Below are 72,089 nucleotides of genomic sequence, written 5' to 3'. Positions count from 1 at the left end.
GATGAGAGAGAAACATCGATCAACTACCTCCTGCACAGCCCCCATTGGGGATGTGCCCGCAGCCAAGGTACATGCCCTTGACTGGAATCGAACCCTGGACCTTTCAGTCTGCAGGCCGATGCTCTATCCACTGAGCCAAACTGGTTTTGGCTATATATATATATTTTAAAAATTACTCCGAGTCCCTATTCCATTATTACACACTACAGGCCTGGTGCATGAAAATTCATGCACTGGCAGGGGGAGGGGAGGTGGTGTGTGTGTGTCACTCAACCCCTCACCGTCCGGGAGCCCTCAGGGGTGGGAGGTGACTCGGCGATCAGCACAAGCCTTGGCTGGCCCTGGTTACCTAAACCTCAGGTGGCCCTAGGTGGCTGGGCAGCTGCCATCGGAGGCTTGCCTGCACCTTGGGCCAGCCCTGGCAGCTGGAGGGCTGAGAGGACTGTGGGACTCTGGAGGCAGGCACATGGAGTAGCCAGGCTCACCAGGAGGCAGGCCTAGCCTTGCCATGTGCCTGCCACCCTGGCAGGGCTAAGGGGACTGGGTGCTGCCATCTTGTGGCTGTGGGTGCCTCCATCTTTGAGGATGGGGCAGTCAATTAGCATATTCTTTTCTTATTGGCTGTGGATGCCGCCATCTTTGCAACAGTGTGAGGGGCAATTTGCATATTCCCTCTTTATTAGATAGGATTGCTCCTACCTCTTATATCCAGAGGGTTACTCTTGTTCTTGACTCCTTCCCAGAATAAGAACTCAGATGCAGCCCCTTGGAGCTGGAGTATGTTATAACCACTGCCTGATATTTACAACTAAAACTCAACCTTGGCATTGGAGGAAGAAAGGAAGCATATCTATATTTGGGAGCATATAGTTATGATTTCTTTCATAGTGTAAAATAACCATACCAAGTAGGTGAATCAAGCTTGCACCCATTCTTTGTTGCCTTTCTTATGTTTGTGAGGCTGAGGTTTTATTGGAAGCCACTCTTCAGGTGAAAGCAGAATCATCTACAAAACAGCTTTCATTCATTTGCTCACCAGAAAGGAAAAATGGTATATTGATAGTCCACATATAAAATCATAGCTGTGATAGCTACAAAGAAAAGTCTTGTTGGTCTTGGCATCATTTTAATAATTATGGGATATTCTTTATTTGTACCAAAGTCTATTCTTAAAATCTGATTTTAATTTTAATAAAAGAGAAATTTGTTTGCCACTCATGCTCTTCATCTATCTTGGGCATGTAAGGAAGTTGTCACCCTGTGGTCAAGTTGCCTGCCACCAATAGAAGCACAGCCAAAGGTCAATGCCGGCGTTCCTTCACTGTAACGGATTCTGGATAAATCATGATATGGTACAAAGCATCTCCATTTAATTGTGATATGACTTCCACTGAAGCAGACACAGTGGTAAAATGTTCCTTTTATTTTTTTAGAGAAAAACAGAGTATTTAGTAATAAGGAATTTCAAAAGGGAATTCTTAATTCCCTTTCTCTCTTCTGGTGACTGAACTGTGATAGTCAAATGGATAGCAACGTCCAAGAATTCCCTGTAGTCCTCGATCTTTTGCAGAAATGCTACGATGCTTGAGCCATGTGGCTTGCAATTATTATTTTCTAGACAGAAGTGCCAGCTGCTGTGCGTGCCAATGTACCATTGGTTGCTACATTTTCCTTCTTGTCTCCAGTTTTTATGACAGGAAACAGAAGTACTTCCTTGATGTTATCGGAATCTGTGAGAAACATAATGACTTGCTGGATGCCCATGCCCCAGCCAGCTGTGTGTGTGGGGAGGGGGGAGGGGGGCAGTCCATAGTTCATGGCAGTGCAGAAGTCTTCATCTAGGAACATGAGCTCATCATCTCCAGCTGCTTGGCCTTGGCCTGCTCTTCAAAAAGCTGCCACTGCCTCATGGAGTCAGTCACTCAGCTGGGTGTAGGCATTGCATATTTCCTTCTTCATGACAAGCAGCTCAAAGTGCTGTCAGACCCTCTAGAGCCAAAGGGCTCACTCTCTGCAAGTGGTCCCAGTGGAGTGTGGGATTGATGCATGTCATTTACAGGAAGTCCCCAACAAGTTTATCAAGGAGCCTGGCTGTGGCCCAAGGTGGAGGCATTAAATAGCTGTTGTCACATATGCATCGGTAAGAATTTCCTTCTGTTTTGAAGAGGTTAGTTCTATTTTGAAGAGGGTGGTAGGTAACCTGACTGCCCTTAATGTTCTCCATCATCCCTGAGATCATCGCCATGATTTCCAGGATATCTTGATAGTCTGTGTAAGCCATGTAGAACTCACAGGTGGTGAACTCATGATTATGAGTCAGATCGATTCCTTCACTCTGGACGTGGTGTCCAAATTTGTGATCTTGTCCATGCCACCAACCACCAGCATCTTATGGCAGCATTCTGGAGCAATTCTCACATATAAACTTATGTTCTATTCATTGTGGTAGGTGATTAAAGATTTGGCTACAACTTCCCCTGGGATGAAAGAAATACATATTCTTTTCACCCATAATCTATTGGACAGGACTCAGTCACATGCTCCTAATTTATTTGCAAAGGCAGCTGGAATAGGTGGTATTCCTCTGTTCCCAGGAGGAAGAAATGGAATGGATGAGCATCTGGCCGATTTCTGCCAAATCGAATATTTATTTGAGGGCTTTTCTCCCTTTCATCTTTAAATCTGTTTTGAAAAATGTTAGTCCCTGGGATTTCTGAGGACAAGAACGTTCACCAATTATACAAATAAAAAATAAAATTATTATATTACTATAACTTATCGTGAAAAATGCTAAATGTTGAGGTACTTTTAAATCATGTTTCTGTAAATAATGACCTTTTTATACACTCAAAGTAAGTATATTCCATGAATAGAATGATTCAGTGAGGTGACTCTGTATCCTCCTCACCCAGAGCAGCTCTGATTTTAATTGTTTATGTATTGGGCTTCCAAGTAAGATTTTTTTTCACATGAGAATTTCCCTTCTGGAAAAAGGATTTGAGGAGTACTTAATCTGGACAGGCTGCTCCCTGGACTCTAGTCGCATAAGGATCAGAACCTTTCTCCATTCAGATCCAGGATCCAAAAAAGGATCTTTTCACAAATGCAAAAAAGAGGGGGATCAGAGACCTGTCAGACAGAAGAGTTTCCAAAACAGTTTCTAAAATGTTCATATTCTTTCTGCTTTTGAATCCTGAGTCAGCAAAGTACGAGCTTTAGCTGCTCTGAAACACTGCTCTCCACAGAGTTTTGGAAAATGAATCAGCTTCCAATCGTGGACACTTGCGTTTCACAAAGCTTCACACTCAGACCTTTTGGCTTTGAGGTTTGCTCCGTTTAGACCCATATTCCAAAGGCCTGGACTCCTATCACAGCAGGGAATTTCTTCAGCTCCAGGGGTTTGTGCCATTTTATCCCATTTTATCCCTTCCATATGATTCAGATGTTTCAATACCAACTCAGGGTTGTTCTTAAGAAGGAGGGGGAGAGAAAAAAAAAAAAAAAAAGGCAAAATAGCACCTCTCTTTAAAACAGGAAAACACGCTGGTTTGAATTTCCTGTCAGATTTTGGGCAGGTCAGTTGGCAGTTGGTGATCTGGCCACGTTTCAGGATTCAGACTGAATTTCACAGAGCTTGATTGCCTCCCTCTGGACCTGCGTTACAGAACAGGAGGATGCCAGGCTCACCTTAGCAACCACACTTCCCATCAGCTGCCCTTCTGGGGCACATCACAAATGCTTTCTCTTCCTTGTCTCCTGGCTTTTGACTCCATCTGTGCTTTTGGAAAGGGACTTTGAGTCATCAGCGGCATTTTACAAGGGGGAGGGGATATGGGACTTAGGAAGAAAGAGTCTGATGTCACTTCAGTCCCCTGGCAAGGCAGCCACGCCTTCTTGCAGTTATTGTTACCTTCGTGAGTTTTTCATTGTGGAATACTTCCCGATACCATACAGAAAAGTCACAATGGCAGTGCGGAGTTCCTGTATGCCCCTCCCCCAGTTTCCTCATGTTAGCCTCTCACATTACTGTGGTACATTTCTCACCTTCATAAACCAATATTGGTATATTATTATTATCTCAAGTTCATACTTTATTTCACTTTTCTTAGTGGCAACCTGATACCCTTTTTGTGTTTTAAGATATGTCATCCTGGGGTCCCACATTACATTTATTTGTCATGTCACTTCTACGATCATTGTGTGTGTGTGTGTGTGTGTGTGTGTGTGTGTGTGTGTGTACCAGGCTGGGATATACTATGTAGGTCAGGGCCACCCACATTGAAAGCCACTGGTACAGAGCGAATTACAGTTAACCACTCCTTTACATTCCTCGCAATCATTGAAAAGAGAATGCTAAGAAACATTCTCTTTTATTAGAAGTATTTAGAATATTAGAAGTATTTGTGATGCTAGTTTGTTACAGTAAAAAAAATGGAGAGAAAGGAGTTCTATTTATGGGAAATTGAACAGCAAATAGAATGTATCCTAGAAATGGAGAGGATTCAGGCTCCAATACCACTCAGGTCTACAGGGACCCACAGAGTTTTCACAGCAAGCACTAACGTGCTCCTGCTCACGGTGTTGGTTTCTTTCAGACCTGCTGGCTGTCCTCGGTCACACAGAGCAGTCCCTTTTACTGCCTTTTTTTTTTTTTTTTTTTTTTTTGAAGTGTCAGACGTGAGTTGCCTGGCGTAGGAAGAGTTGGTACATAAGTTTGGCACGTAGGTTTGGCCTTCCCTGGCTGTTTGCCATGGGAAACTCCAGCTGATGAGATGGAAGATGAAAGGCTGTCCCTGTCAGCTGCTCCAGGCCGTGCACAGATGGAAGGAAGCAGGGAAGGTGGGGCGTGTACATTTGTCACAAGCCTCAGTCCAGGTCACTTACTTAATATAGAATTCCTGCCTTGTTTGTGACGGAGGGAAGGCAGTATGTGTAAGGTCGAAGGTGATGAGAAACCTTCAAACTATTTTTTAGTGCTGATAGTACAACCCCTAACCCAACAAACTCCTGTACTTAGGGTGTCCTTGTAGGCTTGGAAAGCTGGCAGGACAGAGATAGATAGATGATAGATAGATAGATAGATAGATAGATAGATAGATAGATTCAGTGTTTATGGCTACCTGAAAATGAAAGCTCTATGGTCTGCATGGGATAGACAGGATTTGACTGGAATAACTCACCTTCTATGTTTCAAGCCAAAGTGAACAGATTCTGTACACTTGGTGGTTGTAAATAAATAGGACTTAGGAGTGTTTTAATTTTTTAAAAATTAACTTCCTGCCCTTAGAATACACTGTTGGAAGCAGTTTTCAGAATATTTTAACCTTTCTCCTTACCTCCAAGTAGGTAACGTGGTCACCATCTCCTGCTGGGGTCAGCTTTGCATGAACTTCTCAGTCCCTCCTTGGCTTTCCATATTTACTTTCAGTTCCCTAAAGAGACTTCACTGTTTCCAGTCTGCTTCGGCCTAGTGTTTCCGCTGGGAAAGTAAATGGCAAAAGACCACGTGACGCCCGAGGGCAAACACGGCTGAAGGCCACAGCTGCTGCTTAAGGGGGAAGCACAGGCTGGTTGGAGGGCCAAGGCGGAGTGTGGAGGACCAGTCAGAGATCAGAGACGTACTAAGGGACAAAAAGCTCTGCTTCTTCCGTATTGCCTCTGTTTAGGTCCTCTAGGAAGCACACACCAAGACGAATTAGAAATGTAAGACATTTGTTGGGAGATAAGAAAAAGAAAAGGGAAAAGGAGCAGGAAGCAGAGAGGAGACCCTCAGTCACTATGTTTAGTCTAACACCTGTGAAGGGAGAGCAGGAAGGAAGAAGAATTGGGTAGGTAGAGCCTTAGAAGGCAGGGCAGCCCTAAGAAAGTCTTGGCTAGACTGATGGGGAGCCCCAAAGCAACAAGTCCCACTAGAGGAATCCCTCCATTGGGCAGGAATGCCTGCTCTAGTCAGTTCCCCACCCCGTGGTTGGTCATTGGTTAGAAACTGCTCGAGAAGATCATAGCCTTGGTGGGAATGTTGCCATGGATCCCGAAGCTTCAGAAGCTGCAGACTGGCACATCAGTACACTGCACACAACAGATTCTCTCTCAAAGGAAGATCTGAGCAGTGCCTTTTCTTGGCTGCCACACCCATGAACTACATTAGTGTCGGAGCTCAAAAGAGGCAAGAATGGGTGAATTCCATCGTAGATATCTGGTCACCCAGCTATTCCCCTCCCCCCATCCCCATACCACAGGTCAGTGGTCGGCAAACTCATTAGTCAACAGAGCCAAATATCAACAGTACAACGATTGAAATTTCTTTTGAGAGCCAAATTTTTTAAACTTCTTCTAATGCAACTTCTTCAAAAATAGACTCGCCCAGGCCGTGGTATTTTGTGGAAGAGCCACACTCAAGGGGCCAAAGAGCCGCATGTGGCTGGTGAGCCACAGTTTGCCGACCATGGCCATAGGTGATCATAAGAAACACAGAATTGAGTTAGAGTGCTGAGAAGTTTTCTTTCTCCCCTAAAAATCCTAAGGCACCTGGCAAAATGTACCTTGACCCAGTTTAGTTTCTTTCGGCTACCATATGTGGTCCAAAGAGCCTCTCAGACAATTTGCAGTGTGCTGACTCAACTTGGCAGAGCCGGAAGCCTCTTGGCAGAAATGAGAGCTCTCTCACCTCTCAGATCTGTGCGGAAAGGGAAATTAATTCACTGGTTTTTATTCCTTTTCCTTTGTGTGGTGTTGCCTTCAAATGTTACAGGGTGTTGGCTTTTCTGTGACTCAGAAGCATAAATCCTTTTCTAAAGTGCAGAATTCATTTTTAGAATGAAGAAAGTCTCTTCTTGGGAGTGGGGTGGGGGCAATGGTAAGATATATACACATATAATACCTTAATAAAAAAAATATAAAAAAAATAAATTTTCTTCTTGTTTTTTAAGTGCAATAATGGATTATACAGAAGCAGTTGATTCAAATATTACAGAAGGGGAAGAAGGGCGGAAGTATAAGTGAACCATAAGCCAGAGGTGGTTTCTGAACACGACTCTGGAGGTAAATTCAACTTCACAAGAAATTTTTCAAAATTAGGCCACTTATTTCAGTTGAGTCTATTATTGAAAGCATCTGCTCATTTACTTTGACCAACACATTCACAACTCCTTCTCATATTTTATATCTCTGGGCCCACACATTGCAATGATCTTCATGTAGGAGTTAAATTGGAGCCTGACAAATTAAAGGCTCAAAGGGACACAAAATTCCACCTTCAGAATAAAAATCACCTCTTGCATGGATAAAGAAGTGGTGGTACATATATATAATGAAATACTAATCATAAAAAAAGAATGAAATCTTACCATTTGCGGCAGCATGGGTAGACCTAGAGGGTATTACGCTAAGTGAAATACATCAGATCGAGAAAGGCAAATACCATATGATTTCACTTATACATGAATTCTGAAGAACAAAATAAACAAACAGAAACAGATTCATAGATGCAGAGAATAACTGAGGGTGACAGTTGGGAGGGGGTGGGTGTGTGTGAAAAAGGTGAAGGAATTAAAAAGTACAATTTGGTAGGTACCAAATAAGTCACAGGGATGTAAAGTACAGCATAGGGAATATAGTCAATAATATTATAATAACTATGTAAGGGTGCCAGGTGAGTACTTGAGTTATTAGGGAAACACTTTATAAATTATATAATTATCTAATCACTATGCTGTACACCTGAAACTAATATAAAAGAAATTGGATGTCAATTGTAATTGAAAAATAAAATTTAAATAAAAAGGAAAGAGCCCGGCTGTGGTGGCTCAGTGACTGAGTATTGACCTATGAACCAGGAGGTCACAGTTCAATTCCTAGTCAGGGCTCATGCCAGGGTTGCTGGCTCAATTCTGGATCATCCAGGAGGCAGCCAATTAATGATCCTCTCTCATCATTGATATCTCTATCTCTCTCTTTCTCTCTTAAATCAATAAAAATATATTTTAAAAAGAGATTTAAAATTTTTAAAAAGGAAAGAAAATTTAGCATGTTCTTAATAGCAATACCTAATTCTTCCATTTTGATACCTTCAGCGCTTTGATCTATAAATAAACTAACTAGCTCATTAAGAAAAACAATTGGACTCTCCCAGAGATCCAATTTTTCCAGACGCAAATTCCAGAGATATTCCGCAATCCACCTCTTGGGCTAGAGCACATGTAGGCACCCAAGGCATGTATGTGATGAAGCTGATTCAAGAAAGCTGGCCAAACGTAAGTGGAGAAGGGGTGGTGGAAGTGGGTGGGAGAATGTCTTCTATGTTTGGACTCCAGCTACCCCTCTAAGCTCAGCTTCCTGGGAAAATCATATCCATGCAAAAGAAAGGAGAGACAGGATTTGTTTATCTCACACCCACTGCTGGACTTCTCATAAGCTACTTTCATTTCTTTAAGATCAAGGTGTAGGGTCCCGCCCTTTGCTTGCTATTGATTTCATTTTTAGTCACAGCATGGTGGCAATCAGTGGTTTGTAATGGCTTTCCAAACTGTTTTTGGTTGTGGAGTTCTCTTCAAAAGCAACATAAAACAAAAGTCAGGATGGAAAAATCTAGAGCTCTGTGTGCCCAGCTTCTCTTTTAGGCTCTTCCCTAAATATCAAAACTCTGTGAGATATCGTTGGAAAGTCACTGTTGAAGTGGAAAGAGGTTTTGAATCCAGTTACTATTTCATTTTTGTAACCTTGAGTAAATAGCAGGAACAACAATACCAACAACGGTAGTAAGGCAGTGCCCTATAAATGCTTATTACTAGATGTAATTAGGAAGGTTTGTTATTATAATTAGGAGTAGTAATTATAAAGATCATTTATAGGGCATGCTCTATGTGCCAAGCACCGAGCTAAATTACTTAACATGCATCATTTCCTAGTGAAGGCATTTGTCTAAAGCCAAAAAGCAAGTCATGGGCAGAGAGGGGACACAAACCCTGATATGTCTGACTCCAGAGCTGGGAGCCCAAGGCCCATGTGTGTGCAGCTTTACAGCCTTAGGCTCCTAACCTTTAAAATATAGAGAATAATTAAGTGACCACTAAGATTTTTTTTTTTTAACTCTCTTTCCATGACAGTTGTGTGCTGGAAAGACAAGAATTGCAGCCTCTACCTAGTATTACGGTCATCTGCTAGAACCCCGCCTTACTGCTCATCCCTCCGATAGAACGATGACATGTTTTATCTTCTGTTATAAAGCCCGCTACTCTGCCCAGTTTACAGATGTTTAACTGGCATCACCAGTGACTTTACTCTCTCCTCAACATTCTTTTTCTTTATCTCTTTTGGCAAAGAATTTGGCATTTTCAGGCGCTAACCTAAAGTCAGATCATTATTCACATAATACTAGCTCAGGGCGAAGGGAGTGTGGTGGTGTGGTTATTTTCCTAGCGTTGTTAGTTGAAAGTCCCCAAAAGTAATGACACCCTTGTAGCGATGAGTGGAACCCATGGCTAAATCGTGGTTTCTAGATACCATTCTCCTCCAAAATGAGCAGATGGCTGTGTTTATGACTTGGACATGCGCTGTCCACGTACTCTTGAGTGTGAGGGAAAGGCTCTGTGAACCGCGGACAATGGGCACTGGGCACTGGAGCTGACAGACTGCTCTCATGACTCGCCAGCTCAGTGAACCAGGGCAAGTCGGATAATTTAGGAGAGGTCAGCACTTTTCATTGGGAAATAAGAGGGTTTACTTATTTCTTGCAATGCGTCCTCCACTCTGTAGCCAGAGTGGTCTTCATGAAAAGTGAATTTGATCCACATTGCTTCTTTGCTTCCACCTGTTCCCTGGCTCCACAGTCTCCCAGGGGAAAGCCTACCCTCTGTAACATGAGAGACAAGTCCTGCTCACTTTTTTTTTTAGTAGCATTTCTCCCCACTTATATACCTTATGCTCTACGATGCAAACTTACCAACTTGAAGTTCCTTTATGTGTTGTACCCTCTTACCTTTACATCTTATTTTTTAATCATTAAGGGTGGCGATGGCAGCATTCATTATCAAAACAAAAAGGAGCTACCATTAGTATGGTAGAACCCTTTTTAGTAATTGAAAGATCATGCCGTTAACATAACATCTCAAGAGATGGAAAAGTGTTCAGAACATCCTGAGCCAAACTAGCAAGCTGTAAATCAGATTATAAAATAATGTTTATGTATATATTTGTTATATTCAGAGAAAAATCTTGAAAGGATGCATACTGAAAAAATTATGATGATAGTATCTGGGTGGTTGCTTATGGACAATTTTGGTTTCTTCTCTATGATTCTGTTTTATATCCCCACCCGCTTTGGGTTATGCCGTGATTATCCATTACCTTTGTAATTAGAGCCTCTGTACTTTTGCACATCCTATTCCTTAGGTCTGGTGCCATGTTTCCTCCTTCCTCTTCTTTTCACTCACTTATCTCTTCCTCGTCTGACGTGGGTGACATTTCCTCCAGAATGCTTCCTGGGGACCCCAGGTTGAATGAAATGCTTCCCGTGTGTGTGTGTGTGTGTGTGTGTGTGTGTGTGTGTCCTGTTCCTGGTGTTGTAATGACCTGTACTGAACTGGTCTGTCCCGCAAGTCTCTACGCAGTTAGACACTATGCCTTAGTCACTGCCACATCCCTAGGGCCTCACAGAAGCCCAACATCTCGCAATAGAGTCGAATATTTGTTGAATGCATTAATGATTTTTTTTTTTTTCTGAACCTCAGTGCCTCACCCATTATGTGAAAATAATACTACTACGCATCTCACAGATTGCAATGAGGCTTACCTGAGGTAGGGCATGAGAAAGCGCCTTGCTAGCAGGAATACCTGGGAGAGATGGAGTGGGAAGACAGCTTCTTTCTGGTACACAGTTTCCTCTAAGCCGGTTGTGACTCACAGGCTGAATCTGACCTCATGCTTTTGTATGACCCACGAGTTAAGGATGGTTTTTAAACGTTTAAGTGGTTAGGAAAAAAAAAATCAAAAGAATACGAATATGTCATAACACGTGGAAATTGTATGAAATGGAAATTTCAGGGCCCATGAATGGTTTCATTGAGATACAGCCATGCACGTGTGTTATGTCCTATGGCTGTGTTTGGGACACAACCACAGAGCTGAGTAGCTGGGACCAGGCCTTACAGCCCACAAAGCCTAAAATATGTACCCTGGGCCTTTAACAGAGAAATGTTTGCTGACATCTACTCTAAACTCAAAACGTCATCTGTCCGTCACTGCTCCAGCCCCTGCTTTGGGCTTGGGTTCTGCTTTGATGTCTTAGAAGACATTTGATATTTCCTCGCGGGCCTAGAGAGAAGGCGTTATTTCTCATTTATCCCGACACGGCCATCTGACTCTCTGTGCAGAACACAACGGGGCGTGTCCCCAGAGACGTTTCATCCCTGGGCATTGTCTAATGTGGCGAATTCAGGAACAAAAGGACTGGATCCCCCTGCAGACGATCTCCTTACTCGGGTTATTTGTTCAAGGAAGGGCTTCTGCTGGTTTTTCTTAGATGAATGTCTGAGTTTGAAATTTGTTCAGATGTGTACGGTCATTTTTCTCTGCATGGGGCTTCCCTTGTATTTTATTTTTAACAAGGAAGTAATTTAAAACGGAGGGGCTTGTGGGTATTAAAATGAGAGTGGAGTCACATGGTTGGAAAGCGAAGGGAGGAAAGGAGACAGACAGAGAGAGGAACTGAGATTTGCAATGGGCATCTGGGGAGGAGGCGGGGGGCTGGACATCCTGCTCTGGAGGCTGGAGCCGGGGCGGTGGGAGGAGAACACCTCAGGAGTCGGCCTGGCCCTCGGAGCGCATTTTTGTGGCAGGTACATGGCTCCCTGCAGAATGTCCATAGCTGTCTGGCATCCGAGTGCCTCCTGTTCTGTCTCCCCTGGCTGTGCGGTACAGCCGTGGTTGAACGTGAAAGAGAACACTTCAGACGCCCTGTTCCGCGGGGGAACACGGTGTACCTCCTTCCAGAAGGAATGCGGCGATGCCTGGACCCCGGGCTGCATTCCTGAGCTCCTCGGAGGATGTAGTAAACAAGTTGTTGGGCTCCAAAGATTCATGAAGAGAGGCTCCGCGTTGTGAAATACTTTTGATTTCTTGGTTGCTCCATTTGGCACCATACGACGCGTTGTGAAAAACAATCGTTTTTACAACGTTATGGACTGGTCTGACCACGGAACCCGCCAGCTCCTCCCCTCCCGGCCTCCTAAAATTGCTCCGACAAAATAAAAAACCCCAACTAGCACCATATTCCAGGAAGATGGAAAAACCAAATACTGAGGGTTGGAAGGGATGATATAAAGTACATGTGTGAGCGTTCGGTCTGACGCAGTTTATAACACAGGCCGTGTGTGTAAATTCACAATTGGAACCTATAAACTGAGATATGACACTGTGAGTTGGTTTGGGGGAAATTGCACAGACATGTGCTTAGCCAGTGCCTGCTACCAAGGGTTGTTTTTCCTTAACTCTTTAATTTGAGGGGTTTTACTTGATTTTGAGGATTAGCCTAACCGACCTTGGGTAATTCTCCTCTCCTCCGACCCCCACCTTTTGAAAGAGAAGTTTAAGTTACATCAACTAGAAACATGGGCTTCAGTTGGATCTGTGGTTGGTATTTCTCTTTACACAGACCTGGCCAACTTTGGGTGCCTATAAACATTTTCCTTTCAAGGGAAGGGAGTGGGTTTATGGTGTAGAGTCCCCCTAACCTACATGGGGACACAGTTCCTGGGAGGTGCTTATTGCACAGTGCTCCTGTGCACGAAAGGATTCCTTTTCTGTGTTTCTGTGCCCTATTGCCATGTTGTTTATAGTTTAAACAGTCTTCTCCAGAACTCATTTTTCCTTCCTGTTAATGTCAGAAGAGTAGCATGGACTCGGCTCATTATTAATCAGCAACGTGTAGATGTTTCTTTTTCCTTCTAAGCCAGGGATGGGCAACAATTCTATCCAGAATTACAATACTTAATAAGACCTCAACATTTAAAAAATTAAATACATAAAGAAAACCCAGAAAGCAGTTTATCAGTGTACTTTTTAAATTTAAAAAAATTCTATATAATAAAATGCTAATATACAAATTTTCCCTTCGGGAGTTCGACAGACTGGGAGTTTGACCACTTGTTATGATGTGTGCTGACCACTAGGGGGTGGCAAGGAATGAAGGGAGGCCCAGCTGGCAGCCAGAAGACCCCAATTGACCCTGATCGTCAGTCAGGCCTAGGGATCCTACTCATGCACAATTTTATATATATATATATGTTTATTGATTTTTTACAGAGAGGAAGAGAGAGGGATAGAGAGTTAGAAACATCGATGAGAGAGAATCATTGATCAGCTGCCTCTTGCACACCCCCTATTGGGGATATGCCCACAACCAAGGTACATGCCCTTGACCGGAATCGTACCTCAGACCTTTCAGTCCGCAGACCGACACTCTATCCACTGAGCCAAACCGGTCTCAGCTCGTGCACAAGTTTCATGCACTAAGCCTCTAGTCCTATATAATAAAAATGCTAATATGCAAATTGACCAAATGTCAGAATGACCGGTTGCTATGACATGCACTGACCACAGGGGAATGCCGCTCAGCCGGAAGCCAGGCTCATGGCTGGCGAGCACAGCAGCAGCAGCTATGGTGGCGGGAGTCTCTCCTGCCTCTGTGGCAGCACTAAGGATGTCCAACTGATGGATCCCAGACTGCAATAGGGCACAGGCTGGGCTGAGGCCCCCTTCACCCCCGTGCCCCACCCCCTCCCGAGTGTATGAATCTCAATGAATCTCATGCACCAGGCCTCTAGTATATATATATATATATATATATATATATATATATATATATATATATATATATATATATATATATATATATATATATATATATATATATATATATATATATACATACACACACACAAAACCCAACCATCTATCAACCCAATACAAAAATGTACAAAACCTAATCATATTTCCTTGTCAGTAGGCTTATGCTGCCAGCAAAGGTAACACTGTTTTCCTCTAAAGATGTGCAGGGTTATGGGCCATGGAACAGATGTTTGAGCTTAACGATTACCCATGCTCCATTCTGATTTCTTTTAAGATAACATCTTTTAGGCATCTTCTAATACACACTGACTGCATTTTTTTAAAAGCCTCTCTCTCCTTAAACCCAGACGTTCAACTCCCCTTCCTGTTGGCTAGGTGGTTTCAGAAATGCTTGGATTTTTGTAAAACTCTGGCCTTTGCCTAGGCCTAAAACTGGGCAGACTGCCCTCATGGTGCGCGGGAGTTAGATCCCCCAGTGAAGCTGGTCTTTACGTGTTTGCTCTGATGAGCTCTTCTCATTTTTGGTAAAAAGGAGATGGACGTTCTCTCTCTCCTGGGCTGGAACTCAATCAGTTTTGGTGGGGTAAGTGTTGCCTCTTCCCCCACCTCCACGTAGAAGAAAAACAAAGGCAGGTGGTTGCACAAAGGCCCTGGTGAGTAAATCTAAAGCACCTGTGAAAACTCAAAGTCAATATTTTCTTTAAAGTAAAGGAAAAGTCAATGTACACAGTCGTGGGTCATTTAACACAGCTGCCATAGCAGACATCACCTGGGTATCAGTGACTGGTCTCTTTAGCGGCTTCGTGAGTCCTGAGGGTCACTAGGTTGGGCAGTGCCCTCTGCCAACTTATTAACAAGGAAGCCCAGTATTTTGAACAAAATTGCTATGTTTCTATTTCCATCTGAAGGAAGCCAGGGGTGAGATTGCTTACATGTCTTAAATGCTGGCTGTGCTCCTGGCACCAAACTAAGTGTTTTATATGGATTATCTTGTTTAAGCCTCACAGCAACCCCCTGAAGTAACTACTGTTATTTTCACACATTGATCATAAAACCGTGGCTTAGGGAGGAGAATTAATTTGCCCACAGTCATATCATTTATAATTGATTCAACCCATGGCTATTTGACTTCAAAGGCCACGCTATGCTGTCTCTTTATCAGTTGAGTAACTCATCTAAGTGTCGTCTCTTTATCAGTTGAGTAACTCATCTAAGTGTCGTCTTCTTCCTTCCCAGGTTTCAATTATTTATCAACAATGATTTATCATTTCTGACAATCCCAGGGGCAGTTATTTTGCTCTAAGTGGTGTTGGCCTTGTTCAATGTTGTCGAAATTTCTCCCCGACAATGGCCACTCTTGGCATATGGTGTCTTGTCCTCTACATGGTCTCTTTTACAGCAGAACAGCCTAGACTTTATCACAACATGGCAGCTTTCACATAAAAACTCCAAGAAGAGCCCTGCCAGTGTGGCTCAGTGGTTGAGCATCAACCTATGATCTAGGAGGTCACAGTTCGATTCTGGTGAGGGTATATGCGGGCTCCATCCCAGTAGGTGGCATGCAGGAGGTAGCCAATCAATAATTATCTTTTATCATTGATGTTTCTATTTCACTCTCCCACTCCTTCCTCTCTAAAATCAATAAAAATATATTTTAAAAAATTTTTCAAAAAGAAGCTTTCCAAAAAAATCAAACCTCCCTATGTAAGTGCTTATCCAACCTCTGCTTGTATCACATTTGCTAAAGCCTCATTGGCCAAATCAAGTCACATGGTTAGGATCAGCTTTCATGTGGTAAGGGGCTTTACAAGGGGATGGATACCAAGCCACCACTCTAATAATTATAGTTGTGGTAACAATATCTGTCACTTATTGAATGCCATGTACCAGTCTCTTTAATCATCATAGTAACACAACCTATCAGCCTTTATCCTCATTTTATAGGCTAAGTAACTAAAGCTCAGAAACTCTAAGGAACCAGATAAGATGACCAGAGTGGATTCAAACACTGGTCATTCTTTCTCTAAGGTCCCAATACAAGGCACAGGAGTGTGATGTGAAGGGGGAATAAAGGGGAAGAGCGTACTGTTAATGTAACAGCAGGCCTTGGAATTTGCAAAGAAAAAAGAAAGGTGTTTGTCAGTGGCCTTCCATGATGGGTGTGTTTAGGGCCTTCCCGCCTCAAAACTGGCTTTCTTACACCGGCAGGCATCCTTTCCACACTGGCGTTTTACATGGAGAACACAGGCAGGGAACAAGATCGGGTATAATGAGACTCATCAACATGTGAAAGAATGGAATGCAACGTTTCTTTTAATCAGCCTATTGTTTTAATCCTTGGCAAAAAAGAAAAAAAAGAAAAGAAAAAAAAAAGCCAGCCTTTCCTCTGGCTGTGTTTTCCACAAGTTCTTCCCCCAAATCATTTGGGAAGCAGAGAGCTGGAAGAAGAATGAGAGTGGAGGGAGCTATAATACCCTACAATAATGCACATTTCAAAACATAGTTCAGATTTTTGGAAAATCCCCTCATGAGCATGAAAAGTACAACGACTGATACTCAGATACTCTTGCCAGCTGACAGCCACCATGGCAAATGTTCTCTCTCTCCCACCAGCACCCAGGCTGTGTTCCAGGCAATGGACACAGTGTTCGGCCTGTCTCGGGGCTGGGAGTGGTATGAAGCGTGGGCATTGTTGGGTGAGGCTGGTTGGAAGGGCAGAACTTAAAAGCAAGAGAATCATGTGGAAAGATTAACGGAAACATATTAAAATATGATACCTCCAAAAATAATTTCTTACAAGCAGTAAGAATTAATGCATTGTGAAACAAACAGAGCTTTCACTATTAACCTCGGGGAAGAAAAAAAAACAACCTGGGGATGGCTGGCTCAGTGGAAAATATCGGCTGTGATTTATTTTATTTTATTTTTGGCTTTTTTTGTGTGTGTGCTACATGGCACTAATTGATTGAAGGGCTCAGTTATGGGGGCAAAGTGGAAGGGATAAATTAAATCATGTGATTTTTCTTTTTTTGGTACGTTATTTGTGAGGGTGTATTTTATTTTCACCCCTGTATCTGACTGGTTACTTCACTATTGTTTTGGTGTTAGAGGTGATTTTTAATTTTAAGTAGATTGCTTGTTTTTGCTGAATGTAGACACTTAAAGGAAAAGCTGACTAATGGGCCTGCAAAATCACGGGGGTGGGTGTTGACACATCTGACTGACATTTGTATGGCATTTTCCAGTGTCCTCTTCCCCACCCCGCACCCTAGTGGCAGTAGCTTAATGTTACAAAGGTCCTGGAAAAGAGCATTTCTTAACCAACTTCTTTCCAAGTGAAACCCGTAGAGAAAGGAGTCATTTTATCTGAGCAAATAACAAATTCTTACAGGAGCTTGTAATCGCTGTCAACTCTTCCCCCACTACCCCCCAAAAATAGACTTTGTGGTGTGAAATGAGGACAGCACATGATTCATATGTGAGTTTATAAATTCATTTTAGAAATAAAGCTGAGCTTATAAAGTAGAATCCAGGAAAAATAAGAAAGAATGAATAGGCTTAAGGGCACATCAGACGACTTAGGGCCAAAATAAAAATATTTGGTATAACTTAAAATAGGTCTCTCTTTATTCTGTGAAAGGTTAGGTGCCATTAACGTTTCCTCTGTCTGTTGCACAGTCACTTGAAAATAGTTTTGAACATTCATGTAGTGACTTCCAACTTATGGAGGGATTGTGTGCCTTGGACTCAATGGTTCTGTGAGGGTTTCTCATGTAACGTTGTTGACAGATAACAAAACAGGCTGAGAGGTTTTATCACTTTCCTAAGGTCACGTGGATCATAAGTGACAGAACCAGAGGCTGAACTTGGATAGTCTTGGCTATTCTAGCTCTAAAGCTCATTCTGTTTCCATTAAATTGTTCTGAATCTCACTGTCCAGGGTTTTGTAACTATGGTAGCCATGAGCCTGCTCACCTATAATCTGGGTGGTGGAAAGAGTTTTGGATTTAGAATTAGGAGAGCTAGCTGGATTAGAGTCTCACCTAATATTACTTAGCTGAGTGACTTGAAACACATCACTAAAACTCTCCATGTCTCAATGTTATCATCTGTAAATTGGGGGGAGATATTTCTCGACAAGGTTGTTGTGAATGCAAAAATGCTTCAAAGATGGTGAAATGCTCTACAAAGGCACCCTCTTGTTATTTATTAAGCACAGACTATATATCTAGCAATAGACCAGGAGCTATGAGAAATTCAGAAGGCTTTTTACAGTCTGTTCTAACAACTTATCCTTCCTTCTTTCCCATCTATTCCAGAGGCTCCATGCTCTAGTCCAGTGGTTGGCAAACTCATTGGTCAACAGAGCCAAATATCAATGGTACAACGACTGAAATTTCTTTTGAGAGCCAAATTTTTTTAAACTTCTTCTAACGCCACTTCTTCAAAATAGACTCTCCCAGGCTATGATATTTTGTGGAAGAGCCACACTCAAGGGGCCAAAGAGCCACATGTGGCTCTTGAGCTGCGGTTTGCTGACCACTGCTCTAGTCTCATTGAACGTTCTAGTTTTTCCATATATAACATGCCTTTCCTATCTCTGTGCCTTTACATATTTTAGTCTTCCTGTCTAGAATGCCCTTTGCCTAAGAACTCTTAGGCATCCTATAAAGGCCTTTTCCAACTCTCTTAGGTAGAGATAATTTTTCCTCTTTGGAGCTCCCATACACTGTGTTCACACCTCTATTAGTTGACAGTAATCCATCTGTTTATATATAGACTTCTCCTCTTCCCAAGCCATGAGCAGCTGCCACCATCTGTATAATCTGTGCGTGCCTGGCACATGACTAACACCCAAAGTCTTGATTGCTGGATAATTAGACATGTAAGAATTACTGTCCTGACTGGCAGATGCATCATAACCTAATTTAGGAGCAAGACAAAGAATTGGAACACCAGCAAGGTATGAGCAGGGCATAAATTCAGAGGATAGCGAGATCACTGAAAGCTAAAGTAACTAGGCAAGTAAGTGTGTGCAATTAGTTAATAATAAGAAATTAGTGGGGAAAACATTAAATCCACAGCATTTCTCTAGGAGGGAATCCTATTGATTTGGAAGCCCTGCTGTGATAGATACTAAGGACTGGTAAGGGATCTGCTTAGGGACAGAACTGTTGGATAAGAGGAAGGGGGTTTATCTAATGTCCCAGGGAGATAAGGAATAAGGAAGAGGATTAAGGATGGTTGAAGATCACATGCCCAGTTGTTCCTTGGCGTTTGTTTTTTAATAAAAGAAATGAGTAGACTTAAACCAGAGACATTCTATGTGAATATTGGAGCAGGGAGGCAAAGAGAGAAGCCAGGCACAGGCACTCCTAGAGAGAATGAAAAGAACCCTTCTGAGGGTCCAAAGAGCTAGATTAGGGTTTCGGCCAGTTTTAACCAAATCTCTAAGGCAAGCATGTCAAACACATGTGGCCCACAGTGACTGTTTTTGTGACCCAGCCAATACGGTATGTAAGAAATGTTTTAATAAAAATTTCATAACTTAATTTTTATAATATTCTATTATACATAATCCTATCTAATAAAGAGAGAATATGCTAATTGACCCTCACATATCACAAAAGATAGCGGTGCCCACAGCCAATAAGGAGGGAATATGCTAATTGACTCCCCGCCCTCAAAGATGGCAGCACCCACAGCCACAAGATGGTGGTGCCCAGACCCCTCAGCCCTGCCAGGGTGGCAGGTGTGCAGCCAGACTGGGTCCGTCCCCAGGTGGGCCCAGTTGCTCCGTGTGAGCACCTGCCTCCAGAGTCTCTCAGACCCCTTAGCCCCCCAGCTGCCCAGGGCCACCTGAGGTGCAGGTAACGAGGACCAGTTGAGGCTTGTGCTGCCGGCAGTGGCAGTAGCAGAGATGTGATGGGACATCGCCTTCCCCTGATCGCTGGGTTGCCTCCTGCCCCTGAGGGCTCCCAGACTGTGAGAGGGGGCAGGCCAGGCTGAGAGGACCCCCACCACCACCATGGAATTTTCATGCACCGGGCCTCTAATTATCAATAACTAGTTATTATAACTAGAATGTTCTCTAATGACTGATTACTATAATTTTGTTGCATTCATTTCCCTTAGGCTCAGGCACATCATTTCTCTCCACTAATACTAGCAGTGAATATTTTAGCAGCTGATTGCCATGTCATTAGTCTTAGACTGACGTGTTTGGTGTGTGCAACAGGAAATATTTCGCTTTCAGAGAGCAAGAAAAATAGGCTTGTTTGCCTTACACTTATTAATTTGTGCTGTTATTCTGTGTCTGGGAAGTTAATGCTCAAGAAAAAAATATTAATTTTTATTAAAATGCTCTATTATTTTATGTTATTTTAACCCTTTGTATTCAGCATGTCTCTATTGAAATAAACCTACGTTTCTATGAAAATTGAAGCTTTTCTTTTTTTTTTTTTTGCTGCCCACATAAACTTAAACCTTGTTTATTTGGCCTGTGTTGGCCTTTGAGTTTGACATGCTTGCTCTAAGGAATAGAGCTAGAGGTTAAAGGTAGAGGGAAGCTGACATCTAGATGACAATATTAAAAAGAATCGTTTCTCTACAGCAAAGAACAGCCATGAGTCTTAAGGAATCAATGTGTAGAGCAAAATGACACTTCAATAAATCCTCTTTATATAAAGACATTCCTGTAGCCACTGACCCTTGGACCCATTGTCCATAAATGTCAGTCCACGGACCACGTTAATAGGGGAAAGTTCTCACCTGTTTCTACATAAGTGAGGAAAAACAGCATTGGTGTGAGATCTTCAGAATGCTAAATTCATTAAAGAACTGTGTTTTGAAATCATATTTTGCACATCTTTTTGTTACAAATGTCCTTTCTTTTATGAATTGATGGTTTCTTTTTGACATCCTTACATGACAAAATTAAAATGTGTCAATTTTGAATATAGTCAATAATATTCTAATAACTATGCTGTCGGATGAGTGTAAGATTTATTGGGATGATCATTTAGTAAGTTATGTCATGTCTAATTACCAGGGTGTACACCTGAAACCACTATAATTGAAAATTAAAAAATTTAAATGTGCCAATTTTATGTCCATCTCCTACATTTCTTGGAAATTTCACTGGTCTATAAAATCCAAAAGTCTAGGAACTGCCTCCTAACCTGGCCACAGTATCATTTCAATTAGCTGGTTTTTCTTGAGTGAAACAAGGAAGAAGACCTAATTTCAGTTTCTAAATCCACTTTCTGGTCTTGGTGGGTGTGGTTTAGGGCAAAGCCTTTTTGATTCACAGCATCCATTGCCTCTTCAAATTAAAATTTGTGAGTGGAAGAATTGCCCTGGGGCCCCACTGAAGTCCGTTTGCATGTGGATAGGGTTTGGTTCTGTAATCAATATGCTATTCAGCAAAATAAAGCCTGAACCTAGTATAAACAATACCTTGCATTGTGTTATTCCAAAGCAGTGTTTATGTCGTGATTACATATTTTCGCTTACATAATTATGAAATGCACAATGATTATGCTGTGCAGTAATTGACCACAAATGGCACGCATTTCATATACATGGCTTCAATTCCTGTGACTTTCTGTATCAGGGCCAGCTTCTTGCAGCCTATGTAGTCCCCCACCCCCCACTCCCCTAGGACCCCACGCTCAGGAAGGCCTACACTTGGTTTAATGCTCTGCAGTTGCTGTCTTGAAATTATTTATAGTTTTTGAACAAGGGACCCCACATTTTCCCTTTCCACTGAACCCTTCCAATTATGTTGCTGGTTATTTATTTATTTATTTATTTATTTTATTTTATTTTATTTTTTTATGTCCAACTGCGCTTATGAGGATTTCAGTCAGGCTGGAAGAGATAAAAAATAGAGGGAATGTCTTAGTGGATTTCTTTGGGGAATTCAAAAAAGTGCAAAATTCTAAATTCATGTTGATTCAACAAGAAAATAAGGATTGTACATATGGGCTCAGGAACCAAAGACTAGAGGAACAGTGAGCAACTGCTCTCCAGAAGGTGTGGCCTCTGTGAGAATTCCAGTTCTGCCATGATCTTTCTGGTGAGGTCCTGAGAATGCGGGTATGTGAACTGTGGTGGGGATGGCAGGCATTCTTGTGAGGAGGGTGCAGCCAGTGCAAACTGTGAACCTGTCAGTTTCGGGGACCAGTCACCCTCACCCAAATTCTTTATAAAATTATTGCACCTGTGAGGCTGATGTTTCGTTTAACTCATATAGTGGACTTCAGATATTATTGAAAATAGTACTTTTGTTACCAGAGAGCTGCCCATGTCTGAGGGGGCTTGGCTTCCCACCCTCTCAGATCTTGTCACACTCAAGATAAAGAATTCAGACAAGTTACAGAAAGCAGTGTTGAAAACAAAGCAAGCAAATTTATTAAGGAAGCAAAACAAGTGAATTTATCTAAAAAATACCCTTGACATTAAAGCACAAGTGGGCAACTCAGTTAGTCTGAGTGTACCTCCTGGTGGGGTTCAAGGGTTTTATACTCTCCCCACCCTCCCAATAGGTTTCAAGGTTCCCCTTATACATTATTGCTACTTTCCCCAGAATTTATGAGAACATCTGATGATTTTATTTTGGCTGGTCTCCAGACAGTTGACTTCTTTGTTCAGTGCATGAGATAAACTACCGTATTTTTTCGGACCATAAGACGCACTTTTTTCCCCCCCAGAAGTGGGGGGGGGAAAGTCCCTGCGTCTTATGGTCCAAATATAGCCTACACATATACTGTAAAAAAAAAGTTTTTTTACTTGCCCGGCTCTGTGTGGTCTCTGTGTGCTTGCCCGGCTCTGTGTGCTTGCTGCAGCCACTGTCCATTCTTCCGTGCCCAGAGTGTCTGCCCCGCTCTGTAAACCCCGAGTGGTAAAGGAGTTCCCATGTATGGTAGTCAGCCTCCATGCCCTCGCTGCAGCCATATCTCCATGTCAGCCCAGGTGCGGTGTACGGTAACTGCGTAATCCAAACCGTAATCATCGCCTGTACTCCTTGCTGGCCCGTACTCCGTGCCCGGAAGAATGCCGCGTCTATTCCCCCAATCATTCCTCTCCGCCCTCTGTTGCAGTGCTTGACTACTGGGTAGGCATACTGTAGATCTCAGCAGAACCTTTACCATAAATCTTCAACTTTATTCTAATTTATTACTGAAGTCTCTCGTTATTGTGTTTTACAGTACATTTTGTCTTGCTGACTGTATTTGTTAATAATGGTTCTAAATGGTTCTAAATGCTGCTGTTTACTTTACAGGGTTGATTACATGTGTTTATGACTGTGATGTTGGGTTTTAATGCACATAAAATATTTTAGGACACTATTTGTTTCAGAATCTTTTTTTCTTCATTTCCCTTCTCTAAAAACTGGTGCGTCTTATGGTCCGGTGCGTCTTATGGTCCGAAAATTACGGCACTTCTTCCCCCCCTCCCCCTCTTCCTCCCTAGCAGCTATTTATCCTGCCACATTCTCCCCTCAAGTGATACCATCCAAATGCTTTTGGATTTTTGTCATTTCCCCCCGAAACTTCACCTGCCCTTGGCTTTAGCTGGTACAAATGGCATTAATTGGATCTTTGGGCTTTATTTTTCCAAGTGAGGGTGATATAAGCTATGTATTATCTGGATAGGGAGGAAAGGTATAAACCATTTTCCCTCAAATGCCCTTGGTTGGGGAAGATAAGGTCTTGCGATTCACCCAAACTGTTTGGCTTGTTTAATTTTCTTGTCTCATTTTCCCCATTCCACTTGCCCAGGAGTTTTCCTAGCTTCTTACCATCCTGCCACACTTTTGTCATTAGTTATGTTGCCTTTTAAGGTTTTCCAACTTTCTTATATTTTCTTTCCTTTTCTCTCTCTTCTTTTCTCCTTTTTTTCTTTTTTCCTTTTTATTCCTGTATACTTAAAGCTTTACTGATGCCATAAGGTTTACTTAGGATAATGTATGTTGCCAGCCATAGGTCAGGTCATAACACTGGATAGGCAGCAGGAAAGAGATAATTTGGTTGCAATAGAGCTTAGGAAGTGCATATGTGTGTGTGTGTGTGTGTGTGTGTGTGTGTGTGTGTATGTGTGTGTATATATATATATATATATATCATAAGTTACAGTAAATATTGAAAAATTCAATCTCATATGGGTATTCAGATTTTGAGTGAAAGCAATCTCATGCAGATATTTACTTTGAATAGGTTCTACAGTTTTTAGTAACCATGACTAATTCCCCTTTTCACAGAGAGTAGAGAGCAAGTTGGCTCTCATTCTAGCAACACACACATACACACACACACACTAAAAAAACCCAGAAAATAATTTACTGTGCATGAGCTGATAGTTAGGCATATATTTAGAATGCAGGAGTAAGAAAACATAAGCAAACCCTAAAATCATAGAGCCAATTAACAAATGAACTAAGTATTGACTGCTAATGGGGCTGAATCACCATTCTACCAATTCTTAATTCTGGCTTTTGCTAGCAAGGTAAAGAATGGATAAACTCTGAGTTTGAAATAGCTAAAGAACCACATCAAATAAAGACATTTACTGAGTACTGTTATTTGTACCTGAGAGATGTGAGGCTAATATGACAAGATCATAATACATCAACAAAGTCAAGTAACCATTTAAGATATGAATGACACTTGAAGGTATCAATAGAAGAGAGGCAGAGAAGATCAATTTATAAATTGAATGTATGAAATTGTCTCAAAGAGGTAAATGACTCTTTGAGGCTGTCAGGAAAGGAAAATCTCCCTGGAGGAGGTAGATTTGAGTATTAAAAGGGGGCATTCCAGGCAGAAGAAGGCATGAGCAGAATCACAGAGGTGATGAGAGATCTGGGAGTGCGGTGAGTAAGCCCATCTGGCTGAAATGAAGTGTTGTGATGATGAATAATTGGAGATAGCACTGGAAATAGCTAGTGTGTTGGATTAGAGAGGGCCTTGACCCTTGGGAATAGGAGGGTCACCATGCACCATGACAGGCTTGTTCTCTGAACCTGCCTTTCCCTCAGAGCTGTCTCAGTCTTCTTTCCCTTTCTGCTTTCACCTGGAAGCCAAGTGTCCATTCCCACTGGGTGGACCTGCCCTTCTTGGCTCCATTGACCCAAGTCTGACACAGGTCCAGGCCTGGCAGGTAGGTGTGCAAGGCCATGCGAAGACTTCTTCAAGCTCATTACTGTTCCAACGTGGACAGGGCCAGTTTTGAACATGGGGCGCCGAGGTCTTCTCGCCTCCGGATGTGTGGAGACACCATCTTGTGTGCACAATGGAGACACAGACGGCTTCCCCTCCTCACTCACTCCCAGCACCCACTCATCTGGCCTCCCACCCAAGAACCTGAGAGGTAGGTGTGAAACTGGGCATTTGCTCAAAGGGCAAGCATTGCATCAAGTTCCATCTCCCAACCCGAGCAAGCCTCTGACTACAGACCTGACCAGGCATCACTGTGAGAAAATGAAAAGGCCAGACTTTGTGGTGTGCCTTCCGCGCTGAGTAATTCTGGAGGGTAATTATGAAGCAGGAGAATGATTATACAAACGGCAGACTAAACATTGAAACCCTGTGTGGGGGGCCGGCTGACAAGCAGAGGTAATTAATAGGCGGTGACCACGTGGAAGATTCTGGAAAATAGGGTTTTGTCGTCTGAAATTCGTAGTCTCTTGAGAAGAATATTAGTAAGATGAATGTAGCTGGCTCCAGTAAAATGGAGAGGAAAGGCATTCTCAAGTCACTTTTGGGAAAGCTCCCTGGAGGTGTAGGGTTCCCCCTGTCCCCTTATAAGAGAGCGTTCTCCTTGAGTGTTACCGTTGGCGAGAGTCCGGGGAAAGGATGTCACAGGCAAGCGCTACAGCTGTACAAGCAAGCCACTGGGAAGATTAGACACTTGTTAGTTTTTATAAAGTTAGGTGTCTGGTCTCTGTTTCTTTGCCTTCCCAAGGCACTTCCTGGCGGAGAGTTACAGCAGAGCCTCACAGAAAACCCCAGGCCGGCGGCATCTGCTCCCTAGCTGGGCAGACACAGCTGGCCCTGGCCATGGCTTGCTAGCTTTCTGGGTCGGGTGTGGCTGTGGTGGGGATGGGCTTCAGCCAAATAGGACCCTCTGATCCTGCGCTCCTTCTCCTGTCCCAGAGGCACTGAGTGTTAGGAGGTGTGACAGGGATTCCTGCCGCCTTTTGGATCAGGGAAAAGGGAGGGAGCATAATGGGCTTTTTGGAGAGAAAGAGCCCGATCTCCAGAGCTAGTTTTTCGAACACTTTGCAGCTGCACTTTTCTGATCTCCAGCGTTTCTTCTCCCATATTCTTTTTGGGGCCCTTCCCTCAGCACCATCTTATCCTCACTACTGACAGAACCCCTTGTTCTAGTCCCTAAATGTCTAATTGAATCTTCCTTTGGAATGCCACCTATGTCTTCTTTCGTTACTGTATGTATCCCCCATTCCAAAACGATCTGAATCCCCACCTTTTCAGACTGATTAATTCCAACTAAGATGTGAATGACTGGTGCCCTTGGGGGTTAGAAAATTAAGGTAGTTATTCGGTAGAGAAGGTTGTTTAAAGCCAAGTGGTTAAGAATATTTTATATCTATCCTTTCACATGTATTATTTTGTATATCCCTGTGAAGCAGATAATCTTACTATTTTAATGTTACAGAAGTGGAAATTGAGGTTCAAAAAACTTAAGTAACCTACTTAAATCAATAGTCTATGCAGGGCCTGAACTCAGATCTCTGGTTCCAAGAGGCCTTGCTCATTGCCTCACACTGCACTACATGAACAGCAGATGAAAAAGTATTTGGATAGTGGATTGTTCTAAACTTTAAGAACAACTAATTGGTTAATCTCTAAAAACCAACAATCTCCTTAAGGCAATGGAGTGGACTACATCTTCACCAAATTCACAACGAAGCCCTAACCAATGTGATGGTATTTGGAGGAGGGGCCTTTGGGAGATAGTTTTAGATGAGCTAATAAGGGTGGGGACAGAATGATGGGATTAGTGCCCTTATAATAAGAGACACCAGGTAGCTTATTCTCTTTCTTCTCCCTGGCCATGTGAGGACACAGGGAGAAGGCCAGCCAGGAAGAGTTCTCACCAGAATCTAATAATGATGGCACCCTGATCTCAGATTTCCAGCCCACAAAACTATGAGAAAATACATTTCTGTTGTTTAAGCTATGAAGTCTATGATATTTTTTTATGGTAACCCAAGCTGTCTAATATAGGAGAATACAGAGAGAGCTGGGACCATTGTGCCAATGTGTAGCCATATCTGTTTACTCACCAGATGCCCGAATGATGACTCCCAAGAAGCCAGGGAAGAACTAGGAAAACACCAAAAAGCAAAAACTGAACCAGAGAAGTCTGCTGCTCCTTTTTTACAAGGTTTTCCTAAAATTATGTTTTGCTGAAAAACCTTGAAGATAGCCCATATTTCTCTCAGTCCAGTAATAGAAGTTTGAAGTTTTCCTCCAGTCCCAACCATCCAAATTAGGCACAATGTTCCCAACTGTATTAGTTATAAAAATAAACACAGCCCTGACCAGATGGCTCAGTTGGTTGTGGATTCAATTCCTGATCAGGGCACATACCTAGGCATCCAATTGGTGTTTCACTCTCACATGGCTATTTCTCTCTCTCTTTCCCTCACTCTCTCTCAAATCAAGTAAAAAAAAAAAAAAACCCAAACAAACAAAAAAAACACACACACACACAAACATATCCTCGGGTGAGGATTAAAAAAAGAAATAAATGTAAAACCGTGCCTAGTCATTTTAAGTCATTCTCTTTTTGACTTAGTTGGTTCCATCTGGTGTTCTGGATGAAAGAAGTACCCTTGAGTGAGCTTTAGTCTTTGGAAGTTACTTTCTATGATATCAAAGCTACACATCTGGTGAGTGGCAGACTATAAAGTTTCTCTTGGGATAAGCCAAGTGGGATGATTCGAATCACCCAAGGGTGATGTCATAGTCCAAGATCAACTGAAATGTGCTTAGGCAAAGGAGGAATTCATTATCTCTCATAACCAAACCATGAGAGAATTTGGGGAGATTTTAGGGGTAATGCAGATGAGAACTCAATCATCATAAGCCTCTGTCATCCCACCCCTGGCCTCTGCTGTTCTCTACTCAGTTGCATTCTATCTACCTAACATCCCCCCAACAGCTGGAAATAAGACCAGCAAACAACCCTTGCAACTCACAGCTGGGCTCCTTTGCTCATCCCCAAGACCAGTTGACATTGATGATAGCAGTTTTAAACTACAGGAACGGGGTGGGGAAAGGGATCATCTCCCAAAGATAAAAGATTGCAGGAAGGGACAGCATAGATTCCAAATAAATGATACCATCAATGGCTATGGGAATCAATGGAAGATGATAAAGCCCATTATTTATTCATTACATGTATTCTTGAAATGTAGATTTCAAAGAAAAATTTGATTTGTAACGTCTAAAATTCCCACTATCTATTATAATAAAAGTATAATATGCTAATTAGATGAGACAGCTGAACGATTTTCTGGACATCATTCCAGACGACCATCCCGATGAAGCCATGGCAGTGGGGGCCGAGGCAGAGGCAGTTAGGGGCAATCAGGAAGGCAGGCAGAGGCAGTTAAGGGTGATCAGGCAAGTAGGCGAGTGGTTTGGAGCCAGAGATCCCAAATTGCAAGAGGGATGTCCAACTGCCACAGGGATTGGGCCTAAACCGGCAGTCAGACATCCCCTGAGGGATCCCTGATTGCAAGAGGGCACAGGCCAGGCTGAGGGACAACCCTCCCCTCCCCTGTGCATGAATTTTGTGCACCAAGCCTCTAGTTTTATAATACTGTTGAAATAGAATTATGGATGAATGGAAAATTTCATTTTAAATACATGGTAAAGCTATACTTAACCAATGCCAGCTACTTCCTGACTCACACATTTTGAAGATAATGGCAGTTTCAGGTGAAAAGTAACTCTAAAAGGGCTTTGAAAAAATAATGAGAATGAGAAAGAATTCAAGTAATGAAACGTTTATTCACCCATTATTTTCCCTCAAGTATGTATACTGTAACTGGAAAATGATTATACCAAAATTTTTTTTTAAAGTGGCAGACACACTAAAGCCTTAAACATTTTAAAATGTAGTCATTTCATTGATACAATAACAGCTAATATTTTTGGAATATTTACTAAGTACAGGTAACTATTATAAAACTTTTATTGGCATTTTCTGAATTAAAACTCAAACTCATGGTCCAACTAATCAGGCCTGTGGCCAACCCCAGCCCACAATCTGTTTTCATATGAAGTTTTATTGGGACCACAGCAATGCCCATTCATTTATGCATTGTCTATAGCTACTTTCACACCATAGTATTAACTAGTTGCAACAGAGACTGCCTAAAGAATTTATTATCTGGTCCTTTATATAAAAAGTTAGCTGATCCCTGCAAAACAATCCTATGAAGTAAGTGCATACTACTTATCTATACTTGATCCCAAGGTGACATACTGGCATTAAGGGTGGTGAGTCAAACCTAAGTCTGTCTGAACATAAAGTCTATAATATTTTTAGATATTTTCACAATAGGGAGCACAAGTCAAGAGCCAGACTGTATGGGTTCAAATCAGACTCCGCCCCTTAGAAGCTGTGTATGGGACATTTTGCTTGATTGCCCCATGTCTCAGATTTCTCCACAACTCTTCCAGTTATTAATTAATGTTGTTGGTCAGCCTTGACATCAGTAGAGCCTTTGGACCCAAAGGTGTCTGTCCCAGGCCCTACATCTCAGGGTTTCCTACATTTTGGAGTACCTTCCTCAAACATTTTCAAAGTTTCCTCATGTACCTGGGGACAACTGGAGTGGCAGGCTTATCTGGGTAGCGTCCCAGGACCAATATCCTTGGGGACCCTGGTTCCCATTTCTCTCCTTTGGGGTATTCTTTGCTCTCTACTCTCTATCCACCAGGGGGGATCAACCATATGTCCCCCAAAACTCCAGGACTCATATCTATGTGGTCATTCTCGGGCCCTTGACCTGGCCTTCATTCCCGGAGGGTGGCCTGACAAGCAATTGCTCCCCAATATAGTCCAGTCATTCCTTGTTGAGATTTCAGGAGATTTGAGCCACCATACAGGTGCAGACACACTGGTTTTTATAACTCTGAGGTAGAAGACACAGTTCGGAGTTCGGAGTTACCCACAGCCTACTGCCAACACTCATTCTGCCACATGTTGGCTCCATGGTTGGCTATCACCCCTCCATATTCCATTATATGATAGTCCCTGGTCTATAGCACCCCAAGGCAGCAAAAGTGGCATCATGCACCCTTTATCCTGCTCACTATCCATCACTGGCACCAGAATGGTCAAGCCCCTACCTACACAGTCCTCCAGAGGTGGCCAGACCCTTCTCCTCAGAGAGCTTTTGAGCATGATTCTGTGAATGCCAGCAGACCCTTCTGACTGACTCATTGTGTAGGTGCCAATCTATGTGTTGACACTGAGCTCCATGTTTAAGACATGTGGGTGAGAGATGGATATTCCTTGCATAATGGGGCCACTCTTCTTTGTTTGCACTCCTCCCTGTGGTGGGCTTTGTGGAAGGCAGAGGTGCCGTCAGTGTTGAAAGAAATCACATTCTAGGAATTCAGTGATTACCCAAAGGAGTTCTACAGAAACCTGGATGGGAAAACGTGCTGTTCTGTGTTTCCTCTACAAGATTTCAAACAGTGCATTTCACACAATCAGAAAGTGGATTAACATTCACTTTTCCCTTCATGCTCTGCGTAAGGCTTGCCTTTCTGACCATCATCCACGATGCCAATAATAAGCCTAGAGAGAGTCATTGGAAGCTGGGATTCATGGTGGCAGGATGGATAATGAGGCATCATGAGCGATGATATAACCAACATTAAATAAATGGTGTTAGGGAAATGCAGAGGCCAGATCTATGTTGTTTCAATACACAAATGTTCTGGAGAGCCATCGTATTATGAGTGTTAATTATCGTGTTGTCACCCGTTTCTCCCAGTGGGAAGGTGAAATTGACACATCTAACAGCAGAGAACACAGATGGTTCTGACACCTGCACAGGGAATGATGGTGCCTAGACACAATGGAGAATCTTCACTTAACCCTGATTGGACAATGAACAAATATGCAAATACCTCTTCCCTACCCATTATCCTAAATCTTCATTGATAAATCATTATGCCTCATGTAGACCCATGAATTTTGTAAAACATTTTAAAAAATCAAATTGTTTATATTGTCAGGGACCCAGCAAAAAATATTTGCCTAGTACACACCCCAGGGACAGTCCTACTTGTGGTCATCTTGTTTTCATTCCTCTTAAGTTACTCTTACTTTCATTTGTAGTTTCTCCTGTCTGTTTTCAGGTTTGTACTTCCCTGTACGTTTTCCACTCATTTAGGTTGCTCTTTCTCTGTTGTCTCCTTTTCAAAAATCAATGTATGCTTTGTAATACTGTGTACTCCTCAGCTCCTTTCCAAGCAGATAATTGCCATGCTTTCTCTCAGTCTCTTTGATCATCTGCCTGTCTTAGTCAGCCAGGCATTCTCCCTTCCCCCTTTCTTTCTTTCTTTCTTTCTTTCTTTCTTTCTTTCTTTCTTTCTTTCTTTCTTTCTTTCTTTCTTTCTTTCTTTCTTTCTTTCTTTCTTTCTTTCTTCTTCCTTCCTTCCTTCCTTCCTTCCTTCCTTCCTTCCTTCCTTCCTTCCTTTCTCTCTCTCTCTCTCTCTCTCTCTTTCTCTTTCTCTCTCTCTCTCTCTCTCTCTCTCTCTCTCTCTCTCTCTCTCTCTCACACACACACACACACACACACACACACACACACACACACACGGGGGGGGGGGGCGGCGGGGGGGCTGTTTCTCTGTTTTCTGAGACCCACACAGAAAACAACAGGTTCCTGAGTGGAGGAGTTGGGGATTAAGAAATTAAAGAAAAGAAGAGACCAAGACACAGAAATAGATTCAAGCTGGGACCCAGGTGGGGGGCTGTCACTCTGCTGGAGAGACAGTCAACCCCCATCACAGACAACACAGTGCATTTATTTATTTCCAAAGGGGGGTTTAAGGTCAAAGAAGCTTTGGGTATGCCCAGGTCCTATTCATTCCCTCATTCCTGTGATTTAGCATATCAAGACCTGGGTAAGTCAAGGTCCTATTCGTTCCTCATTCCAAGTTCATGGATAAAGATGAGAAATCTACTGATAATTGTCTTCCACATTTTGGGAAAACACGTTCCCAGGGCATGGCTCTGCCTATGCCCTGAGTTCAGCTGATGATAATTAAAGGTCATCCATGTGCCCTCTACACACACACACACACACACACACACACACAGACACACCACTAAGCATGCATACACACAACTGATGCACATAATGCCTTAATATATAGGCAACATGTTGGCATAGAATTTATTCCTTGCTTTAGGAACTATGAAACTCATGATATAAAGAGCCCCATATTAACCCAGAAAAGAGAGTCAGGATCATTCGCAGACCTGGCATCTGGACAATCAGGTTATAGTATGCTGAGAATGCCAAGATGCCCAGGATGGCACAAATGGAAATTCTTTGAGGTGTCCTGTTGTGTGCGCTCCTGTCTGTGGTTAGAACTTGGCTCTTTAAGTCTTTGGTTGCCTGTTGGATCAAGTGTCCTGAGACTGGTGACAGCTGCCGTGCTGGATGAGATAATGGAGTGTTGTGTGTAACTCATGCCCATGTGCCTATATTTTTACCACAGAAAGCTAGTAAAGCAAAATCACATTCGAAAATTTTTGGATAGCCTAAGATGCAATTTTCGCCTTCAACCAGGAGCCAATACAGGCAATTTATATGTGTTGTTCCTCTTTGTTATTCTGAATAATTTATATGTCATTATTCCTGATACTATTTGGCTACCCTAGAAATGACCAATGCCACCATTTAGGATATAAAATCAGTTGCTGCCAACGTCCTGCCTTCCTGTGTGTTCATGTAGCAGCGGGGTAGGGTATTTGAAACACATTTGGTTTAGCTCATTTAGATAATGTCTGGTAAAGGTGACAGGCTTGGGTGTTGTTTGTTTTTGCCAACTTCTACATTAGCGTCTCTTAAGTGGCAGATTAAAAATTTCATAAAGCACTAACGCTGATTAAAAATGTGTGTTTGGGCTTGCTCAGGACTCTAAGTGCTTTCAGGCTCCAAAGCACATTCTTGTCCTTTATTAAACCAATGGCATTCTTAAAGCTGTAATGGCTCCGTCTTATTTAGCAAACAATCATACGTTCCTACAGGGCTATATTCTTTTATAAGGTAAATAACAAAAATGTGTAAACATGAAAAGCAATCCACATCCATGGAGACATTTGCAAGTATATACATGTATATATTTAAAAGGATTCCGTCTCTAGTCTCAGTATCCTTTCAGGACATTGGAGACGTGCACCTTGTTTGTACCTTGTTTTCTTTTCCTCAAAAATTCTTTCTCAGCTTTTATGGCATTTCTTGCATCTGGTCAAGGCTCTTGAGATGTTCTTAACTTCTTGTGGACTTAATGTGTTGTGGGCCAATAAAGCAATTCTTCTTTGGTGAATATTAATGTTAGCGTCTACCCTTCATCCATGGATTCATTCTTTCATCCTTTCCTTCATTCAACAACTCTGGGCCTGGCGGAGAGCCGAGTCTGAGGACTGTGTTGTGGCGTTAGGAGGGTGGCCGTGGTTAGAACACCATGGGGGGAGGGTCCCTGTGTCAAGTGTGTTGGGGTTAAAAAGGACATAACAACTGATTTAAATGCTGGCTTCCCGGAGGAGGCAGTCGTGGGTTCAGAATAGAGAAGCTCCTGCAAAGACATACAAAGAACTGGAGACAGGTGTAAACTCCCCTGTCAAGGCTGAGCGTGAGCCAGGGGTTCGAGGCAGGGCTCCCTGGGTTTCAGTGGGAGAGACTGGAGCGCGTTCTCTGACCCATGTTCTCCAGCCATGGAAGTCGGAGGCCAAGTCACAGTTCTGCCCTTCCTGTCCGAAGGAAGATTTTGGCTACTTGGTTATTTCTTAACTCATTAGATGGCTCCTGGGCCTCCCAGGCTCTCGGTCCTGGGTGTGCTTCCTGCCCACGGTCACGTGGGATGGGTTTGCCCTGCCCTGCTGCGGCCGCCACCACTGCCACGTGGCACTCAGGCCTCGCCTGGTGGGCATCACTTTCCCCAAAGGTATCATTTTCTCCGTCACCTGTTTGTGTCACATTGGGTTGCAGGACTCTGGGTCCTATGGAGAGCTCAGGATGATCCCCTAAATATTAGGGGGCCAGTGAGAAGATGAGTATTCAGGGTGTGACTTCCCACAATGCAATGGTTGGACATTAAATGTCTAAAAAGGGCCTAGAAATATTGAACCCTCTGCCCTGGGGGCAGGTGTGTGTGTGTGGGGGGGGGGGGCATGTCAGCCATAACAGCCCTTTCATTTCCCCAGGTATCCTCCAAAGATCTCCCTTCCCTTTGGCTGGCTCTGCCCCTGGGGTCCAGGGAGCCCTCTGGCCTCTTCTTTGATTTGCCCCCCGCATCCTGGGCAGGCTGATGTCCCTGTGCCCGGCATGGTGTGGGGAGGGACACTTCTGAGGCCAAAGCTGCCGAAGAGTATCCCCAGCCCCAGCTCGGGGCCCCAGCAGCCTTCTCGGCTTTCCTCTGGCTGCTATCGGATGACAGGGCTAATCTGGCCCCTGCCCACATCAAATGCTGTCCGGGGCTGGAAACAAGCCTCAAAACATTTTCTAAGTTTTTTATTTCCCTCCATCTTCCCCAAGGTGGCCCACCACGGACACACCTGACTTGCGTTACACCAGCAACAATCAGTTATGAGTGACAGTGACAGCTCAGCCTGGAGGGAGCCGCTCAGCTCCCAAGGGCTGGGGCATCACACCTGTGTCTGATTAGACACTGCATTGCCCGCCTTGGACAGGAGGCATATGGAAGCCTCTCTCTCTCTCTCTCTCTCTCTCTCTCTCTCTCTCTCTCTCTCTCTCTCTCTCTCTCTCCGTGCACTTGTAGGGGGCGCTTTCTGGAAAAGCTACTGCAGGGCTAGACGTTACTCCTGCGGATCTCCTGCCTGCAATGTTCTCTCCTACCTCACCACCAGCCAGAGCACCCCTGAATCAGTGTCAACTCCTCACCTAACAGTGAAGGCTGAGGTCCAGGGAGGTGGGCCATCCTGGTCTTATCTCCTTAAAGAACCCAACTCTTCAAGGAGGTGTTCTTTATGAACTGTCTGTATTGGCCTGCTGGAGCCGCTATAACAAAATACCACAGAGCGGCTGGCACCTTTATGCTGTGTACTCATGGCACTTTCTCTGTCTATGTGGAGAGAAAGAGAGAGAGAGAGAGAGAGAGAGAGAGAGAGAGAGAGAGAGAGACAGACAGAGAGAAATTCTCTTTCTCTTCCTTTAAGGCTACCGGCTCTACTGGGTTATGTCTACCCTTATGACCTGATCTTATTTAGTCTTAATTATATCTTTAAAGGCCCTCTCTCCAGATATAGTCACACTGGAGGTTGTCTTCAACAGACAATAGAACATAAGGAGAACATAATTCAACCCATAGCATTTTCCATCCTTAAAATATTCCATTTTTTCTGATTTCTCTCCAATGCTTAGGTATTGCATTATTTTCTTACTGCTGCTTTACAAATGCCTACAAATTTGGTGGCTAAAAGAACAGGAATTTATTCTCTCACTGTTCTAAGGCCAGAAGCTCCAAGTCAGCTGACATCACTGGGCGGATGTCAGGCTGTCAGCAGGGTCACCCTCCCCCCGGAGGCTCTCGGCGCTCAGGGAGAATCTATCTGTCCCTTCTCTCTTCCAGCGTGGCCTGTGGCCACATCCCAGCAACCGCTGCCTCTGTAGTTTGTTTCCTCTTCTGTGCGTCGGCTTTTTCTTTACCTCTCTCATAAGGACAACTGCCATTGTATTTAAGGACCACCCTGATAATCCAGAATAACTCCCCATCTCAAGGTCCTTAATTATGTCTGTAAAGATACTTTTCCTCAAATCACGTAACATGTTGAGATTCCAGGGGTTAGGACCTGATAGTTTTGGAGACCATGATGCAGTCTACCACAGGTACACTGTTCATATGCTATCATACGGTGTTATCATAGTGACCTCAACCTTTGAGAGGAGTCCTTGTTAGAAGGGAAAGAGACCCAGAAGAGTTCTTCCCGGTCACGTCCAGGCGGATCATACCTCCAAACCATTCTCCAGATGGGCTTGCTCCTTCCTCTCCCATGACCTTCTCCTAGGACCTGCAGGGAGGAGTGAGGGCTGGGAAGCCAAGGAGTCTCCTGGGGAGGAGACACTCAATGGTCAGGGGCAGGAAGAAAGGAGAGAGTCTCTAGGCATTCCTCCTCAGTGGCTGGTTAGAGGGGCGGGTCCCTCACTCCTCAAAGCTATTTCACTGGCAATCCTTCGAGCAACATCCAGGAGTGGGGTCTTGGAAAGGAAGACTTGCTTCTCCTTCTCTTATACAACAAGGCCCGACCCTCTCTGTGTTCTCTTATCATGACACTTACAACTTTTTCTCTCAGTTACCTAATTTTAATGTGCTTATGAAGTCCAAAGAGCCAACTGTGTTGAACATGAGCAATTTAAATCAACAGTGAAGCCACCACTTGAAGAAGTTACTGCAGAGTGAATCTTCCCATACAGTGCTTATTAGGTCAGAGGGCCCTGGTCCGCTTCGAGGATGGGAGAACTTGATTGGATGGATCCTAATCTAATATCTAAGGTTGTGTTCCTCTGCTCTTCTTGCCATTTATGGTGAAAAATGTGAGGCCAGAGCACCATAAAGTGTTTTGCTTCTCATTTCTAGTCCCATCCCAATTTTATTTTCGTGCCATGAGAGTAGAGGTTAGAAGACAATTAGCAAATTTCTTCTCCTACCATGAGCAATGCCCCCGCTTACTTTACAGAGACGTGCCTGCACATTGCTGCTTACTCTGAAAACTCAGTATGTGGTATTGGAGCTGTCTCAGGCTTTTCAGAGTTTTACGCGTTTCTGGGACAGGGTTATTTACCTTAGAATGCAGAAAAACTATCTGAAAAATGTCTTCAGGATAAAATGATAATCTCTTCAAGGAAACTGTGTCACTCAGATACCATAGTTAAGGGGCGGGGTGGGGGAGCTAGAGGGAAGGTTAGACAGAGATTTAAAAATATCAACAATTTGGCCTGGAGCCATCATTAATGCCTTGATACCTTGTGGCCTGAAGGGAGAGTGGCATCAAGTCGATCACTGAGGGTTGAATGTTAACCCTCTCCTGTACTATCTAATGTGTGTTGATTCAAAAGTAGATTTGATTTCAATGGTTGCATAGATGGTTGCATAGACTCCTCTGGCACTAGGGAGACCAGCTAACTATAGCCTTTCTTATCTCCTCTGGTGAAGGCCACCTCTGGGGACAGGTAAATCTCTTAGAGAAGCCGCTCTTCCCACCCCATTATTTTGGGTTCCCAGCAAAATTTTGCATTAAGTGAACGCACTCTTCAATCTTTTCCTGGTCTCACTTACTCTCTGTGCCTCCCTTGTCCCAGTCCCCTTGCTAGAGGCTGTGCCCTTAGAGTAGACATCTGGTGAGTTCACGTTCTGTTGTTGATGGCGTTAAGATGCTCCTAGGAGTATTCTAAGGGGACTCCATCCAAAGGAACCCATCTCTAAGGGTGGATTTTTTTTTTTTTTTTTGGCTCTGGGGCAGCTACACGGAGAAGAAATTGTCCTCAGCGGGTTTGTTTTTCTAGGTCAGTCAGTGACCTTGAAGACAGGGTCCCAGTTCTTTCAGACCTGGAACCGAGGCGCTGCCTACTTCACTTGTAAATAGGGCTGCTCATGATATGGGACATCCTTTGGGGGTTTTAATGTGCATTTATTGTGACTCACATTAACCACAGAATTTTCCATGGAAGTGGTCCCTCAAGGAACTCTTTGTTCAAGGCCCAAATGTAATGAAAGGCTCTTTCCACTTCTCACTGTGGGTCTTTGCAGTGTAAATGTTGGAGGTTTTGTGCTGAGATGACCAGTTTCCTGATGTCCTTGTAAGGTAAGGGCTCATCCTAAGAGTGAACCTTGTCTTCCCTGAAGGGTGAGCGGCCAGAAGTCACCCCTGGGAGGAGGCAGATCCTCATAGAGGAAACCGGACTCTGGAAGCCGGGACTTCTAAATCCCTCTGGGCTCCTGTTTTGTGAGTTTGGACTTCAAGGAGTTTGAGAGAATGTCAGGGGCTATTTGTTTCTACTTCATTGAGTTAGTTTTCCTGAGATTCTTCTGTGACATTTTGACTTTCTTTTCTGTGTCCTAGGGTGCTTTCTCCTTTAATCCTGGGAATGCTCAATCAGAAATTACAACCCAGCCCAGAGTGGGGTTAGTAGAGAAGTTGTTTGATAGGGGGTGTGAGGAAACCACTGGTGGGAGAGCTGTCCAAGGGTGTTCAGTCCAGACTGTAATATGAACTTGTTTCATCCAGGGCTGTTCCAGGAGATACCTGTTCCTCTCACTTCTTTCATCATCACAAATGACTGTCCCTGCACACCCACCAGCCTCACTGCGGCTGTGTCCCCAGTCTGCCTGCAGCCTACACTGCAGGCACCATTGAATAGGCATGAGCCTTCACAACATGGTGGCTTAATTGCATACCCATCTTTAGCCCTGGGAACCACCAGTTCAGCAGCCTCAGATTCCAGTCTGTTACTCCACAGGGAGAGGCTTCTCAGGCATGGGCCCAATTCTCTCAGGCCCGGAACCCAGCCTTTTCTACTTCAATCCCTGTTCCCAAACTATTTTGAGTAGACACCCTACTAGGATGCAGTGTATCCTTTGGTTTGCTCATAATCTTTCCCCCCCTGAGCATGCCTCTCTCCCGAAAAGAATTTTACCTCACCAGTCCTCTGAGCTCCCTGTTGGGTCCTCCTCTTCCATGAACTCACCCCAAATCTTTCCCTCCCCAGAACTCAAAGCGCTTTTCCCCCATGAATTTTTGGTAATGAATCACATATGCCTCATGACTTACTCTAATAATCATTTCATGGTGAGGGTAATTCCCATTTCACTTAGCCTCGCGGAGCAGATATCTGTCTGCAGATAAGTCTCTGGAATATTAACTCCATTCTGCAGAGTGGTTTTGATTTGGGCAGATATTTTCATCTATCTATCACCCATGTCAAAGGCTTCCCATGAGGAAATCTGGCTGACCTTCCAAGGATGAAGAGCACAGACCTCCCTTGGAAGCCAATGGAAGTGAATTCACTATCAGATTTTTTTTTTAAGTAAAAATGGGAGATAATTAAATACAGTGTAGTTGTAAAACACATTTCACTGTGTTCTACATCATTTCATAAAATAAGCATAGTCCCCATTCTTCCATATGAATTTGTAACGTTTTTGACTCCCTGATAACTCAAGGAAGAAATGTTCAGGCCTGCATCTTAATAAGCACTTGTTCTAAGAATAAGGCGAAAATGAAACACTCTCAGATGAAAGGCTGATTGGATGGAATGCTGTGCCATCAGAATAAAGCATCTGACATTCCAGGTACCATCAGATGAAACAAACATGCAAAAAATCTGTCAGGGAGACCATCTTCTTTTTGAGAAAACAAATGACTGCATTGCCTACCCAGAACCAGTAAGTTAGTGTGAATATAGTTTTGAATGTTGTGACATTCTTTGAGTCCTGTACAACCAAACAAACCAGAAGTCTACGCATCTGAGTCGAAGGTAGACACAGGGCAGCACCCAATAACCCTTTTTATAGCTTATTGACTTATCTAAGAAAAACAATAAGTTACTCATTCTTATTAGTCTGGTGGACTAATTCTAAAATCTGAGAATTTTACTTATTAGAACTATTATATTTGGGACAAGGCTGATAACATAATTTCCAAAGGAGAAACTCCTATTGGAGAGAAATAGGATGCATCATGTTTATGCTTTCTATTGTTTATATAATTTACAGTAAAAATGATTGTCTCTCTAGGTTCCGTATTAGGAGCATCAGAACCATCACCTAATAGGTAATTTTATTTTGTCTGATTTAAAATATTAATTCACAGACTCATGCACTTCCTCTAGTCCATGACTTCCTTTCATGGGGAGACTTGAGAAAAAATGACACATTCCAAAAACACAAAAAAAGAATAGACTGTGATTCTAGAGCCCTGGGTTCTCTTTTCAGTTCAACCAAGTGGTCTTTTATGTTGACAGTGACTTTTTGACACACTGAAATGTGATCATTGATGACATTGTATTTGTGAAGAAAGTACTCTGATGCGTTTATCTTTTTAAGCAGATGATTTTAGCTGTAACATGAAGGGTCTCAACTTACAGAAATTGCATGGTCTCTTTCCTAGTCACTGGGTCACAGGTGGCTTGCCATTTTGAGTTTGCAAATAAAGTGCATCTTGATAATTAGGTTAAAAGTAGACTGAGAGCACCAATTCAGCTCTCCGCAGGTGCCATCAAGAGTGCCCTTTTGCAGGAGAAAGCCACCAGCTCTGCACCTGCTCCCCGGAAGAGGAACCAGGTATTTGAAAGGCTGCCACAGAACTGACTCAACGAAATCGTTCACAAACCGGATGTGGCTTTGTTTCCTCTCTACTAAGGGCGTGTATGTTGCCATCTCAACTGTACCTAACCTAACAGTAGAGACTGTATGTGAAAGGGCTCAGAGGAGCCCTTATTAATAGCCAAGTGCCTGCAAGGATGCATTATTGCTTAAATTCTATCAAGCAAACCCAATGCTGGCAGAACTGTTCCCCATATGTCACAGAGGGAGCAGAGTTAGTGCAGACATCCCTCATCATTTTACCTATTGGTTCAATCTTCCCCTTGAGGTAATGCTGCATTTGAGAAGTAAAACGAAAGAACGACTATAATCAACCATAATGAAGATGGGGACAGTTGAGAGTCTGGCTAAAAATTATGGGATACATCAGACTCTTCCTCATTCACAAAATGGAGAAATGGCTGGGAAATCTCTTTGGAACTGTGAACTGTGAGCGGGGTATAGTGGACAGAAAAAGAACACTGCACATCCTGGGACAGAAACACAACTAAGGAGTTAAGGCAGGCACTCCATGTGCTAAACAAACAGGGTTTCCTCTTCTCCTTAGTTATCCTGTGGTTGGCCTGTAGCTCAAAGGTTCCTTCAGATGATCAGGTGATGCATAGAATTTCAACAACTCTGAATCCTGAGAATCCTGACGGATTTGGGAGAGGAAGATATTTCAGGGCTAGAAATGCAAGTGATTGTGTGCAAGGCTTGGTCTTCGAAGGGAAAGAAAGGGCGTTAACAAAGGGCCCGGAATTAGTGTATTTCCTGTTCTTTCTTCCTTAAGTGACACCCTCAGGGCCTCTCTGGCTGCTTGGGAGGCCAGTGCTCTCTGCTGCTCTCTTTTAGCCTCCTTAGTCTTGTCCAAATGGCACCTGCCCCATGGAAACACATGTCCAGTAGAGATGGGCTTGGGGTTGTCAGGTTTGCTGTAGAGGATGTTAAAGTGAGGGAGAAGAAGCAACGAAATGAATTTTGAGAGACTGGCATCATTAGGGGCCCTGTTTGGGGGATCAGAAACCTTTGGGAAATAATTAAAATTACAGAGTGAACGGGAGTCACCTCTTATCTTATTTTAAAGACTCATGTATACTTTAGCAAAGCAATTTTTCTAGCTCTGGACTATATAATAAGGAAGTATTATTACTCTTTTGTTTGTTTATTACTGTAAGCATGCAAGGCCATTTTAACATTTACTCTTTATTGTGTTGTATGAAGTACCTATGTAATGCAGGTATGTACTGTACTCAAATATCCATATTTCCAAAGAACATCACATGGTGTAGCCCACAGTCTCTGCAGAAGCGCCATGGGTAACCTGTGCCTTTACACTTGACAATCCATGGTTGGCTGCTATGAAAAGTTTAACAGGGGAAGAAAAGAGAAAATAAAGCTAAGGTATGAATACACTTTTCCAAACATACATGTATGCAGCTTACAATGGAACCACAATGGGAACAGGTCAAATGACAACATTCGATGTAGTCATCTATAAAATGCAGACTCTGCAATAAAAAAGCCAAAGGCACATAAAAATATATTTCAACTTTTAAAAATAACTTAGTTACAGTAATACTTTGCTTGTCCTACCAACATGTAGCCGACAGTCAAAATTCTGCAATATTGACATAATATATAGGTGTGTGTATATAAGAGCTACAAGAAAAATCCCACAAACCCATGAAATTGTTCAAATGTGAAAACAGAACAGTTTTAACACTGAAGAATCTGCCGCGGTGAGCCCAAACAACAGAATATAGAAAAGAGTCTAGAGAAAAAAAAGGCTTAGGTGTTAAATAAAATTTTGACTTCTTCTTGCTCAGAAAATGCCGAGTGCTGGCAAGTTCCTCCTGTGACTGTGCAGCCCTTGGTGGCTGGTGCCCTCCTGGCCGAGCCGGATTCCTATGTGTCTACAGACAAACCCTGTGAGCTGAACATCAGCCATCCTGCCCAGACGGGTTCCCACTGACTCACTTCCTCTTTTTGCCAGGACAGGTCTTTTTTTTTTCTTCTTTCCTTCTTATTTATTTTATTTTATTTTTTTATAACTGTGTTTGCAAACAGGGCATACCAAGTAAAAAAATACTCTGTAGGAACATTATCTTAGAAAAACCCATCACATAGCTGCAAATACAGCCAGCGATGCTCTTCTCCTCGACTGTGGTCTGTGGTGGTGGTTTGATGGCTGTTGTTGTTTGATACCTTCCGTCCCGGAGGAATCGCCGGGGGTGTCCTGCTACTTATTTTTGTCCATGACATTCAGCACCTCGTCCAAAAACGAGGGCCCGAGATCGAGCTGCAGGGAGAGGAGGGAGCCCGTGAGATCCGAGAGGGACTCCTCCGACTTAGTCTTCTCCTTGACGAGCTGGCTGGGGGCCGGGTGGTCAAACATGTCCTCGGCCGGCCAGTCGGGGTACTGTTCGGAGAGGCTGGAGGAGTGGCTGTCCCTGCCCTGGCTGGACTGCGACACGGACGCGGACCCGCTGGAGGCCCAGGAGACGTCGCCCTGGTGGGCCACCCCGTTGCCCACCAGACGGCTCCTCTCCGGGGCCTTCTCCTCGGCCACGGGCTCACAGGGCAGCCGGGCCAGCCGGGCCGGCCCGAAGGCCTCCTGTTTGGAGTGGAACGTCACCGGGGACAGCAGGGGCAGCATGAGCGCCTGGGACCCCCCGATGGTGGGCAGGGAGATGGCGTTCTTGAGCACCGGGGAGGGCGTGTCCGTGAACACGGAGTCGGAGGTGGTGCTGTTGGCCCGGAGGAACTCGCTGTGCCCGGGGAGCGGACCCAGGGAGGCCTTCTCGGGGTTCCCCGGTAAGAGCTCGTAGTTGCCCTGCAGGAAGGAGATGTCCCCGAAGACGTCGTGCTGGCCCTCCTTGCCGATGTGGATGGTGTGGCGGAAGTCCCCGAGGGGAGGGCTGATCATATCAGGGGACAGGATGTCCCTGAGTTTAAACTTCTTCCCCTTCTTGTTGTTGGCGGCCTTCAGGTAGATGGGGGTCTTGGCTGGCATTTTGGAACCGGAGACTGTCTCTTCCGCGAGAGGGGAAGAGGGCCACTGTCTTCACTTCACAGGGTTCTGTGCGCCCGACAGTCCTTTCTGGTGGGAAGCCGTCACATCATTTTCCTCCCGGGGCTTCGGAGGGGCCGTGAGAGGGGACGGAGGCCGAAGAGACCTTCCTGGAGTTACAGCCACGCGGGGGGCTCTGGGGAGCCGGTCACAACCTCCAGGCCTTCAGCAGCATGGAACCTGGAAGAGAGAGAGCGCAGGTTACAGGGAGCTGGCCCTCAGGCTCCCCGGTGCCCGCCTTGCTGCCTGTCACCAGAGCCTGGGACTAAGGGCAGAGGAGTTCCCATCTGAAGCCGTTTGGTTGTTTCCCTCCATGAAATAGGATAAAAACTTAACAAGGGTGCACCAACCTTAAGTCTTACTTCAGGGGGGAAAAAAAAGAAGAGAGAGACTGAAAAACCCCAACCCTGTGACATCAGCACTTTGGAAACATGGCCGGGGGCAGAATTCTTTGGACGTGCCTCAGGTTTTAGTCCTTTCATGGCCAGAGTGAATTCAGCTCCTTACATACCATTGTTGAGTTTTATGGGTTAATACAGTTAATGGAGGAAATAGTCCTACAAGAAAGGGGCTGGAAATACCATTTACTAAGTGACTGTGACTATTATGTCCAACCAAATCTTAGTGACACGAATTCTTCCAGGAAGATTCAAAGTAAAAAAGACAACAATTTAAAAAAGCGCCTTTTCTCAATAACAGGGAAACGGAAGAGCAGGGGCCAGATAAAGTGGAGAAAGAACTGGCTGGCCGGGGTGTGGGGACTTGGAGGCTTTCTGAGCTGGGAGAAAAGAAAAACCTGCTTCCTTTCAAAGAGAAGAGTGTGATCCCGCGGAATAGGTTGGGCCTTCACTTGGAAATACTTTGGAAACATTTACTGATAAGCGTGTATCCTCTCCCTGGGGCAGGCAGAATTCCAAGGCGATCTTGTGATCTGCCTCCCGGTGTTAAGGGCTTTGTGGGCGGAAGCCTGTGACTTGCTTCTCACCAACAGGATGTGGCAAAAGTGCTGGATGTCACACCTGGGTTAGGTTACATTATAAAAGAGTCCACCCTCTGCAGACTGGAGGTGGGCACCCCCATTAGTGGTTTGAACCTTGCAGAGAGAGGGCCTCTGGAGGTGAACTTTGACATCAACCTGAGGGGATTTCTCCCCAGTCGAGCCTTGAGCCTCAGATGAGTCTACAGCTCTGACACCTGGTTCTCAGCCTCAGCCCTGCCCACATTCCTGAGCCGAAGAAACTGAGTCATTAAATGGGGAGTCATTACATAGGTATCCTTGTAAGCCACTAAGGATTGGGGCAATTAAAAGGAACACAGCCTCCCTGCCCAAGGCTACATGCGGGGATTAGAGTTGATGAGCTACAAGAAGGCTTGGGGGGCTCTCATTTTACAGATCATCACCCTGGAAAATCGCCCTCTAACTCTTCAGTCCCATCAGCTCCCGAGGAGAAGCTCCAGCCCCTCCCGCTGCGGGAATTCCTGCACCGCTCCACAGCGTCTCCCCCTGGCCGCAGAGCAAGTAAACAAACAAATATCAGGAAGAGTGGGCTAGTGGGCTAAGTGGTGGCTTGAACAGAGCCTCACCTGCTTTGTAGCAGCCGGAGGCTGGCTTACACCTGCCCCCTATTTTTCTTTTCAGCAAGAGTTTTAAATCCACTTGCCTGCAGCAGGTGGTGAGAACTGTTCTCCAGCCCCCACTGGCGAGGTGACAACTGGCTCCATCGGGAAGCCACTTGCAGGCAGGCCCGAGGAGGAGAGACCCATCGCCACCCGACTGAGGGCGTGGGGAGGAGCCCAGGCAGCATGGCCCGCCAGTTTCTCACCCACACTGTGCTCACCTGGAAGCTATGAGTAGAACCCCCAGGCACTGGTTCTTGATTTCTATTCAGTCCCAACGAAGGCACTGGCTCAGCCTCCCTGAGGTGCCATTTTGTGGCCCCGGGGGTCCGCTTTCTCTCCTCAGGTCAGTAATGCCTGGAGGTTGTCACTCAAAGAGATGCTCAGGCAAGACTACGGGGAACCCAATCACAGGAAGACATCCTCTGTCTTAACTCTCAGCAGGGACTTGCAGCAATTACAAGTTTAAACGCTGGGTCTTCCTACTTTGACCTCAGAAGTCCCTTCCCCTGTAGGTGCACCACAGCCCAGGGCCTTGCCCCCCAGGGGCCTGGCGCTGCCCTCCTGCCCCCTGGGCCCGGGGCCTGGCTCTGCCCTCCTGCCCCCTGGGCCGGGGCTGCCTGCAGGAGGAGCCGCCTGCGGAAGGTGGGAAGAGCCCTGAGGGAGAGCTGCCCGCTGGAGTGGGGACTGCCCACACACGGCTGGGAGGGCAGCTTCCGCGGACAGATACAGTGTGTCCACCACCCTCAAGGGCATGCCAGGGCTGCTGGGCTCAGCTGGTGGTGCCAGGGCTTTGCAGAGCCGGAAACAGAGACAGGCCGTGTCACATCATTTAGGAAAATACTAGCAAGAGGCCAGAAAGGAGCAGCAGCCAGAGTGCAGTTCTCTGTCTCTCAAGCACTCGCTCACTCACCCCTTCCTTGGACAGCTGGGGACACTGAGGAGGAGCGGTGAGGAGGGGGAGAGAGGGAGAGAAAGCACTGCAGGCCCCACAGCAGAGGCTGGCTCAGCCTGGGAGAGAGAAGCTGGGTTTTAGGTCACTGGCATGGACCCAAAGATGGCAGGGAAGTGACAAAATGTAGAGGAAAAAGTAAGAAAAGGGCTGGTGATAAGCTGCCTGCAGGGAGATGCTGGAGAGTGGGAGAGGAAAGATACCTTAAAAGGCATTTTTCTTCCCTCTGAAACTATTTACACTGTATTTACTGCATAACAGGAACATAAGCTTCTAGACTTCGGTAATCTGTATTGAACTTCTGCTCCGTGTCAGTGCTAAGAGCTCCCAAATAAATTGGATGTGTGTGTGTGTGTGTGTTTAAGAAATTGGGGCAAAATGTTCGTTTTATAAGTAGAGGAATTTTCGATGAGGACAGGAGGAAGCTATCTGAGAGCTCAGACACGGCCTGGTCTATCTTATCTGTTATCTTTCCCCTCCAGCTCAGGGCCAACCACGCCTGCCCCTCCACTCAGAATTCTGGGCTCCCTCCCTAGCTATCAGCCAGGGGATGCCCAGCCCTGCTTCCTTCCCAGGCTGACCCTCTTTCAGGATCTCCCTGCCACCGCTAACGCAGAAACCCAATGGGCACCCAATGGGTACCCAATGGGCAGTCTCCTCACAGGTAACTAAGCGGCCGGTCCCGGAGAGGGCGAGTGTGTGTCTCCTGGAAACCACAACCCTGAACACAACAGCGAGCAGATAGAGAAACTAAAGCGAATCCGTACAAAAGAGCACAACTCGGGTCTAAAACATGAAGAAGCAGCTCTTTATATGCTGACATGGAAAGGGCCTCAAAGATACTTATCTTCAAAGGAAAAGAGATAGGTGCGAAGTGTGTTGATACATTTGTATTGGCCTGTATGCCTGGAAGCACACACCAGTAATGTGACTGCCCAGAGGGACAGGAAGCAGATAAAAAGGGATAAAAGGGAGAAACATAGACTGGCTGCCTCCTGGGATCAAATCCGAAACCCAGGGAATCAAACCGGCAACCTTTCAGGGCACAGGGCGAGGCTCAACCAACTGGGCCACTCCAGCCAGGCAATATTGGATTTTTGAGTGAGTTGTAAAGTAGGTATTTTATTAATGGTTTTATTGATTTTCTTAGAGATAGAGGAAAGAAGAGGGCTAGAGAGAAAGAAACATGGGTGAAAGAGAAACACCAATCAGCTGCCTCCTGCACACCTTCACTTGGGATCAAGCCCACAACCCAGGCATGTGCCCTGACTGGGAATTGACCAGTGACCTCTTGGTTCATGCGTTGAGGCCCAACCACTGAGCCACACTGGCCAAGCAGTAGCCCTGGGTTGCTTGGGGCTCAGATTGCATTTTCTTGCAGAGCCGATTTTATACACGTGACCTGAAAAATCTACTGACCCTATGAGTTACTGACACAAGGTCACTGGAGGGATGGCCACTGCGGAGCGTCCCTGTGGAGGAGAGCACAGGCGGCCGGAGGCACTGGGCCTGCGGTACATAGCTCTTGTTCGGGAGGTGACCAGTGACACAGACAGGCAGCATTTTATGGTGGGATGGCCCCAGTGCGACAATACAAGATCCTGTCCTTCTCTGCCAATTTCAAAAACTGGCAGGTGACCAGTGTAGTGGCAGAGTGAGGGATGTGGCAGAGGGGGATTGCCCAAGCCAGGGGGACACTCCAAATCTTTGCTCTTCGCCCCCCAGGAAGCAGGATGTTCTGGTTAAGGGGGGTGGGGAGAGAAGAGGCAAGGAAGAGCTAAGTGCGCGGGGCTTACAGGCCAGCAGTGAGCTGTTAGAGCAGAGCTAACAGTCCTGCTGAGTGAGTCCTCGTGGGTGTCTCCCAGGCCAAACGAAGAGAATGTCTAGCCTCCAAGTTTCAGTCAGGACTCTACCCATCACTACCTACCAGGTCCCGAACCATCCTAGGGTGTAGCCTGCTTGCTCGGACCTCTGTTCTCTATCTTTCCTTTCATGCCATTAGTCTTCTTCTCCCACTACCTTCCTCAAATTAAAAGAAAAAAAGAGGAAGGAGGGGAGGAAGGGAGGAGGGAAGAAGAGAGAGAAATCAAGAAACCTTCCAACGTGTAGCTCTTTCTCCAAAACCAACCCTCCCCATGACCTTGAAATCCGAACTCTCCACAATTGATAATCCTTTTCCCGGAGTTCTGGGATCACTGTTGCTCCTCGTTCCCCCTCTCTGGACAATATTCACCTGCAGGCCTTGGAAAACACAGGCCCGAGTTCCTGGGCACTGGAGAGAACAGGTCCGCCAACGAAAGGGTTCAACTCCCCAGTCAGCTGCTTGTCACCTCCGATCAAGGCCAGAGACTGCCTGGCAGGTGTGTAGGCACGGAAGTCCAGCTGCAAATGCACAGACTCCCACTTACAGGAATTCGTGAGAAACCCAAGGCACAAAAGGCCTGGAGAGGAAGTGAAAGCCACAGGTTTGATAAGAAAGACCAGCGCCCAGGGGTCATTCTGGCAGTAGGCTGGCCAATTCTGGCTTCTTACTGGGGACCGATGTAAGCCTAAGTGACAGTGTTCCTCAGAGAAATACTAATTCAATGAGGGAAAAACGGAAGTGGCCTCTTGCTTCATTTCCTTGTCATCCTTTTGGTAAACAAGAGTGTCCCTGCGAAGACCAAAATAAGGCCGTGGCCCCAGAGGAGGGAAAAAAACAAGGGGATGTGACAAAGTGACCCACCACAAAAGCAGTTCCTCAATTCCTTAAGAGCTGACTGTTTTGGCAATTTGCAGGGCTCTGAAAAGGAACAAAGAGGTGGGAGCTTTCTTGAAAATTCCACTTATTTTAAGAAAGGAATGTTTGGTTTGTCTGCTATTTGTTTTTAGGTCAATTCTTAGTGGAGAGAGAGGATGAAAAATTCCTTGCTCCTACAAAATAGGTTGCAATGTTAATTTGAAACACACGTGTGTGAAGACGGGGGCAGGTGGCGGGAGGGGGAGGACCGTCCCAAGGGAGCTGCCGCCCGTGGCCTCCTAAAGGGCCTCCTACTTGCGGGAAGCGAGCACCGGACGTCCCTTTTCTTGCTTAGTTGTCACATCCTTCAAGGACATCCGAGCTCCTGCTCCCTTTTCCCGGCCTCAGCGTGGTACAATGTGCCCGTCTTCCTGGCACCCAGGCACAGCCTCATGTGGGCCCCCGGCGAAAATACTGACTCCTCCAGCAGTCCCAGGGGAGGATACGGAGGTGGCGGGAACCCTCCACCACCTCCCTGCCCCCGAGCATCTGTGACAAGTCTTTCTCTCTCTCTGCTGCCAACAAGAAGACAATTCCTCCGAGATGCGTCCTGGGGAACTGCCTTTGACCCCGGGCTCCCCACTTTAGAAGGGACAGAGGCTACCTGGAATGGGTTCCTGCTCCTACCTGCTCTGAGGGGTCCAGCAGAAGACAAGCAAACTAGGTTGTGACCCATGAGGAGCAGCTGAAGGAGTGGAGCAGCTCAAGAAAACCCAAATGTGGAGGGGCCAGGACGCTTCGGGGATCTGAAGGATGGATTCCTTTACCAGTTATGGAAAAGGCCTCAGGGCTACTAAGCGGAAGCTGCAGGGAAACGGATCTTGGCTCCTCCCCCTGGCCATGGGGAGGGGACCAGGGCAGCAGCCCAGACACTGGGCCCACCCAATGGTGCCCTGGGGCGGTACTTATATACCTGTTCATCCCGAGTCCCCTGTAAGGGAACCGTCACTGCTTATTTCCTATGTCACATTCGCCTATAAAAGCACTCACACTTTCCCAGGAGGACTTTCCACTTGAAGACAGCTGTGTTTTTCCTAATGATATAAGGATGACCGGCCACCCTTCCGTATCAGAATCGGTAAAATATTACTTCAACCACGACACTCACGCCGACCCTTTTACAACCCTCTTCTCTCAGTCACACAAAGAATGTTTTAAAATCCAAGGGAGGAAAGATCAGAGTATTAGAAATTCAACACTGAACTTCAGTGAAAATCTAAGACGGAAATAAATGTAATGGGAGAAGGCCCAGGGAACTCTGTCCTGAAGATGCTTTTCATAGTTTCAGTCTGTCACTCCCTCCATGAGGTGATAAGAAGATGCCTTTTCTATTTTTAGATTCTCATCCTCTCCTCCTATCATCTGAACTGAAGGCAGAGCTATATGCCCCGAAACTGTAAAACTCCATTAGCCCAGGTCCCAGCTGCCTAGACGTCATGCAAATGACCTTGCAGACGGACGGGCCCGGGCCGGGCTGTATTTTATAGCCCCACCCCAAGTCTATGACATGTCTCACCTTCAATTATTTATAAATGGACTTCTCACTGATGATTCAGCGACAGCTTGTATGTACTTTTCTTTTACGACCCTGATTATATAGAAACCCACAAGTACCATGTGAGAGACTCACTGCTAGCTTGTGTACACTCTTTACATTTATAGGATCTGACTGTTCTACTTGAAAGACTTCTGAGATGCAAAATTGGAAGACAGAACACCTACCTCACAAAACAGCAAGTCTGTAGCCGTCAGACCCTTTCTCCCAATTGAAATGAGTGACTGGGGAAGGACTCGATATGGACATTGATCCCTGGCAGTTGCCTAGCTCACTCATCATGACCCGTTTTACACGGAACTCAGTTCGGTGGAGATGAATCAAATGAAAAAGCCACGGCTGTAAACTGCTCCCGGCTTCCACAATCAATGGGTCCCACTTGATCTGTGAAGCACCAAGGACTCTATCAATACAGGAAGAGAGCCTGAAGTTTTGAGCAATATTCAGCCAGGATATTGCTTCTGAACTCTGCTCAAAAGAAAGTATCTTGTGATGTTGCTTAGTTGCTCACAAAATACCCCTTAATATTTAAGTCAGCAATTAGTCTCTGAAAACTCCTGCCCAGAGGCAGTAGTATCAAATGATCCAAAAAGAACAGGTTTGACAGGTGCCCGGAAATTCAGGCTGTGGTCACTTGGCTGATACCACCACGGAAAGCAAAGTTCCCTGTCTTTTGCCTTTATAACGTATCCTCACGATTAGGCTCCTTGGACATTTCGATTTCCTAGTGGGGTGAAGGGACATACCTGGGACTTCCATGCTATTCTCCCATCCTGCTTGACCACCATCCATGTTCATTCTGTGGGCTGAAGCATGGCTTCTCCGCATCAAACCAGCACTGAGGAGATTCGGAGACACAGTGGCCAACCCACTCTCAGCCCACCTCCACAGCAGGCTCTCCTGCGCCATCTGTACATAAACATCTGTCCAGTGATTGGAAAAATATCCCCCCAGACTAGGCCGAGAGCTCTTCTGGGAGCATGAACTGGTTCTTATCCATTTTTTTTGGCCTCCCACAACACATGGCACACAGTGAACTTCAAGTTAGGGAGTGCTTGAATCCATAACCCCTGCTAGTCCTTCCATCATGAGAGAGGAGCTGGTTTGCCCACGGGGGCCAACTCCCAGGCCAGGTCCACAGAAAGTAGCAAATTTGAAATGCCTAGTTCTCTTTTGGAATGTACACTGTGAAGAGAATGTACATCTGAGTAGTTGCTGGGGACCAGGCAGCACGTATTAGAACGCACTCCTAAGGAACCAGTCTTAGATGAAGTCTTAGGTCAGTTGGCCCACACGTGGAGGAGCTAGGATTTCAGGCATGACTGGCTGGCCTCCAGTCTGGGCTCTCAACAGCCCCTGCCAGGCTAACGTGAGGACTGCCGTGGAGCTGGTTGAGGAGAGAATGACCCATTCCAGACTACGTGTCTAGCAGCCTGACAGCACCAAGAGGAAATAACACACCACAATTTCAACCAGAATGAGAGGCAGAGGTGGTCAACTGGCCTTGTCAGAAACCAAGAATGAGTAGAATGGTCCCAAACACCAGCTCCTCCAAGTCTAACTCACGAGAGCTTTTCAATATTTGTACTCTTGTCAAAAAGGATCTCCAAAGGAATTTGACGTTACGAAAAGAAAAGCCCAAAGATTAAAAGTTTGAAGCAACAAAAGCTCCGTGAGCCTTAAGGAGAAGAACAAACATCCTGCTCTTAGAAAAGGGCGGGAGTGCTGTTGATTCTTTCCCCAGAGGAAGCTGGGGCAGCGGGCTGTGTACCGCACAGGACTCTCACAGGAACAATGGCTCCCTTCCCTCGCTATTGACACTTCACTTCCCTCCTACCTTTCCGAAACTCAGAACCCTGTGTTCCTGACATGGACTAGACTTCCACCTTTTTTACCATTGACCACTTGTTCACAACATCCTCCAAGCCTGCTGCAGTCGCTTCCTTCCTGAAGGAATTCTCCTGCTCACCTCATGCAACCCAGGCTCCACACTTAGTTCCTTTTCTTAGGGCTCCTGGGGAGCCTACACTGGACTATATTCTGTTATTTCCCTATTCTCCTTTTTTGTGTGATTGGATGTCTGATATCCCCAGGTAGGTGGTGCGCACAGTGAGACTAAGTGGGCAAAGGAGCTATACTAAGACCTGTTGATAGCAATCACTTCCAGGGCCTCCTCTTGGACTGGGAATAAGAGACCCTCAAATGTTATTGAATAAGCCTACAAGAAAAAATGAACTCAATACAGTCATTTAACAAGGAGTTGTAGCCTCTTTTCTTGTGACAAAGGCTTCTCTAATGTTTCCATCTATAAGACATTTAAAAGCCTGTTTAGTTTTCCCTTTTGTCCACCCCTTATAACAAAGGTCTGAAAATTACACAGTGGGCGGGCCCATTTCCTTCCACTTTATCGTCCACTCTGTATCAGAGTGGGCCATCTAGATTGCTTTAGTAATCTTGTCACTTTCCAAAGGCAGGCCCACCCCGAGGCTGGGAAATAAAGATAGCTGATGAGGTCCACTTTAGCAATCTGGGTCCCCGTCCACCCCTGGGGCTCAATCTCCTTCCACTTCCCCCGATGCCTCTCAAACTTGTTTACACCTCGAACCTACCAACTATCACGCCGTACGGCCATCACTTCTTGTCTCCCGGAGTAGACTGCCTTCCTCGGGAGAGACACGATATTTCATTCACAGTTTGAACTGAATAAATGTTTGTTGAATGAATGAACAAGTGAGAAAGTTTGAATGGGATCACCTTAACTTCCTTCCTCTTCAACCCTGCCTGCCCTCCTGGGAATGCAAGATGGAATCTTTCTATGGCTCCCTACAAGGAAAAATGAACTCAGTACAGTCATTTAACGGAGTGGTAGCCTCTTTTCTTGTGACAAAGGCTTTTTCTAATTTTCCCATCTATAAGACATTTTAACCTCTCTCTCTCCATGCAGGGTTAAGAATTTAACAGTCTACCCATGCAGGCTCGTACAGGTCTTTCATATTAAGGCAAATAATATTTGATTTGAAAGGAAAATAACTTCTCTCCGTGACTGCAATATGTAAACAGAGTCTCAGGGAGACAGGCAGGCTTAAGAAAAAAATGCACAACACATTCCCCTGAAGGCAGTGATAGGAAAGTCACTCTTAAAAAATGAGGCCCTGGAGTAACAATAAGCTTGCTCTCTTGACCTTTCCTTTCAAAAGGAAATGAGTTAAGGGGAGAACTTGCATTATTTGGCACAAGGTGTACAAGGGAAACTCAAGAAATTCTAATGAACATTCTATGGAAAAAGGGTTGTTTTGAATCAATGTCTGACTTAGCATAGATCAGGTACTTAAAAGAAAAACACTAGCAAATGAATGACTGCATGGGCAAACAAAGCCGTCCATACAGCTCTCACTGCTGGTGTGGGCCTCAGGGAGAGGCCTGGGCCAAAACTCTGGCCAGCCTGGTAGGATCCCTGTAGAACTCCAGACACATAGGGGTTCCAGTTACCTCCTGTGCAAATGGAGATGATGACCCCAAACCTGCATATCTCACAGGTGGCTGTAAGAGCTGAGAGTGAAAATCTCCATACCAATAAGGCACAAAGCGTTATCTTTATCCCAAATGAGAAACCAGAACATCTACTGAAATATGGTATGAAGAAGGAAGAATAGGACAATGCTTGTAGATGGGGCTAATGTGGTGTGTGTCTGCCCTGTGAACAACCTCCACAATTAGAAGGGATTCCTACCCTCCAGCTTGGTCAGAGGATAATTCCTTCTGTCAGCAGAACTCAGGGCTAACTTCTGCACACATACATGCATCCTTAATCTCCAGGTGCCATTCTTCCAGCCTTGAGAACAAATGGTATTCCTTTGAGTTGGGAAAATTACAATCAACCATTATGTGCCAGATAAAAAAAATGTTAAGGGCATATGGCTAAGGTACATGGGAGGCCAGGTAGGGCTAGATATGAAAAACAAGTCTAAAGCAGCTCAGTTAATGGGGAGAGGCCCATTGTCGGAAGCTGAGATTGCTATGGGGATTTCATAGGCAAGGGGATGAGGGAGAAAAGCAGGCAAGCAGCCCTTAACTAGGAGAGGCATTAGGGCAATAAATACCCTCTATTCCATGTTCCTAACTTAAGGTAGTATCCCTGGTATGTCCATGTAACCTACGCATACACACAGAGAGGTGACAAAATCATAGATGTGTGCTTAGATTTATTTTAACTGAATAGTACAGAGTGTTTTAGGACAGTGTGATTACGCATACTGTGTTCCCTGGAATCCTAAGGGGTCAACACAGGCACCGCTGGGATGCTGGTGGGGAGCAGGAAGGCCTAGAGAAGGAATGTCAGCCTGCCATTCTGTCCCCTCCCTCCCCTTTAACCAAAGAAATGCTGCTATTACGTTAGTATATTAGAATTAAATCTTTCTTTATTTTCCTTGGCTAAAATATTATAATAATAATTCGAAAAGGAAATGGACCAAGAAAAAAAAATCTCATTCATATTCTCTCTCTCTCTCTCTCTCTCTCTCTCTCTCTCTCTCTCTCTCTCTCTCATTCATATTCTCTCTCTCTCTGTCACTCAACATCTTAGGGCCTCAGTTTTATCAAGTCAGAATGAGAGAGTGGGGCTGAGGTAAGGACCTGTCCATCATGAAATGTTAGGGTTCTATGACTGTACATGTTTGCAGAAACATCAGCTTCTAGGGAATTTAAAAAAATATATATAATACTTTTAAATTAAGACTATCCTTAGACTCAAGATACCTTTGCCAGCTTTTTTTCATCATCTTGCTGGTATTAAATTAAGGGCACAGGGCAATGCCAGTGACTCACTGGGAGCCTCACTTTCCTCATCTGTAGAGTGAGTAACGGTGTCATCTTAGGAGTAGACACCACACATAAAGTCCTGTTGGGCACTGAGCTTACAATCAAGAGAAGGAGCAATTACTGTTAATTACTCTGAAAAACTGGAGCTGCATAAGGAACAAGACAGGCTGAAAGTTCACAGTGGGTACTTCTTCCAGCCTTATTTCTTTCAGACCTTGGGATCTGAACATGTGAACTGGTCGTTATAAATATAGTGTGACTATCCCCCAAGATGTTCTGGTTTCAAGCATGATTTCCCATTCTGAGAAAAATGGGAATTGGAATGAAGTCACTATTTAATTCCATATGCCCTCCCCCCCAACCCACCCATATCAGGCCATGGAACTCCACTTAGCTGGCCCCTCAGGTAAGCCCATAACTTATGGGCTTCTTCAAAATCCACCATAAACTTACACGAAATTTAAATAAGGCCAAACATCAACATCACTATGGAAATCATTTCACTCATCATCTGAGAGCAAGAAAAGTTTCCCGTTTGGTGCTGAGACAAGCCCACCATGGGACATGTGGCTTAAGCTGGTTCACTTAATAAGAAGCAGGCTTTGGAGAAAGGCCTTCCATGGCCTTCATCTGGCCCCTGGCGAGTCAGTCACCTTCAACATCTACTGAGGGCCAGCTAAGGGCCAGACAGTATTCTAGGAACTGAGGCTACAGCTATGGTGCACTTTATAGAGCTCACATCCAGTGTGGACAAATGATCAAAATGCACACCAACAAGTGGCTCATACAGTCATGGCTGAGCATCTAGGCAAGCACTAGGAAGCACAATGACCTTTATTCTCCTCTGCAACTGGGCTGCCCAGACTGTGCTCTGAGTGGACACGTGGTGCCAAGCTGCCACAATCGGACCTGGGCACGAGAAAGCTGCTGCGGGAGTTTGCAACTGTCCAGCATAGACTTTGGGAAGTTTCTGGTGGTGGCCAGGTTTTCAGAAAAACCTTGGATCATAAGGAATGTCAAACCACTGGAGGGGCCTCCTTTGAACTTGAATGTTCTACAGCCCAGGAAGGAATATTTTACTATGATAAGACATAAGGTTACTTACATAAGCTAGGTAAGTGATAACAATTTCTGGCTTGACAACACTAAGATGTTGCCACAGGCAGAATCAGATAATAAGGCTAGGATTAGACTGTCCCCTTTTTTGTTAGGACCTACGGGAACAGCTGAATGCCCAAGTTAACTGGGTTTAGTCCCTACTTTCAAGGAGCCAATTATGGTGTGAATAAACCATAATTTAAATGCAGTTCTAATAGGAGGAGGTATAAGACACTATAGAAATGCCTTGGGTACAAGGAAACAGTCATGGAATTAAAGCAATTTAGAGCCAGGAGAAAAATCTATCCCTTTCTCTGATTCATCCTCAATCCCCTTCTCCCCCCACTTCTTCACCAAGGAGGGATCTGCCTGGTGACACAGTTGGCAGGTGAAGGCCTCAGAGTCTCAGCTCCTGCTGTGTTAAAAATCACTGTGACATGCCTGAACTGACCCTTGGCAGAAAAAGTTATAAAAATAAATAAATAAAAAGGAAAAGAAAGCAAATATGTTCTAAAATAGCAAACCCACATTTCACCAAAAAGTTGCCTTCACTTGTTTTTTAAAAAAAAAAAAAATGTGTGTAGCCTGAGTGATTATAATGGACCTGAACAGAACAGGTCTTTTTCAGCTAAACACACAGTGATCCATCATCGGCCTGAGGTGGCTACAAATAGGACCTTCAAGTTGTCACCAGAACATGATGGATTCCCAAATGTGTAAGCGGACTAAATAGAGGCCTGGCTTTGTAGTTCCCTGCCTTCCTTGCTGGCTCAGGCTGCTCTGCCATTTTCAACCCAGGGTTCTACCTTATTATTAATAAAACTGCTATGCCAATAGGTGCCACCAATCCTGGCTCACTGGATTCTAAAGCAAAAGATGATTATCTGAAATCATCTCGGGTCAAATGCCTCATCTGAGGAATGACCCTGAGAGGTCAGCTACAGCATGGGTCAGAGCTAATGCCAGTCGCTCTGTGGCCATCTCCACTGAATTCTGCATCGATTGTATCAAACGGCCAGTGACGGGGAGTTTGCTGGCATCTTCCAGTGTGTTCCTGTGGCTCCATTCCCGCACACCTGGTGGTTCTCTAGCATGTCCTTGGCGCCTTCTGCTCTGCAGGGCAGTGTGTGGCCATTGCCTCTGGCTCGGGGTTTCCCAGAGGATTTCTTGTCAGACGAGTCCTGCCAGCTGCTCTGTGGGCAAAAGGACTTGGCCACTGTCTCCCTGTGAGTCACTGTACACAGTGACACGCTAAATGCCCTGCACAAAGGGGCCGAAATCACACCGGCTTCCCAAAGAACCCGTTTCTGATGTCTCAGGGCACACGCTGGGCGGGGCTGCATTAGCTAATGGCAGGTGTGCTGTCTAACAGACAATCAAAGGCTAGAAGGCCAGTGACGACTTTTTCAAATATGCACGTTACACCAAATCCCTGAATATCTGGGTGTTTTTAAAGGCTCCATTTCAGGATTCTGCTGTTAATTCATAACTTAGGAAAGCAATAAGGATCAAGCCTATATCAATTTGGAATGTATCAGCTTTCAAATTCATCAGTTTGCTTGACTTACTCAGAAATCATGCTGTGTATTATAAAACTGTACGGCTCACTTTAAAAAACTTTTTGCACCAGCGGTACTGGCCATCATCATGAGACTGGCACAACTTGGCAATGAAGAAGTATAGCAAGGTCAGGAAGCCTTTTTTTTTTTTTTTAAAGTAAAGAAACATGATTCCTGCTGAATTATTTGGCTACGTATTTTATTCTGGTTTGTGGGGTGTTATTTCCTTTTGTAGGCTTTATTTTAAAGGGTGAAGGCAGAAGGGAGGTGTCTGAATGGAGAGGGGACAGCACTAACGTTATATAGCCCTTAGTTTTGAGGCGCCTGGGTTATTTCAAGCCATCCTTTCCAGAACCCCAACTTCAGTCTGAACACAGTCTCCTGAGCAGCTTCCCGCGGCTCATCGCAAACCCACGGTATCGAAGGCAGGGGGGGCCGGGCAGGTCCCCTGCGGGTTAGCCGGGGCGTCCCTCTAGGTTTCAGAGGCCTCCCTCTATCTCTCGCACCAGAAGCTTATCTGGCAGGGACCGGGGCATGTGCAGAAGTGTAATGAGGCCTGACTTCTGCCAAGGACAGAGCTTCCCGCCCCGCTTATGTGGGGCTCCTGCCTCTTGCTTTAGCTCTTTTGAGGCAACAGCATTATGAAGCATATAGACTAGACCATGTCACGGAATGCTAGGAATGGAAGGGCCATGCCCTGTGGATGTGGTCATGAGGCTCAAGAAGGTAGCCATCCCGACTGCTGACTGAGCCCTACCACCCAGACTTTCTGGAACTTAGAAGCAAGGATAGAGTCTGTAATAAGCTCCACTTCATTCCTGGCCCCTGAAACCCACTGTTCTTATGTGTTTACCTAGTAACCCTCCTGATACACATTAAATGGTGTTAACTCTAGCAGTCTGATGCTGGATCCTCTGCAGAAGGCTGCTGCCATACTCAACGGGACTGAACCAGCTTCAGAAATAAAATGTTCTAACGGTACAACCCTAAAGGTTGGCAATTACTGTTATCTTCCTCTGGACGTCGAATTGCAAGACACACAGTGCTATGAAATAGTTCTCTGCCAGGGACTAAAAAACCTAACCTGAGTCAGAGGTAACCGCTTCCCTGCCCCTCCGTGAGCTTTGGCATTTTGCACAAACTCCAACAGACCTGAATTCAAACCTGAATCCGCTACTTAGTTAGCTAGCTGGGCAACCTTGGCCAAGTTACACGGCCTTTCTGAGCCTGCGCTGTCATCTGGAAAATAAGAACAATACCATCTATCTCAAAGAGTAGTGATGAATATTAAGGACAGAACCAGTATTAAGCACCAAGGAAAACAACAAAAGCATCAATGAAAGTTTCTTTTGCCTACTCTGGGCCAGGTACTGTTCTGAGTGCATTCTGTTTGAACTCACTCAATCCTCAAAGAGTAATGCTATTATCTCCATTTTATAATTGCTAAACTGGGGTAGACAGGCTAAGGGACTTGCCCAGAGTGACACAAGTAGTAAGCACCTGCGCTAGGGCAGCCTGGGCTCAGAGGCTTCTTAACCTCAGGATGTTTTTCCTTCTCCTTACCCCAAGGAGGCGCTGACTTTCATGCAGGATTCGCCACTCACACATGCGCCTTATTGGGTTGTTCAATTGCATACAAGCCGGGGCAAAAGCGGGTTTACCGTTGTGGGTATGTGAAATAGTTTCTTCTTGTTATTATTCATTGATTACTTTGTTATCTCCCATATGAACAACTGTAAACCTACTTTTGCCCCACCCTGTATTTGTGTTTAGGTATGTTCCTTACTGTGTAGGTATTCTGGGGCAAGTTACAGAACAGGTCTGCCCTCAGTTTCCACATCCGTAAAATGTCCTTCCTACGTAGGACTGTCAGAAATAAACGAGTTCATCAAAATATAGGGATGAGAAGAATGCTTTGCACTTAGGACAAGCTCCATATAGGAAGGACCTTTACGTCCAAAGTCGAGAATCCGAGGCATCGGTGCTTGGTAAGGAAGAGTTTGTGGCTGGCTGAATCCAGTCGTAAGTTTCCAATGACCTTACTTGTTCTCTGGCAAACACAGTGCATTTAAAAATAGATTTAAGTTCCGATTCAACCAATGAACACACAGGTCCACAGGATTCTGATTGGAAAGAAATGAGGCCAGGCATAAAGTGAAATCAGAACGAAAGCAAGAATTTGAGTAATTAGAACAGTCAGGACAGTCTGGACATCTGCTGGAGGCTTTCCAGGTCATGAATTGTATTCCACCTACTGGATAAATGTTATGGCTCCTAGCCAAGGAGCTCAAAAATTGTTTTGGCCTGGTAAAAATCTTTGGGTGACATGGGTTAAAACCATTTTATTCCCAATAATGTTGAATACCACAGATTTTAGAAGTGAAAAGGGAAGCTTTTATGAATGTGCTGGATATAAAACACCACATTAAAGGGAACTACAGAGCAGATAGATCACACTAGGTCACGTGAGCACTTCTGCGATAAATGTTACTTAGAGCTTCGTGTTTACTTATCTTGCATTTAAATTTACACTGTAATGCAAAAAAAAAAAAAAAAAGGTGCAATACTCACTATCGTAGCTGTCTTTACATGCTCCATGGGGATACAAAACAGAACTGCACCGCTCAGGTTTTGAGGGAAGGAAGGGGGTGCTACTTATTTTTCATCTGTAGCTGCTGCCACAGCCGCAGCACACACATGCTCCAATCATGGGATTCATAACATAAACCTCTGGCTGGTGATACCCACTGGAAAGCTGAAACTGCCATGGATCCCGAAATGCTTCTGAAGTTCTGATGGGTGAGCCCAGAGGCTGGTGCTGGGTGTTGCATTCAATGAATGGGGCCTATTGGGAAACCTACATTCTTTGGGAGACTTAGTGAAGAACTTTCAACCCTTCCTTGACTATATATCCTGTTTCCCCGAAAATAGGGCAGTGTCTTATATTACTTTTTTTCTCCCAAAGTTGCGCTAGGTCTTATTTTCAGGGGATGTCTTATCTTTCCATGCGCTAAGTCTTATTTTCGGAGGATGTCTTATTTTCAGGGAAACACTGTAGTCTTGACCACTGATTTCACATTTGACAATGCCAGACATTGCACAACTGCCCCAACTTATATCTGAGTGTCTCATCTATTTTGGCCTGGCCGCATGGCTCAGTGGTTGAGCAGTGAACCTATGAACCAGGCGGTCACAGTTCGAATCCCGGTCAGGGCACACGCCAGGGTTGCAGGCTCAATCCCCAGTAAATGTGCAGGGGGCAGGCCATCAATGATTCTCATCACTGATGTGTCTACCATACCTCTCTTTTCCCCTCTAAAATAAAACGTAAGTAAAAATGAATCTATTCTGAAGAGGATTTGTCACACAATGCTTGGGTAGCTTACTCTTAATGCCAGTAAGGGCTCAAAGAGAAGACCCCTGGAACTGTCCAGAAAAGAAGTTGAGTCTTCTAATGTACTTACATTATAGGAGTCTTTTAAATTACTGTAGGGATTTAAATTACTGCAGGGAGACCATAGGGCCGTGGTCGGCAAACTGCGGCTCTTTGGCCCCTTCAGTGTGGCTCTTCCACAAAATACCACGGCCTGGTTGACTCTATTTTGAAGAAGTGGCGTTAGAAGAAGTTTAAGTTTAAAAAATTTTGCTCTCAAAAGAAATGTCAATCGTTGTACCGTTGACATTTGGCTCTGCTGACTAAAGAGTTTGCCCACCACTGCCCTAGAGGCACCATCAGCATGATGCTAAGGGAAGTACCCCCACCAGGCTTTGCTATTCAAATTGAGACAATCTGCTGCTCACCTAGTTTCCGTGGGTCCTCTTTTAAAGGCAACAGGGGGTGGGAGCAAACCTTGGTCTCCTTAACATATTAATCAGTTCCCTGCCCCACCCAGCACCGCCTCACACCCTCAGCACACACCGGAGCCACGTTCCCAAATACACCGGGACTGGAACAATTCCTATTGCAAGACCGTCCCGACATTCCTGCTTACTCCCACCCTCCTGTTAATTCACTCACTTTTTTTTTTAAACAAAATGTAATTACTTGACTGTCAGCCTGGCTTGCGCTCTGGGGCTTTCGCTCCTTTCCGCACAGCTGCGCCGCCGGCTTTGATGCTGCTGTCCGCGCGGCTTGTCCCGGCCGCAGCCCGGCTCTCGGCGGTGTAACATTCAAGTGCGTATTTATTTTTAAACTGACCTCTCCTGGACTGCGCCGCCGTATTAAGGGAGGTTCTGCCAAAAAATATGCTACTTTCTATTTATAAGATGAAACACATGCCTCCCAAAGTCGAGGGGAGGGGGATGCAGTCTAGTAATTCATAACAAAAAAAAAGCAAAAAACAAACAAACAACAAAAAAACGGACTGACCAGATCCATTCGTCCTCACGTATCTGATACTTGTCTGCTGTCAAGACACTTCGTTTCAAGGAGAAAAACATTTTGAAAAAGCTGCAGCTGTTCAGAAACCACGGACCAAAAAAGCAAAAACAAAAAAACACCCCAAACCAACTGCCAGACCTACAGGTTGGAACTCTGCTCGCCATGCCCGCCCCCCGCCCCCCGCTCCCCATCCCCGCCCCGCCCCGGCCCGGCCACCCTAAAAGCGGGGCGCGGGCTCCCGAAGGTCACAGCCCCCGCAGGTCTGCAAGGCGCACCGCGTGCGGCCCCGGTGCCAGCCCCCGTGGGAGGCGAGCGGTAGCCACGGGCGGCTTGTTCTCCGATGGAAAAACAAACAAACAAACAAAAACACGAAGCAATCCACGCGCCCAAGGTGGCTGTCAACAGCTCGGAGGGTGCAGCCAGCGTGCAAGCCCACCCTGCAAAGCGGTGGCACCGGCGGCGGGGTCTGCGCCCGGGTGCCGGCGCCCCTCTCCCGCGCCCTTCAGGTCCCCTTTTGTCCTGTGGACACCAGCTGGAAGGGAATGCCCGGGAGCCTCGTCCCCGAGGGGTTTCCCAGCCTAGTAACCCCCCGTGCACGCCGGCCGCCGGTCGGACAGACTCACGGACAGCCAGAGAGGATGCGGACGGAGCCGCGGGCACTCACCGGCAGCCCCAGCACCGCAGGGCCGTGTCCGCGCCCCGCCGCCTCCGGAGGCGCACCAGTCCCCGCCGGCCACGCGCAGGTTCCCCCTCACTGCACCATCCGCTCCCCGCCGGCGAGAAGGCGCCCGCGGCCGCTGCGCTCCGGGATCGCCCGCCGCTCGGACCCTCCGCCCAACGGCCGCCCGGGAGCGAAGGTGCGAGAGAGACTGAGCGCGCGGCGGCCGCGCCGGGGCTGAGCCGCGAGGGGCGGGGCGGGCGGGCGGGGCGCGGCTCCGGGGCGGGGCGGGCGCGGGGCCGGGCGGCGGGCGGACCCACCCCGAGGTGCTACCTGCTCCGCGCCCCGGGGCGGGCGGGTGGACGGGCGAACCGGCGAGGGGGTCCCCGGCGGCGGCAGGGCCTGCGAGCAAACGGAGGACAATGGGTGGGCACCCACTTTTTCACCTCCCCATCGCTGCCTCCAGGGCGGGGGCTTAGGGGTGCGATCAGCTCCCTCCGCACAGAGAGAGCTCGCGGGATGGGACGCCCGGTTCAAAAAAGGGGGATCCCGGGGTGCTAGCGCCTAAGGTACCCGAGGACAAAGGGCCTCTCCGCCTGCAGCCCAGGCACCTGCAACCCAGACACAAACCCTCCTGCGCCCACCTCTCCTCGTCCCCCCGGGCCGGCGCGGAAGGAGCGCCCCCTGTCCCCCTGACCGCACCGCCCTGGGGTCCCCGCACCCTGGGGTCCCCGCACCCGGGGTCCGGGCTCGGGGGAGGGTCGCGCTGTCAGTTTGCAGCCCGCCCCCCTCGGAGCGGTTGTCGCCAAAACCCGGAGAGTGGATCGCGCCCCGGAGACGCCGGCGCCGCGGGCCGGGGAAGCGGGCACGCGAGCAGCCGACGCTGCAGGTTTCCCAGCCCACAAGGAGGTGTTCGTGTCTTTTTTTTTTTTTTCCTCCCGCGGGTCCTGAGAGACTCGCCTGCAAAGCCGGGGCGAGCGGGTGGCGGTTGCTCGCGACGCACGAGCGGGCGCAGGGGCGCAGCTGCGGGCGGGGAGCGTGACATCGACCCGTCCGCGCCACCTGCGCCCGCCGCTCACCCCGGGACCGCCGCCTCCCCGCCCCTGCCTTCCACCCCGGGACCCGGTTAATTAATGTTCTTAATCCGCCTCCGTCCCTTCCTCCTGCAGCCGTCGGCCTGGGGATGGAGTAGGCGACAGGAAAGGAAGGGCGGCGTTTTCCGGCGGCGGGTCCCCGGGCGGGAGCCTGGAGCCCGGAGCCCGGGGGAGGAGGGCGCTCCGGGCCGGGCCGCCGCGATCGGCTGGAAATCCTGGCACAAAGCGGAGCCCCCTCCCTCCGGGGACCTCCCTGCAGAGCGGCATCAGCTGCGGGGCATCACCGCGGCGCCCCGGGCCTGTCTGTCTGAAACCTGAGGCTGCGGTGCAGCCCACGTGGTACCCACCGCCGCTGACGTTAGGTGAAGTGAGAAAGGAAACGGACACAGCCGCGCTGGAAAAACAAAACGCCAGGGTGGAGCGTGAAAAGCCTCCGAGAAAATAATGGTTGGCAGGTCAAACGGCCGCCGTGAGGTTGGAAGTCAAAGGCGAAGTTCAGCCGAAGTGGTGATGTGAGAAATCTGACAAGCAAAAGCAGCCCGCGGAGATGAGAGGCCAAGGCATTGTTTACCCCGCTGCAAACGGGCGACTGCTCCCTAGCTTCCCCTGGCAGATACCTGGGTTTTGACTCCAAGATTCCTGAGAGTTTTACTTGGGGTTCAGATTTCAAAATATATGTTCCACTTGGCACGGATGTGTATGTTTTTATGGATGAATTTATTGGAAAATATTAAATGTGGCTGGCCCCCTGAAAGGTATTTTTATACATATGCATAGCTTTCATTGCATATGGCATTTTCATAAGTACAAATCGTGTGTGTGTGTGTGTGTGTGTGTGTGTGTGTGTATATATAAAATACCACATGAAAAATTTCTTTTGCACATGTTGTGTAGTGTGGAATTGTTTTTCATTTGCTCTATTGTTAACTGCCGTTAACAACACTTTATTTCCACCTGATTAAATAGTAACTTCTTTGACAGCTTCTGCAAGCATAAAGGGGCAGGTTCTTTGAGGCAGCAATTGAACTCCCAAACCTTAGTTGTCTGTACTGTGCCTCACTTTCCGGAGATTTCACTGTCTGCCTGTCCTTCACGACGTCTCACATCTGGGCTCCACACAGTTTATCCAGAACCTGCCCCTGCCAGGGCCTGCGGATGCTGACTTGATTTATCCGGGCTTCTTTGATGCTTTCCGTTATTTACTTGTACTGAACATCTTTCTTGGTACCAGTGAGGGAGAATGCCCTTATATAGTGAGTTATCCTTTCAGAGGAATGCCTTTCCTGTGCTATGATGGCTTTTAGGTTGAATGGAATTTTATTTCCATACAGAAAAGAGAGAAAAGCTTGGCTTGGGGAGGACATGTTCAGGGTTCCGAGATGCTGCTTTGAATTACGGAAAGGTTTAGCCTTGGAAAATTGGTGGTCACCGTAGAAGCCTAAGTGAGACTAAGACGGTGGACCTAGAGAAGATATTTTAATCAGGTTCGACCCATGCACTCATGTCTGTAGAGCACGCGGGCTGTTTTTCTATTAGTTCCAACTGTGGGGGAGGGGCCAACACGCGTCAGCATGAAGCACCCTCGCTGTCCAGAAACCTGCAAGGGGCAGAGAGAACATGCCAGGGCAGGCAAGCAAGCGCTGACTAGAAATGTTCTAGCCTCTTGCCACCAAATGTGGTCGCGGGGCAAGCAACACCAACACTCCCTCCAGAGCTACTGAACTGGAACCTTCGTTCCCATGAAACGGATGTGAATGGTTTCCTGTAAATGGATGTCGGAGAAGCCCTGCTCTCGAGTAGTGCTTCTCGATCTTTTAAAATCACAGGCTCGTTTTAAAATCTCACGGGACCGGGAACACAGGAAAGCACACACAGAGAATTAATTACACATCAACTCGTTCGCATTCCGTGTCAGGGCTTTCCCGATCACCCATCCACGGACGGCGAGAAAGTCCTCGGTAAAAGCCTCAGGTCACAGAGCCACGCAGTGTCACTCAGCCTGGATTTAGGGGAGGATTCTTAACAGGAGGCAGAGCTTAAACTGAAGCTTTGAAATATGGGAGAAATGGAACGGGGAGAGAGGTCCAGAAGGGCAGGAGAAATAACCTTCTCAGGAGACTAAACAACAAATATGCATTTTTTTCCTGGAGCCGGGTGACTGTAGCTTGATAGCAGTCTTTCCTTGCAATTTGCTGCCACTGTTTGAACCTCCAAAAAAATGAAACTGAGCTGGGGGCTCAGTGGTCCGTCCACCTCAGGGGCAAGGACCCCTTTGGCAGAGGTTTTGTGTAGGATCTCATTTCCGATTGCTTTCCCTCTCTCCTTCTGCCCTGTCCAGGAGGCCTGCAGGCACTCCAACAGTGTCTGGGGCAGTCCATCTGCCGGCCCCTTCTTCCCCAGGTAACCAAAGTAATCCATTGTCTTTATGAGACGTCTGGCTAGAGGCTGTTCCTCAAATAGGAGCCCTTCCCACATTCTCTTCCCCACCCCCCTCAAGCAGGAAGAATACAATGTAAGGTACCTGACATTATATTTATTAATAAATTCGTTTATGGCCTGTGTTCTTTAAAATGTGAATTTGGCATACTGTTGTATTTTCCATAACTAAAATGGGGCCTAGCACATAGTAGGCACTCAATAAATATTTATTGAATAAATGGACCCCTTGACTACAACTTGCAACGAGCATAAAAAGCCGTGTTCACAAGCTCCATTGCTCCAGAAGTAATAATATATTGAACATTCCTGAAACATACCACATGTATGCTGAGACTGAATTTTCAACCGCTTCTCTTTCGTCTAGCTGAACAAGAAATACTAAACACATGGAACATTTTAAGTTATAAAATTCAAACATTTTTAAGGAAGGCTTACAAAAAATGTCTTTATAGTCCATGTATAATGCATAACTATTTCTCTTCTGGCAAAGCTGAAGCACACTCCTGTGTACTCAGCTGGGGTTTGCCTCCGAAATGCCACATTCAGACTGAATTGGTGTGTGCATGTTCTCAATTACTCCTTGACGTTAGCTTTAAGGAAAAATGCTAGAGAAAGCTGGAAGTTTCCAGCATTTTGAATGAGAATGTCCTTGTAACTGGAGGATTCCCTTTGCCACCCAATTAGAATGTCACCAATCCTGAAAATAATGAATTTGGTTGAACAATTTGCCAAAACCTAAGGAATTTCTAAGCAGTGACTTCCTTATAAGTAAAGGACTTGAGGTCACATCTTGGTTAGGAGACCAGTGTTGCCTAATCAAAGGTAGCAGTTGGTATATCTGAGACTCAGAGTAGGCGGAGCGCAGGCCCAGCATATAGTTCTGAGCAGGTTAGCCAGGAGCTCACAGCAGCCACCAAATCCTAGGACTCTTGGCATTTGAATTAGCCTTTGAACTCAGGCTTTGCCAATCTTATTTGTGGAGAAGGCCTTCAAATACGAGGCATGCCGGATCCTGATTGTTGACTGGAAACCAGTGACAGAAGTCCCTGTGCCTAAAGCACAGGCCATCTCCTCACAAGTTTCTTACAGGTCACTTAATTTGGACTCCCACAAAGAAACCAGCAAAAAACAAAAACAAAAACAAACAAACAAACAAAAAAAACAAGGAAGGACACCCAGAACTGCCCTGGCTTTCTACTTCCCTGAGAACATTCTATAGGGCAGTGGTCGGCAAACTCATTAATCAACAGAGCCAAATATCAACAGTACAACGATTGAAATGTCTTTTGAGAGCCAAGTTCTTAAACTTAAACTACAAAAATAGAGTACTCCTTCAATAGCACTGTACGTGCACACCCACATGTGGTATTTTGTGGAAGAGCCACACTCAAGGAGCCAAAGAGCCTCATGCGGTTTGCCAACCACTACTATAGGGATGTTTGAAGACCACAGTTGATAATAGTCTGCCCAAGGTCAGATAGTAGTCTGCCTTAGGTTCAGGGCCAGGGCCTTTTGCTGCCCCTGACCAGGCTGATTGGTTTAAATACTGGCCCTGGCTCCACTTCCCTCTTCCCTTCCCCCACACAAATCTGTGTTTTCTGCTCATACATTACATATATTTGGAGAATGGTTAATATGTGTAAGACCTGTACTAGGAAGTATAACACGCAGTTGAAGTTTGCCTCTCCCAGCAGGTGTAGTGGATAGTTCCAAGCCCATTTATTCGCCTTTGCTGCCCACTCTCTGGAAACAATGGCTGTGGTATTTTCCTCAGGAAGAAGAATAGGTAGGTAGGTGTGTGGCCTTGAGAGTGCTTTGAGCTGCCTCACTACTGACTGAACAGGTTGGAACAGGAGGGGGGAGGAGCCATTTCACACATTCAGTACATATTTATTGAATGCCCATTCTGTGCCAGGAAATTGGGTCAATCAGATTGGCACTCTTCTTGGGCTAGCCTATATTTCTCTTATCTTTCCAAACCTGCTTGACTGAGTGTGGAAACTGTGTTCCAAAGGCCTTCACCTTAACCCTCCAGGCGGGACCCTGGCTGTGGTCTGGTCACTTGTCTGAGCAGAAGGACATGTTCTGCCAATGAGGCATGCACAGAGGAGTCAACACCTGGGAACCCTAAGCTTTGCACCGTCACCCAGAAATGCTGTGATATTTACACAACCTAATACTGAGTGCTGAGCTTGTTCAAAGACAGTTGTCTTCTTTGTGGCCCTATATTTAAATCTCTGTTTCTAGGGTGATCTAAGACTTCCTTTTTGGTTTGTAAAGTCCTATCTTTAGGTTGGTTCCTCATTATGGGTCTGCCTAGAAAGCAAGGAATTTTGCACATTATGTTGTGAATCTTAGGAACTGCCGCACAAATCTGCTTGCTAGTGAATAGGTCCTAACATTCTAATTGTTATTCAGCTTAGGTTTGTTGAACAGCAGAGGATAAAGCACTGTGACAGATACTCAAAACATGCAAAAGAGAATAAGCTTCTGACACTGAAGCAGCTTAAAACTTTTAGAGTCCATTAAAAGAGCACACAAATATTATTATAAGACAGTATATGATAAATGTCATCAAGTCCATGAAATTTTCCAAATGTCAAATAGGGACACATATTTTGATATGTTCTCTGACAATGAAACATGTATCTAAATTGAGACCATCTGGATTACTGGTCCAGTAATAGTGATATTTCACTATACATGAGTGGTTTTGAAGTTTTTCCCTTTTTTAAATGGAACAATAGGAAGGTTCCTGATGTATGTTAGGGGTGAAGGCACAGCTCTTTCTGGCGGAGCTGTAGTGGGGAACCCTTCTCCTCTTACCGTCCACCCTTTCACCAAGGAGTTTCGTGAAACTCCTTTCTAACTCTCATGGGCTCCAAGAAACACAGCATCATGGTGAGATGATCAGTAAGTAGAGAAATTGCTTCTGTTTAGAGTGATCAAGATGGCCTAGTGGAGGAAGCAGCATTTGAAGAAGGTTTTAGTGCAGGGTGATCTTTGGATTTTTTATTTTATAGGGCTGGGGCACGTGGTCTGAGTCCACCTATACCAGGCACAGATCTTCTTAACCGGTAAAGGGTCTCCATTGAGGATCAACTCTTAATTTGTGAGATTCACGGTGCTGAAGGATCTGAGGTTTATTTCTGGCCTCCTCTGTCCTGCCTCACTCATCCTCCTCTTCCTCTCTATCCCACTCTAAGGAACTTGCTACTGTCTATTTGTCATCTCAGAACTCCAGCCCCTCTGGACATTTGTCTTCTGCCAGAAGCAGCACATACAGGGGATTCTAGCATTTATTTCTTCAGCAATGGACCCAAGACATACCCCCACTCCCCTCCAGGCGCTGCCACAATGGATGAGCACCCGCCAACCTCGGGAGATGCTGTGCTTTCTTCCAAGGAGGGCACAATTGTCTGAAGGAAGTGCAGGGTGACACGGAAAGGAACTTCTCTGCACACCAACGAGTTGAAGGACTTTCTCTTGGTTTAAATACTGACCCTGGCTCCACCTCCATCTTCCCTTCCCCCACACAAATCTGTGTTTTCTGCTCATTCAATACATGTATTTGGAGAATGGTTAATATGTGTAAGACCTAATATGTGTAAGGAAGTGTAACACGCAATTGAATTAGACATACATCTCTCTGGTCTTCTCTCAAGGAACTGACAACCTAATAGAGGGGGTAACATATGCACATAAAGAATACAACAAGGTAGAGCGTGATCATTGGAAAGTAGTATTACTGAGTAGGAAGGAGAATTACTCCATTTTCCCCCTCCTGCCTCTTAAAACCCGAGTTCCTTTGCCTGTCATTCATACTTTTGTTTTAAGCTCTCATCCTGTCTTACCTGGATCTTTCATCTATAACCTCTCCCCAGCTCCAACGAGTCACCAAGTCAAATAGATGGGACCTTATGCAGCTTCTCATAGCCGTCCAGATAAAACAGCTGGATACAAAAAAAACAACAACAAATTAACAAACAAAACCCCCAAACTTTCATGCCCTGGCCCTTGCTTATTTCTCCAACCTCATCTTCTCACCCGTCCTCAGGTTCCAAACATACTGAGCTACTTGTGGTATTTAAAACATGTTCTTTCACCTCTCTGTGTAGGCAGTGCTGCCTCCTCTTTCTAGAATGTTCTCCTCCCTGCCTTCCATCTGACTGCCACCTCTGTATCCTTCAAGGCTCAACTTTCCTGTGAGGAAGTGAGGTCCTGTTGGTTGGGTTATAGTCTCTCTTCTGTGCTATTACAGCTCCTTGGCTATGGCTCCATCCCATTTTTTATTTTCTGGAATGTACGCCCCTCCCCTCCTTCATATACTCTTACTCCTCTTCTAAGACTTCCCTTTGATAACCCTCCTCCCTATAGTCAGAGTTAATCTTTCCTCTATGCACCTCTCTGTTATAGTTCTGAGTTGCATCTGACTTGTGTTAATTGCTGGCATGTTTTGGCTGGCTTTTGGCCTGATGGTTAACTATTTCAGAACAGGCAGTTAATCTTCATCTTTTATTGGAGCACCAGGTCTGGCACCACACCTGTTGGTTGTTAATTACCCTTCCTGTGGTTATTTGGGCCTCTAGGCAACCAAACATCTCAAGGCAGATGCAGAGGCAGCCCAGTTGGCTCCATTTCTGGACATTCTAGCAGGCAGGCCGTGCCAGTGTTTATGCAACTTAACAAGCCTCACACAACCAGGAAGTGCAACATACAGCGTGTTTATTTCTCCTCTCTAGATACCTGTTCTGCAATCACGGGCAAACAGAAAGAATAAATCCGAACCAGAATCTGCCATGTACAATAGAAAGGCCACTTGTCAGCGGTACTACTGTTTTCTGCTATGAGCTAGCCGAGCAGCCTGGGCCTCGCATTCCTGGGCCGTGAATAATATCAGTTGTGATTACACTTCAGTATCTCATCCATCACCAGCCTGTGAGCATCGAATATAACCTAATTAGGAAATGTGAAGGGATGAGTGCTAGGGAAGCACAGGTCCACGTGTCTTTCCCCGAGATGCAGGCTTGTTGAGGTTCACACTCAGGCTTGGATCCTGCAGGGCTCCAGGGCGGCCCTCACCAGTCTAGTCCACATTCCTCCCATAATCACCAGTAAGCCACCACCAGACACCTTGGATTCCGTCCTTTATTACACTCCTCTGCAAAGGAGATACATCAGGACTGATAAGTCAGTCATTTAAGGTATTAACTAAGTGATGGACCTCAGCCTAACACATTTTTTTGTCTGTTTGTTTACTAGTTTTGAGTGGCCTCCAATAGGAACTCTGGACTTGTTGACAATTGGCTTCTCATCTTTTATTGACTTGTAAATGTGTCTTTTCCTACACAGCTCTTAAAATGCACTGGAGGGCTGCATTCTGCCTTCCAAAGTGTGGAGAACAGAGGACTAAGTAAGGATATCTGCAGGCCCAACTGTACTAAGGAGACATCCTTATCGTTCCTTTGCATGAAAAAAAACTACAGGCTCCTCTTGGCACAAAATGCTACTGCGTTTGAATCCCTACTTGTCCCACATGGCCTTTAACTTGTTGCATTCATTATTCGACCCTCATCTGACATTTGCACCTGCTGTGTGCTGACATGCCTCACCCC

General features: G+C 45.6%; 1 protein-coding gene across 4 annotated transcripts; it reads right to left on the bottom strand.

Moving 5' to 3' along the window:
* Nucleotides 1-41,641: 41,641 nt before the first annotated feature.
* Nucleotides 41,642-63,189, bottom strand: CDC42EP3 (CDC42 effector protein 3). 4 transcript variants are annotated; one of them, XM_084900695.1, is made up of 2 exons: nucleotides 62,948-63,189; nucleotides 41,642-43,704 (listed from the first exon to the last, which is right to left on the bottom strand). In XM_084900695.1, exon 2 carries the CDS (start codon nucleotides 43,465-43,467, stop codon nucleotides 42,694-42,696), a length of 774 nt encoding a protein of 257 aa, XP_084756821.1. In that variant the 5' UTR covers nucleotides 43,468-43,704; nucleotides 62,948-63,189; the 3' UTR covers nucleotides 41,642-42,693. The 4 variants fall into 4 exon arrangements, with proteins under 4 accessions (XP_084756821.1, XP_084756822.1, XP_084756824.1 ...); XM_084900696.1 differs by having other exon boundaries at nucleotides 41,642-43,687; nucleotides 62,930-63,185; XM_084900698.1 differs by lacking the exon at nucleotides 62,948-63,189 and adding an exon at nucleotides 48,327-48,723.
* Between the last annotated feature and the right edge of the window lie 8,900 nt (nucleotides 63,190-72,089).

This window comes from Pipistrellus hanaki (assembly GCF_964339955.1).
Source record: "Pipistrellus hanaki genome assembly, chromosome: 12".
Taxonomy (NCBI): domain Eukaryota; kingdom Metazoa; phylum Chordata; class Mammalia; order Chiroptera; family Vespertilionidae; genus Pipistrellus; species Pipistrellus hanaki.
Note: the sequence above shows the minus strand (reverse complement) of the source record. Positions and strands in the feature narration are given on the sequence as shown.

Coding starts and splice junctions, on each gene's coding strand:
- CDC42EP3 (XM_084900695.1), bottom strand. CDS start 43,467: ATGCCAGCCAAGACCCCCATCTACCTGAAGGCCGCCAACAACAAGAAG.